The sequence below is a fragment of the Peromyscus eremicus genome, chromosome 8a (genome assembly GCF_949786415.1).
Source record: "Peromyscus eremicus chromosome 8a, PerEre_H2_v1, whole genome shotgun sequence".
In the NCBI taxonomy this organism is placed as follows: Eukaryota; Metazoa; Chordata; class Mammalia; order Rodentia; family Cricetidae; genus Peromyscus; species Peromyscus eremicus.
In genome coordinates, this window is record NC_081423.1 from 94,130,236 (window position 1) to 94,202,324 (window position 72,089).

A 72,089-nucleotide genomic window follows, 5' to 3' on the forward strand; every position below is an offset into this window, starting at 1 on the left:
ACATATGCCCTGCACGTTATATCATGATTATTGTTCTAATAATGATCATGACAATGATAACAGCACACCCAGTAAGTACCTCATTGCCTTAGTAATAAATTATCATTCATGAGCCTCAACAAGAAAGTTAACCAATGTATCCTAACAGAAATTCACTTATAAATAGTGTGTTGGGCCATCTTAAGAGCTTTGGGTATTAAATTATGTCTTGTTCTGAAGGACAATTTGTCAAAAAAAAAAAAAGAGAGAGAGAGAGAGAGAGAGAGACATGAAGCTGTTGACTTAATGTTGACATGGTATCTTCCCTAGAATTGTGTTTTGCTGATGAATACCTGTGCAGGTCCAGATTATTGAGAAAGGCTTGAAAATACCTAGGCAATAATGCTTTACATGATCTACCTGGCAACACATTCTCTTTATAGAGGCATTGTGCAGCTCCATTCTTTAAAAAGCCTGCTAGGACAATTGCTTAAAGTTGTGTTGTCAAATAATTGCTGGCCTGTGACAGTTTATAAAACCCACTGAGATAATAGGGGAAAGAAGAGGAAACAGTATTCCAGACAAATGTCCCCACTCATTTCTATCAGACTGGGGTCCTGGATGCTCTCTACCTTCCCACCACCCCACTTGTGTGTGTGAGCTGTGTTCAGTTGTGTATTTACATGTGAAGGGCAGATGTTCTTGTATTACTCTCCAACTTACTTTCTGAGGCAGGGTCTCCCACTGAGCTTAGAGCTCACCCTTTTGGCACAATTGGAAGATGAGCAAGCCACAAGAATCCTGCTGCCTCCCCCCTCTCCAATGCTGAGATCATAGGTCCACGTTGATGTGCCCCATTTTTTACATATGTACTGGTATCCAAGCCTAGGTTCTAACGCATTCACAGTAAGCACTTTATCCACTGAGACATCTCCCCAGCCTCTCTCCACCTTTATCTTTTAGACATCTTTGATTTTTGCAATGTGGTACTTATCATTTCCCCTTTCTCTCTGTTACTGAAAACAATAATAAGAGAACAAATATTATAAGCCAACAGGGAAGGATCTCTTGTTCTGTATAAGTTGGAAAGTAACAGTCACGTGTCGGGTATTAGATAGGTTGTGAATCCTGATCACTTTTCTTTCTAAGCAGCACAATTCATTCCACTCAGTGACCATATTCCATCCCCATCCTACTCAACCAGCATCCACTTCATTGTTATTACATCCTGTGAGTAAGGAGTAAGCCTGTTTGGTCAACGCAACTCATCTTACTCTCTAGGTAAACTGTGCAAAGTATATGTGTTTTGTGAATCAGCAACATCTTTCTTACAAAGGCAGCATGTGACTGCAAGCTTAGTGTCCATATCTTGAATGACACAGGACACAGAAATTACACTGTGCTACCCAAACCTCATAAAGGATTACCACAATCTATAAAAGAAATTTGTTGTGTAAAATGTTTATACAAAACAAGTGTATGGTGCACATTTTCCCCAGTAAAGGATAATTAAATAGTACTATGTCATTGCAAAGTTCAGAGCCAATGTGACTAGAGAATTTTAATGTTGTTATAATCAATTATATGTACATAAGGAGTACATAGAGACACAAACTATACTTAGAAGAAGAGCTAACATATTTTTAAAGGACAAATGGCGTTTATTGGAGTGACTACTTTCATAATTAAGTGACGACAGTTGGATCACACACTTCCTTGCAACAGAGTGTGAGAGAATTCCATGGGAAGCTCAGAACTGGACAAGTAAGAAACAGAGTTAGGCAGAAAGACATGATCAAGGCTAGATCAAAGATATGTTAGTCTAAGCACAAATAGTCATAGCCACATGTCATTAGACACAGAGCCAAAGTGTCCTCAGAACCTACTGCAAAATCTAAATATTCAAAGGATTTTCATTTTTCTTCTTCTTGATTTTCCCAGTCCCAGGAACACAAAGGGTCGGGGAGATTGAAAAGGATTTATTTACAAGTAGGCTACAAGAAGGAAGGGTTTTACCTCCCTTGGAAAGCTTGTGTATGACTGAAGCCTCTGGGGTGAGCTGATTGCTGGACTGATAGCAGAAGATCATGACAGGCACACAAAGAGCCTAACAATGGCCTTCTCTACAATAAAGACCTGTGGGCCTTGTGGGACCCAGGCAACAACTTGGCTACACTGCTGCCATGACAGGCTCCATAGAGACCAGCCAGAAAATAGGCCTCAGTTTCAGTTTACTCTAAGGCAACACTTGCTTCCAAGATAGACTACAAACTGACACCACCCTGGTACCACCCAGGAATGGGCCAGCATCTAATGGGAAGTACCTGATATTCCAAACATTCTAACCATTAGATAAGATTAGATAAGATCAACAGATGCCCAGCGCACACCTATTCCCTTTCACCAAAATACCCCTAGACAAATGTCAGCCAATCAGGGTCCTGAACCTTAGAAATCCCCTTACCCCAACCTCTGCTATGATAAAAAACTATACCCTACCTGGGTTTAGGGCTCTCTGCTCTCAGTGCTGCATTGGACAAATGGAAAGACCAAGCTTGAGCTTGAAATAAAGGCTCTTTGCTTTTACATATCGGATTCAGTCCCCATAGTGGTCTGCTGTGGGTTAATGCTTTTGTACATTGGTTTAATAAAATGCTGATTGGCCACTAGCCAGGCAGGAAGTATAAGCAGGGTAAGCAGACAAGGAGAAATCTGAGAAGAGGAAGGGCTGAGTCAGGAGTCACCAGCCAGACACAGAGGAAGCAAGGTGACAAGGCAGAACTGAGAAAAGGTACCAAGCCACGTGGTTAAACATAGATAAGAATTATGGGTTAATTTAAGTGTAAGAGCTAGTCAGTAATAAGCCTGAGCTAATGGCCAAGCAGTTATAATTAATATAAGCCTCTGTGTGCTTACTTGGGGGATGCAAATGGGAGAGATTTGTCTTGACCACTGGCCGGCCAGCACACAGGAAAACTTCTAACTACAGTAGTCTTTGGGGGGCATAACAAGAGTGTTGAAGTGGAGTGTGGTATATCTAAGTCATGAGAGAACCATCATCAACTATGGAATGAAGGTAAAGCTGGAATCTGACAGCCTACCCATTGAAAATGTATTCTTGGATCATTTTAGGGGGATCTAAACTATGGTCAAAGTACAAATGGAGGTGGGGGAGTGAATTGTTAACTACAAAAGAACCATAGCAGAATGAGAACTTTTGGACAGCCTATCGTAATTTTCAGGCTTCTAACTTGAATCCTTGGTGTTAAAAGGATGAATGAAGAGAGTGAAAACATAACAAAAGAGGAAAGATCCTAAGAGAAGAAATACCTGTATCATCTATCTATCTATCTATCTATCTATCTATCTATCTATCTATCTGTCTGTCTACCTGCTAACCTACCTATCTATCATCTATCATCTACCTACTTATCTATCACCTGTCTATCTATCTATCTATCTATCTATCTATCTATCTATCTATCTATCTATCTATCATCTATCTACCTATCTTTCTATCTACCTACCATATCTATCTATCTATCTATCTATCTATCTATCTATCTATCTACCTATCTATCTATCCATCCCACAAAATATAAACAGCTTGATTTAAGTAAAATCTCACTCTCACATTTTAAACTTTATATAAGTTTATACAAGTTTTTAGAGACAGATTAATCAAATGACAGACAATTCTAATATGTATTGCCAAAGTGCTATTGCACATGACTATAATTACTTAATGACATTGTTAAGGATTGTGTTTGACTATATACTTGATATTTTATTGTACCTTTTAATATTTACTGATTTATAGGTTAAAATAATGGTCATGTTTACATTAGATGTGTTTGGTTGAATATCCAAATTTTTCATGATACTCAGTATCAAAATCATTTAATTTTGGAGACAGGGTCTCACTATGTAGCCCTAACTGGCTTGGAACTCACTATGTAAATTAGGCTTTTCTTGATCTCACAGAAACCTTACTGCATGTGCCACAGGAATGCTGGGATTAAAAGAATGCACCATCATACCTGGCTCAAATGTATTTTTAAAATCTCTTGAATGTTTTCTTAATGTAATCAATATGCCTGCCATTTGTATCTTATAAAATACATTTCTATTGTGCTTTTTTAAATTTTCTATAGACTCTTTAGATACTGTTCAGTTGAATAATTTACATATGTGAATCTATCAATTTATTATTTGTTAAATTAAGTTCAGAAACTCATAAAATACTCTAATACAATGAGTTTGAAGTTCATATGAACACCAAATATCAGGCATCATGTATCTAATGATTAGAGGAGCCAAATTCTATCAGAATCCAGGATATGAGGTTCTTTATATGGTATGTATAGAGAAGTGATTAGGAAATAGTAGCTAGGAATGATGTGTGCCTAGGCAAGAGTCTATTTTTAGACTCCTAGAGGCAGGCTGTTGTCTGTGAATTTGTTTTTCTTTTTTAGATCATTTTTATTTTCATTTATGTGTATTCATGAGTGAATTCCACATGTGTATGGGTTTCTTCTGAGTACAAAGGTGGGTACCAAGGATCCCCTGGAGCTGGAGTTACAGGTGGTTCTGAGCCACTCTGTAGGGTCACTGGGGAATGAGCCCAGCCAGGTCCTCTGGGAGAGCAGCAAGCCCTTTTAAGTCCTCAAGTCATCCCCACAACCGTTCTTGCTTTGTAAGATCCTTTCTCTTCTTCTACAGAAATGACTATTTGTGAAATGATATCTTCACAAACAATTTGTAATTAAGGAAGATTTAGATTAGTAAACCATGTACTGAACATAGAGCACAAAGACATATACCCAAGGGTCCCATGGTTGACAGTGATATTCTTAAAAATCAACAAAAAGTGAAAGACACTCCCCCAGATGCAAGAGCTCATTTCTCTGCCAGAACTGCTGTTCCTCATCTTCCTTCAGTTTTAAGCAAGTGGGTGTTATCTGCCTAAAAACCAGTCTGTTGAAATGTAAACTTTCGTATCTTCACCAAGATAAGATTTACTGAAGACACAGACTTCAACCTGAGAGATTTTATTGAGATTCAAATGAGGGCTGCAGCAGACTTCAGCCTGAGAGGAAAGATATTAGAATTTTCAGAAGCAAAATAGGCTGAAAGATTGATGATTGCGTTTACATGCGAAAGCCTTCAGATGTCATGCCAGAACACCACCAAAGAGCGGGCAGTAACAGATCTTGTTAATTGCTATTTATTTAATTTAACATTATCCTGTTAGGGATGCTTTGCCTGCTGGAGGAAGCTCATTTTTGTGCATAAAAATTCAGAAAGTTAACAATCCCCCACCCCACCCCATAAAAAAAACTCTTAGTTTTTGTTTTTTAGCATTCATTTTACCTAGAACTATGAAAAGACTCATGTCTCCAGGCTGATTAAAAAAAAGCCAGAATGGTCAACTACCTCAATGAGAAGTAAATCTCTCATTCTTTTCTGTTCTTGTTTAGTTATTTGCCTAGACATTTGCCATAACAAAGTATTTTCTTCTTCTTTTAATGTATAATTAACATTTTTAAAAATCATTCATTGAATTTGAAGTAAATACAACCTCTGAGTAGAGGTGCTCAGAACACAGTACACTGATAGACATTAATGATTTCCTATAGAAATAAATATACTTGAATATTCAGCTAACCAAAAGATGACCTTGGAAAGATACATTGTATGCAAAGTGTTTATGTTCACATAGAGTTTTTATTAGATTGTTCAATTGGAACCTCCAGAGCTCCAAACAAAGGAAAGGCACCAAAAAGCCTTTTTTTCAGCATTCTTGGCAGCTAAGGCAGCTTCCTACCCTGAAGTTGCCAGCCGCTCAGGTCCCTGCTTAAAGCATTCAGCTTTTGACCATACTGAGGCACAAACTCAACTTGTAGTGGACACATCATCACTCCTTGCCTACAACTTTAGGCTTTAGTTCAGGTATGTGGCTTCTCCAGCCTCCACCTCTGGGACTGGAGAGCCTGCCCAGCAGTTGCTTTGCTCAAATAAACCTATTGTTATACTTTTTCAATTCGGTTTGATCTGGATTACTATTTTGATGGAGAAACCTATTATGGGGGGGGGGGGGGGCAGACAACCTATTATGGATGATTTCTATCTTACATACTATAGCATGAATCTTAACAGGTCTTATTAATAAAAACAAATCTGAGCCGGGCAGTGGTGGCACACGCCTTTAATCCCAGCACCCGGGAGGCAGAGTCAGGCGGATCTTTGTGAGTTTGAGGCCAGCCTGGTCTCCAAAGCGAGTTCCAGGAAAGGTGCAAAGCTATACAGAGAAACCCTGTCTCGAAAAACCAAAAAACAAAAAACAAAACAAAACAAAAATCTGAGGCCAGTTATTGGGGTGAATGCTGGAAGATCAGAGAAGCAGAACAAGCCACAGCTTCCTCACCTCACCAATTCCTCAGCTGATCCTGCTTCCTCAGACTGGAAGCCTCTCAGTCCTCATCCAGAATGAATCTCAGCTGAACTATTGATCAGAAGCCTTAAAGCTTAACCAGCTAAAAGCTTCTAGTTTCTGGTCTTCACGCCTTATATACCTTTCTGCTTTCTGTCATCACTTCCTGGGATTAAAGGCTCACTTCATGGGATTAAAGGTGTGTGTCACCATGCCTGGCTGTTTCCAATGTGGCCTTGAACTCACAGAGATCCAGACAGATTTCTGCCTCTGGAGTGCTAGGATTAAAGGCAGGGGTGCCACCATTTTCTAGCCTCTGTATCTAGTGGTTGTTCTGTTTTCTGATGATTAGGACAGCCCTGATAAGTTTATTAGGGTGCACAATATTTTGGGGAACACAATACCACCACAACATACATATTTTTCTTTGGCTAAGTTCATGTCAATTTGATACAAGCTGGAATCATCTGAGAGGAAGGAACCTCAATGGAGACATTATCCTATCGCCATATGATTTGGCAGTAGGCAAGCCTGTAGAGAATTTTCTTAATTAGGAACTTATGTGAGAGGGTCCAGCTTATTGTGCGTGGGTTACTCCTGGGATGGTGGTCCTGGGTTCTGTAAGAAACCAGGATGAGCAAGCTATAGAAGCAAGTCAGTAAGCAACACCCCTCTACAACCTCTGCATCAGCTCCTGTCTCCAGGTTCCTGCTCTGGTTGGGTTCTTGCCCTGACTTCTTTCAGTGGTAAACAGTGATATAGAAGTGTAAGACAAATAAACCTTCTCCTCCCCAACTCGCTCTTGGTCATGCTGTTTCATAACAATAAAAGAAACCTTGAGACACACACACACACACACACACACACACACACACACATATGCATACACATACAACTGCTTGTATACATATATAATATTACATAATATATAATTCATTAAAATAATGTAATTTCACCTCAATGCAGCTTTTATATCTTATTAGACATTAAAACTCAAATGATCAAGAGAATATTGTATTTTGTTCTGTGTTGTTGATACTATCTCTTCTCTTATTATAAAAGTGATGATAAACATTGTTAGACTAAAAAATATCACCCTAGAGTTATCATTTCTGGAAACAAGGTTGATTGGCTAAGAGTTTTCATAAGTGAAGAACAAGAACTATCCTTGTCTATGACTTGACTTTGGCAATGCGCTATAAAGACAGTAAAAAATGAGTTCAAGGAGCAAGGATTCAGTATCCAGAGTTCATGTATTCCAAGGTCACACTATCTTATGGAAGTCATGGCTAAGGAATCAAAGTTTTGTAACTGGAAACTCAGAGTTTAAGAAAGTGTTAACAGGCCGGGCGGTGGTGGCGCACGCCTTTAATCCCAGCACTCGGGAGGCAGAGGCAGGCGGATCTCTGTGAGTTGGAGACCAGCCTGGGCTACCAAGTGAGTTCCAGGAAAGGCGCAAAGCTACACAGAGAAACCTTGTCTCGAAAAAAAAAAAAAAACCAAAAAAAAAAAAAAAAAAAAAAAAAAGAAAGTGTTAACAATGAAATATGAGAGATGATTAGGACAGCCCTTATACTTGTAAATGACACAGCAAATACCCTAATTTGGCTATATTTTTGCAGTGGAATCCTGCATGATATTTACAATATCCTAAGTATTGTTTTAATTATATGTGAGATGGTAAGATTTTTGAATCCTGCATTATATGTGTGGTAGCCTTCAGCCATTCTATTTTCAGTGGCCCTTCTCCTTACCTTTGGGTGTCTAAGCCTCCCCTATCATTCATTTAAGGTCTCTCCTCCTTTACCAGCTCTTCTTGATATACCTCTTTTCATGGTTTGTAGGAGAGATGCAGAATTATGGTTCAATAGCGAAGCTCATAGGAAAAATTATTAAGCCAAGATTAGAATTTCTAAAATCAGCTGTACTCAGGAATCATAAGAAGCATCAGTAAAGAAATAAGGACCAATCTTGGAAAAAACAGAAGAACCAAGGGGAAAAAAAATCCCTAAGAGATCAACATGTGATAATCAACACATTGTGTCTAATATATAAATGTTATTTCATTGTAAGAGTATAACATAATATGCACTTTCTAAAAGTATTCTGATATTAACAATGAAATTGTTCCCCTTTTAATGTTATAGACAGAAGCATGAGCAGCAGTCTATGTAAGCAACACATTTTGGACAGTTAGTTGGTGATTCCAATTCCTCAGACATTGCACAGTCATCTATATGATTGGCAGTTCTTCCTAGGAAGCTGCCATCCTGGAAATAACCCTGAAAATGAACTTTCCTCCCCCCATACCTAAAGTTATAGTCACAGTGGGAATATTTCCCCACAGGACTGACTCATGCTGAAGAAGCCAGGGGTGAGGATATTGACAGACTTATGTGGGAAAGAGAGGAAGATACAAGCTGAGAAGATGGCCTAGGAGATGATAATCTTGATATGTTAATCTTTGGCTTTGGATGCTTCAGGGCAGAAGTAAAAGGTAGATATACATTGAGCTGGTTTTGAGATACAGTCAGGTACTATTGCAGAATATAACAAGATACCATCGTCTATTGCTAAGAGAAAAACAAAATCACAGTGCTACAGCTTTCTAACGTGATTTTTTTTTTTGATTTTTTTTTTTTTTTTTGGCAGATGAAATCAGACAGACTTGCAAGTAGAGACATTTCCTTATCCTGCAGTTGCATCTCCACCTGGGTCACCTCTAACTAATCCAACCACTTCAGGGATCAATTAAGACACGTGATTAAAAATTGCATATAAACCTATGTAAAAAATGCAGTCTTTAAAGAGGAGAATGACCTTGTCTTTTAATCTTGGAGAAAAATAAAAGTGGGCTTACTTTGAAAAGCCAACGAGTCTCACTATGGAGTGAAAAAGGAAGGCAGATAGACACAGAAGTGAGTCAGCTCCAGGTAGTTGGTGGTAAGGCAAGGAGTGGCAAACTTCATGAACAGCATCTTAATCCCAGCAAAAGACAAATGGCCTGTGTTAGATCTCACCAAAGGCTTAATAACTGGGAAGGACTCTAGCAACCTTCCTTTGTTACATAGGGATTAAGTTGCTCTCATTAAATCAGCTGAGGTCAGAGTCTCTAACTTCTACTGATAAGTTTTTTTTTTGTTTTTTTTTTTAAGTGAATATAATATATTCCGTTCCCATGTATCAGTATACCTACTGATGGAAAACTTTTTTAAATGAAAGAAATACCTTACCAAACTGAATGCGTCTGGCATGAGAGCTTCATGTGCTTCAGCCTGGTCTGGCTGTCAATGCAGTACTACAGACTGGGGTGGGGGTGGGGAATTAAGCTCTTAAACTTCATTTTCTTACAATACTGGAAGCCGAAGTTTGGATCAGGCTATTAGCATGGGCAGGTTGTATTGTGGGCCTTCTTCTATGCTTATGAACCATCTTTTCTTTGATTGTGCTCCTACCCTTTCCTTGGTATGACACAGTGGAGAGAGAAATCTCTACCCTGTTTTCTACAAGACCCCTGTCCTAGTTCCTGGTGCGCAGGGTGCAGTGTTTATTTGGCTTACACTTTAGGATCATAGTAAGTCTTGGAGGAAAGTCAAGGCAGAAGCTCGAGCAGGAACTGGTAGGCAGAAACCGTGAGGGAACACTACGTGCAGGCTCTCTTAGCTAGCTTATATGTATATCCCAGGGCCGACTGCCTCAGGATGGTGCTGCCCACAGTGGACTAAGCCCTTCCGCATCGATTAATAATTAAGACTATCTCCTGCCAGTCAATTTGCTCCAGGCGATTCATCCATGGAGATTTTCCTGCTTGATCATGCTTGATGCCTCTGTCAAGTCAACAGTCAGAGCTAACTAGGAAAACTACCAGTTGTGTCTGATTAGGATTTTACCCCTATCATCCCATTTAACTTTTGCTAGTTTCCAAAGGCCCTGTCTCAAAACACAGACTTATTCTAGAGCAGGATCCCAAGATATGAACCGCGGCAGGAGCCAGCTGATTTGTGGGCACCACATAAACTCTAATGGACTTGATCCACTAAGCTGGCATCTGAGGCCAGTTGAAGAATACAGACAATGGAGTGTCGCACATGCAAAATAGCTGGTTCTCCCTTAAGAACTGTGTGAGCTCATTCAGCTTTTATTTGCAGAAAACAAATATAAAATTGGGGAAAAATATTGTCTAAAAATCAACACTTTTCCTAACATTGGAAAATACCCAAAGGCAAGAAAGGATTTTCAAAGTACTTGAAAAACTGCTATTGTGGAGCAGTGGGGGTAGGGATAAAAGGAAAAATGACCTTGTGGGCTTCTTGCCTAAAATATTCCTATACCCACCTCCAGTAAAATTTTAATGGCCAGAGGTCGTCAACTGGTTTGGAGTAAGCGGCAGTGTGAGGAAAAACTGAGTGAGGAGAATCTGAAAGCAAGTGAATCCTTGAATGTCTAACGTGAGTCACTTTGGAGATGACTGCTAAACTGGGGTGCTTATGGAAGACACAAGAGAATCGGAGGAAAACCCAAAACCTGGGAGACCATCTCCCCAAGAGTTCAACAAGAGGCAGTGTAACCATGTTACATCATTAGCTTCAAGAGTTTAGGTTAGCCGGGCGGTGGTGGCGCACGCCTTTAATCCCAGCGCTCGGGAGGCAGAGCCAGGCTGATCTCTGTGAGTTCAAGGCCAGCCTGGTCTCCAAAGCGAGTTCCAGGAAAGGCGTAAAGCTACACAGAGAAACCCTGTCTCGAAAAAAAACAAAAAAAAAAAAAAAATGAGTTTAGGTGCTGCACAGAGCATGAGTTGACCACTGAAGAACATTGCACAGGGAAACTTCTAGAGAATGAAGAATTAAAAACAAAGCAAAAAAAGCTGGCATAGATAGAAGTGCTATGCACTATAAGAAACACTTTGTAAAACTTCAATGGTTTGAATTAAAACAATCCAAAAATAGATTTAAAGTATTAAAATAGGAAAAAAACAAACAACATGATTAGAAAACAGCAAAATATATATCTACATGCAAATACATCAACAACTACATTAAATATGAATGGTTTAAATATTAATTAAACAGAAAAATTATGCATTGCTAGAAAAAAAGTCAAGTGGCTAGAAATTTTGTAATATGATAGTGGTTATCATTACAATTTCAAGCATAGTGTTAATCAAGCAATTTCTTGACCAAGTCTGTCTAAGACAAGGGAGCTTTTATGTTGACACAGATGGAATTTTCAAAGGGCCAAAAAAACACTGCAGTGTTCACCAACTGCTGAATGAATTACATTGTCATCCAGGCACACAGTGGGGTAGAATCTAGAATGGATACCTGCACCAACACAGGTGGACTTCCAAAGCAACAAGCCACTGAAAAGGATCCTGACCCAAAAGGCTACAGACTGTGTAGAATTCATGTTGAAGCAAAGCAGTGGAAAGGAAAAGAGAATTCCCAGGGCCAGCACTGCTTGTAGACATTTAAAAAAAAAATTTCTAGGCCGGGCGGTGGTGGCGCACGCCTTTAATCCCAGCACTTGGGAGGCAGAGCCAGGCGGATCTCTGTGAGTTCGAGGCCAGCCTGGGCTACCAAGTGAGTTCCAGGAAAGGCGCAAAGCTACACAGAGAAACCCTGTCTCGAAAAACCAAAAAAAAAAAAAAAAAAAAAAAAAAAAAAAAAATTTCTAAAGCTTGATTTTGTTGCTACATTCAAGACTGATTATTCCCTAAAATGTAAAAAATAATAATAATAATAATAATCACATCCCTAAAAGGAAGGTTTCTTTTTTTTTTTTTTTTTTTTTTTTGTCTTATGTAAAGTCAAGCATGATGGCATTTGTCTGTACTCACAGTTCTGGGGAAACAGAGACAAGAAGTACCAGGCCAGACCACACCAGACCACACCAGACCCTAGAGCAATGGCCCAACTCAAAAAAAAAAAAAATCCTAACCAAGAAACTGAATGGACTTTGTTGCTAGTAATAGTGACGCAGGTGAATAATTGAGTGGTGGCAATATCAGGTCGCACCCACCATTGGGAGTAGTGGACATTATTAATGAATAACAAACCAGCAGGTGAACACTTCACACGCATATCATCATGTCCTGAAGTCCTTGGCCCATGGAGACCCAGTGTTTGCTTTTAGACTCAGGAACGCTCCCCAAGAGTGTTCTCACCACACAAATGGAAAAGGTCAGCTCTCTGGGCTCCACAACGGAACTCTCCCTCCACCACCCCAACTGAAATCCATCCCGATGTGCACAGTTCTCTTAGTAAACCAACCCATTGTGTGTTGACATTTCACTTTTGTGATCAGCAGGAAGGTCATGGAGAGGAAGCTGGCCTGGCCATCCTCCTGCCTAATCCACACACAGGCTTCTCCCTGGGAAATGCTTCATCAACGTGCTCTATTGTGGGCTTGTGCCATTTTGTCCTGTTTTGTTTCTAGACAGAACAATGCTCCCCCCCACCCCCACGTTCTTTTTTTCTTTTGGTTTGGGTGCTGTATTGCCTGGGGACGAAAGGGAAATGTCTGTTATTGCTTGCTAAACATCTACCCTGTAGCCAGCCAAACCACGGGAGCTAATCTCAACTTGGGGAGTTGACTTCTCAAGAGTATTGTGGCTTACATTCCATTCAAGTGTGCCATTGCAGGCTGCCATGCTTCTCTGCCTCACTTTCCTCTGGACCCTTCAGTAGGAAGAGTTTCATGGAGGATGGATGCTCTTGCAGATCTTGGGTGTTTCGTTTGAGTTTCTCTGAAGGAGAGAAATGCCACCATTTTGGATTCTTCTGTCTGCTCTTCTGAGTATTTTGGGCCAAATCCTATATTTTCAAGGATTGTTTTATATACTTTTTTTTTTCTTAACCATTTCTGTTTCCCTTATGTTTCCCCTCCAGAAACCTGCAGAAGAGGAGGTGGAAAGAGTGTAAGAGCCAGAGGGGATGAAGGCACCAAGGAAACAAGATCTTTAAGCATAGAGTTACTGACACACATACAAACTCACAGAGTATACACAGGAACTGCACATGTCTGCACTAGATGGGGTCCCAGTGCTGAGAGTAACAATGGATACACACATCCCTAACCCAGAAGCTTGCTCCAATTGATAACCACTGGCGAATGAAAAATTAGTTTTCTCCAAGGGAGCCTTTCTGGAGAAACAAATCACTCTCAAGGTTAGGCCCCACATCCAGCAGTAGATGGCCAATACAAAAGGGACTCAACAGTGTCTTTCTGGTTCTTGGACTCATAGTGTTGGTTCAGACCATACCTCAGTGGTAGCTTCACCACACAAATAACAATCGTATATGAAAAGTGTAGAGAAAGAGAGGAGACAAAACACAGATAAAAGGTCAAAATAAGATAGCAAGAGAGAAGTGGGGACAGAGAGATACAGACAGACAAAAGGACGGAAATGCAAGCAGGGGTAATGAACAAGAACTTTTTCTCCATTTTCATCATTTTTGATCAATCCCATTTACATCACAGAAAAAAAACGTTTTCTGCTGAGATGTCTGAAGTTTTGACCTTCACCTTCAGAAATCCCCAATTTCTTCTGTCTTTTTTTTTAATGACACAACTTGTGTGTTGTCCTAAATATTCCATAGCAAAAGTTTAGCAAAGTTTACCCATCTCAGATCTTAATGTGATTATTGGTAGATCATCCAGAGGCAAAAGCCTATTGTTCTTTATTTTAGGATTATTGTCAAATCTCAATAATTGATGAGAAAGCTTCTAGAGATAGTATTCTGAGCATAGGTTCTTCATTTTAAGGTATTTGCAAGGCTTTCGGCCAACTCCTTTTACTGGTACTCTGGATGACCCAGAGGAGCAAAGACAACTCCATATCCACCCCGATTTCTTGAGAACCATAACCTGTCTTCTCAACTAAATGTCCTTTGGAACTGGCCACCCATGTGGCGATACTGGGTACTAGACTAATGAGCTTGTACTAAGCAATTGCCCAGGAAATGAAGCACAGCTGAACCATGCACCATGTAAGCAAGCTAGAACTTGGGTTATTCTTGACTACTGACTCATTCCTTGGCATCGGCACTTATATGAATCTTTGCCTCTCTTTAACCTTCGCCGAAGCCACAGACATTGTCTGATCTTGCTGGCACCTGCATTGCACTCAGAGTGATGAATGCAGAGGCTTTGGCAAGGTGTTCAGTCACAGCACCTATGATCTGAACAGGCCCAAGGGCCGTCCATGAATCAACTCCATGCCAGCCAGCAGCCTCAGCATCTAGCACACATTGCTGTGCCTACAAACTCAAAAGCTTCCTGCTCAAATGAAATGGGGGTTGAAAAGACATGAGAGCCCAAGGCACACACTATAGGTGTTTTAAACATATTTTTCAAATATTGTTGTCATTTGTTTTGGTGATGGTGGTTATCACAGAGACAAAAAAAAGTGCACTTAGTACCTCTAACATCTACTTCATATATGGTCTTCTTGATAAGCCCTTCAACAACAGATCAGCCAACATAGGTTCATCCCCACTAGAGCAAAGTTCACCAAGAAAAACAATCTCATTTATTTTTAAGAACCATTTATTTTTATTATATATATATATATATATATATATATATATATATATATATATGAGATTTTGCATTCATGAGTGCCTACTAACTTCAGACACCAGAAGAGGGCATCAGATCTCCTGGATCTAGAGTTAAAGATGGTTGTAAGCTGTCACGTAGATGCTGAGACCCAAGCCTGAGTTCTCTAAAAGAGCACTAAGTGTTCTTTAGTGATGATCCTTCTCCTCAACCTTGCTAATGTATAAAGAAATACGAGATATGTTCTAGTTTATCTTTGTCCACATTGGATCAAAGTTTAATTTGACAAGATCAGAGTAAACCATGGCAATGGTACTACTGATTGCCCACCTTCTCAAGGATTGGGTTGGGATCTTCTGAAGACTAGTCTTAGACCCTGTTTATGAATCCCATGTCCTCAGAGGCCAGAGCCAGCCCAACTGCAGTGAGTCCAGAACCTTCAGCTGGTAACACTCCTGTACAGCTATGTAAGAAGCATGCCTAGGTTCTACAGTCCAGATCCCATCAATCTCCAATTTAAATTAGAAAATAAAGGGAGAAGGTAAGAACTCCTTCAGTAAAGTGATTCCCTTGCAAGACCGAGGGCCTGAGTTCAACCCACCAGAGCTCACATTAAAACATTATGGTACATATCTGTAATCTCATCACTGTAGAAGCTGAGACAGGCAGAACCCTGAGGCTTGCCACAAAGTCAATCGAGACTACTTGGTCAATTCCAAGCCAAAGAAAGACCCTGTCTTAAACAATCAAGGTGAACAGAATCTGAGAAACAACAGCCAAGGCTGTCCTCTGAGGCCCACACACATGAGCACATGCATTGCATGCACCTGATATACACATGAACATATACATACACACACATTAATATAGCTTGCTGTTTTGTGTCTCTCTGTGTCTTGCACAATGCCCTCTTGGGATTTTTATTAATGTATGTGTTTATCTGACGTCATGGTTTTTGGTACCACATGACAATATGTGACAACCATCCTACAGTGCACTGCTGTGAAGCAGTGTATAGTCTCCTAGAGAGTTACCAGATACATATCCAAAGCATTCTTTATTATTATTCCCCTTTTTTTATTCCCTTGTATCTGACAGAGTGACAGACTTATGCACAGAAGAAATCATTTTTTTTAAGGAAGGAGGAAACAGCCATATTTTCCAGTGCTTTTCAGGAATCAGCTCCTTAATTTAGTGATTCTATTGTATACACGTCTTTAATTATATTCTCTTACAGCTCCTTTGGGTGTGGACACAACATCCATTTTAAATGCATGAAGTTCCAGCAGAGAGTGCTCAGCCATTGTGAAAGGAAGATTGGAAGAGAAAGGAAGTCAGTGGTTGCCTCATCACCCAACACTCATCTGCTGTTTGGATAGTCAAGTCTTGGGACTCTCCATCACAGCCCCAAAGGCAAACCTAGCAGGTTATGAGTCTAAGCCCTGAGAGACAGCTGACCACCATTGGGGTTCTGACTTGTTCGGGAATGTACACAGGCAGGGAAGGCTATGCTGATGGGAACCCCCTGGGAAAGATGTTTTTGTGAGTTGACTGAGGGGGGTTGCTAACTATTATGAATAAGCTGGTTACAGCTTTTACTTATGCAAATCTGAATGACTAGGGATGGAGCCTGGGAGAATGGTTGAATGTGGTCCTTCCTAAAGTCCTTGGGAGATACTAGAAAGTGAATGCAGCATTCCATTAGAATCTGTGTGGAGTGACACACGGGGAGGGATGAGAGTGAAATTTCCTCCTGGAGCATCCAGCACAGGGTGTTGAGTACTCAGATACTGTAAGCACATAGGACAACTGGCCTTTAAAATTCGAGTTCTGGGCATGTTCAGGTCATTATGCTTGCACAGTTGACACTTTGATGACAGATCTATCTCACCAGCCTGGATTTGCATGCTTGGTAGATGCATTCTAAGAAGGAATCACAGGTTAGTCCATGTGTGCAGGCACCATGTTGGTGGGCTGAGCTATGGCGAAGTTCAATATCTCAGGCTACTACACACATTAAGGGCTCGGACCAGTGAGAGAGGTACAATGTAGCTTAACTTGAAGAAGCCAAGAACATGCTTGAAAGTCAATGAGATCACCCCTGTGGATTCCTGGAAAGAACTAGAGAGAATTTGCTGGAGATTTGGATAGAGCTTTGCAGAGGACCACAGGTTGCATAGTACGTAGGAGGACATACATGGTTTTTATGTAAATGTGACCCAACTTATATCCCTAGGCTGGTGTGGTCTGAAGAAACAAAGGTTACATAATCTGTTGTGGCTGCCAAAGCCTTAGCCATTGTTTCTTTCAATAGTCCTCTAGATAGAGCCACATGAACTTGCTGACAATAAATACAGCAAAACCGGGTTAAAAGATTATGTTGAAGGGGGCTGAAGAGATGCATCATTAGGTAAAGGTATTTGCTGCTAAGACTGAGGATCTGAGTTCAAGTCACAAAATCTGTGTACAGGAAGGGGAGAAGTGACTTCTGAAAGCTATCCTCGGACTGTAGTACAGGTACCATGTAAGTGATCTCCAATGCACGTGCACACACACACATACACACAAAAGCAAACAACAACAAAAGCACTGGAAGAATAAATAGGAAAAAGTTTTTTAAATTAGAAATGTCTAAGAGCTCATGATATAATTCAGTTAGTAGAGTAATTGCCTAGCATCCACAGAGGGGTCATTTCCCAGTAGCTTATCAATTAGGTATGCTGGTACCTACCTGTAATTCCAACATTTCAAAGGTGGAAGCAGGAGGACCAGGAATTCAAGGCCAGCCTCAGCTATATAAGTAGGCCATCCTGGAATCCATGAGACTCTATATCAGAAAAAAAAGTCTAGATTTCTGGTTACCTTTATGTCTGTGTTAAAAATGCTCTAGAAACCTATTACAGGATTGTCATGGTCCTGGTGCTCGATTTTCTTTTTGGTGCTGTGTTAATGATTTCTAATAATACACAGAAAAACATACTGTGTGTTTATACTCAAGCACACATATAAAGATATAGATAACGCCCTATGTGCATATATGCACACATTCATATTCATATGTATGACACATATATAATGTGTATAAACATGGATTTACTTAATTTATGTGTATGTGTGCATTTGCCCTAAAAGCATATTTAAGTTGCTGGAAAAAAAAAAACCCTAAAACCTAAAACATTTAATAATGCCTTAACCTAGAGGTACTTAATACAAATTCACAACTTTGAAATGAATCAGAAACGTATAGATCTTAAAGGAAGCAAAATCAAACCCAATTATTCTCTTTAACCATTTGCCCAGGTTTATGTGATGAAAGACCATAGGAGGGTCCTGGTGTCCTCTTTATGCTGCCGTTAAGGTAGGGCGAGTTAGATAATCTTGATCCATAGCAGAAATCTGTTGATCTGCAGTATGAGGAGGCTTTGGGACGATCACTGCTGACGTCACTTCAGACTCCAACTCTGGCTCTGCTTGCTGTGGTGAAAGTAGTATACAGTTTAGACTGAACAGATACAAGCACAGTTTTCATCCTTAGTGGCTGGAGTCAGCCTTAGCTGCTCAGAAGCAGGATGGAATGCTTGTGATTTCCCAGAGTTTTCAGACACATGTCAGAACTGAATCCATGCTAAGTTCCAGAATAAGCCACAGAATAGTCTATAAATGAATAGATACAAATTTAAATTCATCTTAGTTTTGTTCTCCTAATTCACTATCTTATGGAAAAGCAAAGTGTAGGGAATACTAAAATTATTGAGAGGTCTACGGGAGTGAGCAATACAGTCAGTGTCTTAAGCTCAATTAGAAACATTTACAGACCATGAGGAGAATTCTTGGCTGGAGTTCATACCTAGGAACGATGTCTTCCAATGAGGTCTTCCTATTTTAGGATGAACCTTAACCAGAGCTTATTGAAGAAATATCACGTGAAGAAAAGAAAAGGTTAATAAGGTATCTCACACAAATATCACTGAGGGAAATAGAGTGAATGGAGGGAAGTCTGAATGTTGGAAAGGGAAAGACATGATTACACATGGTGTTTGGTAGCTCATGATATCAAATAGAGACAGTGTGGTATATTTGCTGACCCTGAGAGTCAAGCTAGAGTCAAGACATAAAGTTGAGGTAAGGGCAGAGAGTCAGACTAGAATCAAGACAGAGCTGACCTAAGAGCATATTTTAATTCAAGTTGCAATAAACATCAAGTCTACCTGACAAGGTCTCATGTTAATGGGATGACCTCCTCCCTAGGCTACTTCCCCATCGCATTGTCCTCAAAAAGTAGATGACCTTTCATTAGCACGATTTAAAAAGAATCTCACACTGGATTAGAGGGTGAAGTACATGATATTTAGATTTCCTTGTAACCTTGAGACTCTCTAATTCCAAGAAGGAAGTGGGTTAACAAGGATTACATTCTGAAAACCAGTTTCATCAGAACTGCTATGTTGTGACCTGAAATGATAAAGCCTATTCTTTTCTCCCACAAACAATAAGACAGCCTTCTTCCCAGTTCAAGAATTTCCCCTGAGGAATTCTCTGATGTTGGCACCTTTTGAAATTATGCTTTGGCAACATGCAAGGGCCTGGGGCAAATGTATCTAGACCCCAACTGGTTTGGTTCCTCCCATGCCCCACCTCACAGTCTTCCTTCAACTAGTGCATACTGCATGGCTTTATTATTTAGACAAGGTGGCTGTACATTAACCCGATTTCTAACTCCTTTTTTAAAATAAAATTAATAAAATTCATTCTTTGATGATTTCATATATATATATATATATATATATATATATATATATATATATATATATTTCATTTTGGCCACTCCCCTGACCTCTCATTTCCCTCACATCTGTGTCAAACTCACATCCTCCATATGAATTCCTTCCCCATGTTCGCATCTTTGTTTTGTTTTGTGAGCTAAAGAGTTTAACCAAGGCCATCCATGTGGCCCTGAATATTAAACCACCCATTGGAAGCTGATATATTCACTAATGTGTACACAACTGAGGCTAGTGACTCCCCCTGCCCCAGTATCTACCTATAACTGATAGTTTCCTGGAGAAGGGGGTGGGTGGGTCCTATGGGACCCTCTCCTATCCAGAACTGACCACCAACAGTCCTATGAAGGCCCAGTACAAACAGCCCAACCAAGGCTGCCTCTTTCACCCTCCTTCTCTCATCTCCTGTTTTACATTGCTGAAGTGCTTGCCCGGCATAGCTACAATTATTCAAATGTAGTTGTTTTTGGCCTTGGCTTCAACCACAGATTTGGGGTTGTGTTTTATTGTTGTGTCTTTAACAATGACAGAGGAATTCAAAGGGGACCAGGAGCCTCAGACCACGAAGCATGCTCCGTTGCTTCTCTTACCACAGCTAAACACAAAGCATTTGGGGGAAATGGAAAGCTCATACTAAGATGGAGATAGAGACCTTTGCTCAAAGACCAGTTTACTTTGTCACTGTGGCCTGTGCTGGTATTACTGCAATCAGCTTAATCTCTCATTAACCACCACCTCTGGATATTCAAACCCTTTAAACTCCTCTCTCTCTTGTGTGATTTTCTTTATCCCCACTTCTGGATATTTACACTCTCACATGACTTCCTTGTAGGCTGGACTTGATGACTTGCTCCTAATGAGTAGAGTATGTAAGAGAGATGGCATTCATTTCTGTGATGATAATAAGGTATGCAGGGCCACCATCTGTTCTAGTTTCATTTCTATTGCTGTGATGAAATATTCTGACAAAAAGAACATGGAGGAGAAAGGATTTATTTGATTTATAATTTCATATTAAAGTCCATCCTAACAGGGGAGACACAATGGCAGGAAATTGAAGCAGTTAGTCATATCATATCCACAGTAAGAAAAGAGAGAAATAAATATATACTTGCTTGTTCTCAGTTCCATTTCTTTAAACTTGTACAGTTCAGGACCATCCTGCCTAGGGAATGGTGCCTCCCACAGTGGACTCTATCACCCACATCAATTAACTTTTAAGACAATACACCCACAGACAATGCCCACAGGCCACAGGCCAAACCAATGTAGACACTCCATCACTCTTCCTAGACTCTTCCTAGGTAATTCTAGGTTATACCAAGTTAGCAGTTAAAATTAGCCTTTATGATACCTTTTCTTTCCTTCCTTCCTTATTTCCTCCCTCCCTTTCTTCCTTCGTTCCTTCTCTTTCCTTCTTTCTTTCTTTCTTTCTTTCTTTCTTCTGGCTATGTTCAGGAAAGCTGCCAGGTTTCTGAGCTTCACAGAGCACATAACTGGAGCAGGACACTGTCAAAAGTCAGAAAGAGGGGAAGGGAGATAGCTCAGTTGGCAAATGTTGGCTTTGCAAACAGGAGGATCTTGACCTTCTTTTTCTTTGATTATTATTGTTACATATATATGTCTGTATACATGTCTATGCATGTACAAATATATTTGCTGGGTTCCTTTTGGTTGGTGGTGTATGTGTGGACTCAGGGCTGACCATTCTGCACTGAACAACAAATAATGAGACTCATCCCTGGGAGAAGCTAACTCTCTTCTCCCAGGTCATCAGTTGCCTTTAGCTCTGTCTAGAAATCTGGGAATTATTCTCCAGTGAATATTGGACTATATTGAGGTAAGCAAATATGTCAATAAGATAAAATAAAACCATATTCCTGATAGAAAAAATGTGAAACACAGCAGAAAAATGTCTCTTCTATGGCAAACAAATTTCACTTAAAGAAATTCATGTCTCGTTCTCATTGACTGACAAGCACATATGCATCTTTCTACAGAGAATTGTGGGGTCTGAATGAAGAACACTAGCATCATCTGGACAAAAGCCAGTGTGGGAGAAGAGACAGAGAGAAGGCAATAAGTTCCTGTCTCAGGTAAGACACTGGGTATGACCATATCTCCAGACTCTTGGACTTGGGAGCAAAAGCAAGCCCATTTCTAGCATTCTCTGGCACATGTTCCTTTCTCTGCTGGCACTGGGCTGCATTCATATGTCCTGGCTATTTATGCCTTTCCACTCAGTTTTTACACACACACAAAAATCAAACGGACACCTAAAGCCCAATCCTCCTCCTCTCCCCTCCTCCCTTCCTTTTTCTTCTCTTCTTCTCTCCTCCCCTCCCCTCCAGTCTCCTCCCCCTCTCCTCTTCTTTCTCTATTCTCAAAGTACTTGCATTCTTTATATTTTGGCTTTGATGAACTATGTCAGGTTAAAATGCACAAGACCAGATTCACTAAAGTTAAGCAAGGACTTCATTTTCTGATGTGTTGGCTAGTTCTCAGCTTTTTTTTGAGCAAAATTCTGGAATTTGCTTTTGGAGACAGGAATGGCAGTGAGGATGTTGATAGCATTTTCCCTGCGCTCCACCTCTTATCTCACAGTTCTTCGAATAGAAACTTCCCTTATCTTTTACCCAAAGGCTGAGTTGGAATAATCATAGTATTTGTTTCTGATACAAAAATCTTCAGAAAGAATGGAAAATAAGGAACCTTCAAAATTGTTCTTTAGAACAAATCAGTAGGGGCTGGAGCTGTATCTCAGCTGACAGAGTGTTTGCACAGCATGCACAAAGACCTGAGTTAATTCCTCAGCACCACAAAACACTGGCCTGGTGGGATAAGCCTGTGATCCTAATATTAGGGATGTGGGGGCAAGGGGATCAGAAGTTCAAAGTCATGCTTAGCTTCATAGTGAGTTCCAGGCCAGCCTGAGATACATGAGATCCCGTCTCAAAACAAAAACAAAAACAAAAACAAAAACAAAAACAAAAAAGAATGTGTAAATGAATGGATAATAAAACAAACAATAATCTATAGTAATGTTTCCTTGTATTGGGAAAATTCCAGTCAGCCAGAAGGCAGCTCTTAGGACATACATTTTCAAACATAAGCGCGCTCACACTAGCAAACTGCTCTAAAGATTTTTTTAAAAGATAAAATAAAAAAGTAATTAGGGGGTATGCTTAGCCCTAAACGGGACATTTGTGCCACACTATGTAACTTGAATTTCAAGGGGCTGGGGAGGTAGCTCAGTTGGTAAAGTGCTTATTGGGAAATCACGAGGATGTAAGTGCAAACCCAGAGCACCCATACAAAATGCACACGTGGCTGTGTACGCCTATAAACCTAGCCTGAGGTGGGGTGGAGACCAGAGGATCACTTGGTCTCATTGGCCAATTGTGCAGCATAATCTGTGCCCTGGGAGGTGCACTGAGAAACTTTATATCAAAGTAAATAAATAAGTCCAAGAGCAACTGGGGAAGACAGGGCATTCGGACCACCTCTGTCCTCCATACACATTCACACACACACAAGTACTTATAGGCAGAAACATTTACACATGCATGCAGTGCACCTTCACAGGCATACATAGGCATACATGTGCATTTCAAGAACACTTAAGTTTTAAGTGATAAACCTGATAATTTTTAATAAACAAGAAAAACTCAAGGTTAACTCTCTTCTACCCCACACTGTAACAAGGACCATACCAGTTTAATTCTCTTACTCAGATAGAAGTGAAGACGAAGGCAGAGTTAAGAAACTTAGCTACTAGAAACACTCGCAGGGATTTTATTTAACGTTTGTTGTTTTCCACAGACCCATGACCCAAGCATCCTTAGATAACTGAAATGCTAACTCAAGGAAGAGCATGAAATTCCAAGGAAATCTGAAAGTAACATTCTCCCGGAGCAGTAGTCAGTCCCTGCTAGGCATCCTCTTGCCTCTAGAACTGGTGTAAAAGCCACCCAGTGAAAGGGTGGGAGACTCTACATACTCAGGTTCATTGTGGGCACTTAAAACCTCACCACCAAATGTAGGTTTTGACTTTCTGCCCAGCACAGCTTTGAAAACTTGGCCACAGAGTCCTAATTGCTAACTAAATGTTCTCTCAATATTTCTCCGTAAAGGAAAGGTGAAAAAAAAAAAACATTGAAAATAGAAAAGAAGGCAGGAGAGAGTACATGTATTTTGTTAGAAAACTGCAAACTCTGGGTGCATTTATCAATCTTTTGCATAAAACTGATCTCTTCTTCATTAAAAAAATTGAAAAATAACATATTCTTTGTGTTTCTCTTTAAGAAAACATCATTCCCTCTAGTCTCTAAATGAGTTGCACACATTTCTTCAGTGGAATTTGCCAAAAGGCTTGGTTTCCAATTCTTTTTCACATGTCAGAGTCCGTGACAACTTTGCCTCTGATGACAAGTAACCTTATGTCCAACCAAGAAGCTCTGATAATGGATATTAATGGATTCCTTTATTCCTTTTATAGTGGTCTGGGGCAAGTAGAATATTTTGGCTCTTTCCCAAGGAGTTCATGGTCATTATGGAGGGGCAAAGGTAAATAGTAGTAGGTATGATGGAGACAAACAGGGTACACAGACACACACACACACACACACACACACACACACACACAAATACATACAATAAGCTTTATGCTTTGATGGAATTAATGTCCTATTTAACTGTGTTGGGTAGTTTCATGTCAACTTGACACAAGCTAAAGCCATCAGAGAGGAGGGAACCTCAATCAAGAAGATGCCTCCATAAGATCAGGCTGTAGGCAAGCCTGTAGGACATTTTCTTAATTAGTGATTAATGGGGAAAGGCACAGCCCATTAGGGGTGGTGGCTGGGCAGGTGGTCTTGGGAGATATAAGAAAGCATACAGAGTAGGCCATCAGGAGCAAGGCAGAAAGCAGCACTCCTCCATGCCTCTGAATCAGTTCTTGCATCCAGGTCCCTTGATTGTACTCCTGTCCTGATTTCCTTCAGTGATGGACTACTATGTAGATGTGTAAACCAAATAAACCCTTTCCTCCTCAACCTGCTTTTGGTCATGCTGTTTCATTGCCACAATAGAAACCTTAACTAAGATAGAAACCAGAATTTATTCAATGAAAACCTGAATGTTTTCTGGTGGTGTTTTGTCCTAATTTCTAGGACATTATTTCACCAGCTCCCTTGTAGCTATTGACCGCTGATGAACCTTGCCTAGAGTACATGAGAAGACAACATACCCTCAGCAAAGAATCCTTGAGAGTAGTTTGATTGTCTACCATGATCTCCCTTAAACCAGTAGAGTCTTGCACCTTTAAATAGTTGATATTGATTGTCTACTTGAAGATAAACCTCTATACAGGAGGATCTTGATTAGGTTGATTGGAGTGGTGCTGTGGGATGGTCTGTATGTCAAGTGTGTTGCTGATTGGTCAGTAAATAAATCACTGATTGGCCATTGGCTAGGCAGGAAGTATAGGCGGGACAAGGAGAAGAATTCTGGGAAGTGGAAGGCTGAGAGGGAGACACTGCCAGCTGCCACCATGACAAGCCGCATGTGAAGATGCTGGTAAGCCACAAGCCATGTGGCAAGGTATAGATTTATAGAAATGGATTAATTTAAGCTGTAAGAACAGTTAGCAAGAAGCCTGCCACGGCCATACAGTTTGTAAGCAATATAAGTCTCTGTGTTTACTTGGTCGGGTCTGAGTGGCTGTGGGACTGGCGGGTGAGAGAGAGATTTGCCCTGACCGTGGGCCAGGCAGGAAAACTCTAGCTACAGAGTGGGAATACCAACATTAACTGTGAACACCACCATCCAAGGGCTGAGATTCCAGCCTGAAAAACAAGGAGAAAAACAAGCTGAGTGTTCATCTCTCTGCTTCTCGACTGTTGAGGCTATGGGACCACCTGCTTATGAACTGAATCCCCTTGAACTGTGAGCCTAAATGATTAAACTGCCTCTAGTTAGGTATTTTGTCACAGCGACAGGAAAGGTAACTAATACAACCTGAAAATTGTACACAGGCATTTAGGAAAGTATTCTAGCAGGCTGGACTCTCAATATCTTTGCTATACTCAGGTGTATTTGAACTTCTCCACTGTTTCAAAGGATGACTTCCTTAAGAAATAGAGTGTTTGTAGGTTGACTGTAAGATTCACAGTGTGTAAGAATTATGTTGCAATTTCCCTACACTAAAATATTATTTTTAATTCTAGCTGGAGGGACAAAGTCATCATCATTCAAAGCGCAGTTCAGTTTCCACTCTCCCAGCTTCATTGTGATCTCTGTTGGAAGCAAAGAGCCCAGAGATATCAAAGGGTGTTTTATAAGGAAAACAAGGAAGTAGGGGTAGAGATGAGATGAGAGGGATGAGAGGAGAGAGGTAGAGATGAGAGAGAAATGTCCACAGGCTTGCCAGTCTCCCCTCAAGAACATCTTCTCGGGGGGCGGGGGGGGGGGGGATGGGCAGTTCTTAGCATGGTCTAGCTGCCTGTGTCAGTGATGTGTTCAGGCAAGGTAGGAGCTCCATTTCTGGCACTTACCCTGGGAGGCCTCTGGATGCCCAGGAGGACTTTCCAAGGGCATGCCTTGGCTTTCACAGCTCCAGCTCCGGTGGGCAGCTCCAGGTCTGCTCCCACTGTGGCAGTAATATGATGGGTAGAGCATCGGAGACAACTGCTGAGTGGCCCCTAGACTGTAATGGGTAGATTGTAAGGTCTCTCACCTTTGAATCATCTTGTAGACCCTCTCTGGAAGGTTGATCACACCGGGAGACAACTGAAAGATATGATAATGACTGAGTAGCTAGATAGATGCAAGGTGAGAGTCCTCCTCATCTCATTAAGAAACTCTGTAAAGGAAACCTAAGCTGATACTGAGTTCTACAAATGAGATGCACAGATATGCACGTGTGGCTCTGTGGTCCATGGTCTAGGAAAAATGTCCCCAATTCCCAAACTTTCCTAAAATATAGGAAAGAGAAGTCCATGTAAATGCTATAAATAATTATCTGAGTTCAACTCTCTTTTCAGACCAGGAAAAAGAACCTAGAATACTCTCTGGAGAAAAAAGGATCTTTTCTCTATGTTTTAGTTGTCAGTTTTGACAAGAATGACACAAGCTAATTAAATTTTTGTTAATTTATTTTGTCTGATTCAGTGACTGCCTGTCACACAAATCCCTCAATAAGTAAGATTTCTCTCTGCAATAAACTTTCTCCTCTTTCTCTGCAATGCCATTAGGTAAACGCATGAAAAGTGGACCCGTCTTACTCAAATAAACACCGAAAGCACTTAACCTCAATCCGCCCTCAATACTTCAAGCCCTTGTGTCTGCCTGGGATCGGACCTAACTCCTTCCAGCTTATAAACGTCCTCTGGACCATTACCCTTTAAGAAATAAAATCCTTTATGGAGATAAAACGCAAAGATGAAATTCAGAATCGACAGCAGATAAAGCAAGAGAAGAAGTGACAGTTCTTTATTGCCTTGAGATTCCTAAGGAATCTTCTCTCCCATCAGTCAGTTTTTCTTTGAAATAAATTCAGAGAATGACAGATGTCATCACTTCCATCCTACTTATCTGAAATGATTGAAGCCTTTGTCTACCTGTCAGGAGCAAATGATGACTTCTCCTTATCAGACATGCAAAGACCTTGATGTTTGAATGGATAGCCACGTGCTCTACAGTGGCGGCTCTACAGCTGTGCTTTCTCTCCCACACTACCTCGATTGAAAGCTCAGGTTTTCTTTTTTTCCTCTCTCCAGGTATAACACAAATTCCAGCCCCGCCTCAAATCCAGTGTTTGCTACCTTTGCTATCACGAGGTCATGACCACCGGGAAAGAGAATTCTGGACTGAGCTCTTCTGGCTGTGTAGGGTCATAATCACTTTTACACATCTGTGAGTTTTTTGGAGTCTATTGAAATCATTTCCTCAAATCCCTTGCTGATAGCTTAAGAAGGAAAAATGTTGTGTGAGGGGGAGGGATAAAGTAGAGCAAAGTGAGAGGGCACAGAAAGAGGCAGAGGGAAGATGTAGAAAGCATTCATTTCATAATTTAGCTGCTAATCCAACATGTAGACAACAATGAATCACAGACTGATGCTTCCTGAGGCTCATTCCTTGTATGTGTCCCTTATCTCTATACAGAACATCGCTGTTTCCCTTTTCTATTATTTATTATTATTATTATTTGTTATTATTATTAGTGTGTGTGTGTGTGTGTGTGTGTGTGTGTGTGTGTGTGTGTGTGTAGGCAGCCTGCCTATCATGGTGAACATATGGAGATAAAAGCATAACTTTCTAGAATCTATCTTCTCCTTCTATCTTGGGTTCTCAGACTCTCCCAGAAAGCACTTAGAGCCTCTGAGCTATCTTGACCTGCAGCCACAGTGCAGAAGGCTATTGTTCTACCAGACAGCACTTGCATTTGATCATAGTCTGAACCAGCCTCCAGAAGGTCTGCAATGTCCTTGGTCTGGTTGTCACTATTCTTCCTCTGTATGCCCATCATAGTTAACCTTAATTGTCAACATGAAGGGATTTAGGATCACCATTGAAACACACTTCTGGGAATGTCTGTGACAGCATTTCTAAATTAGTTAAGTAAGATACACCCTAAACGTTGGTAGCACCATGCCATGGGCTGGAGTATAGACTGAATATAGAAGAGAAAACAGGTGGATAGCCAGCATTCATCTCTCTGCTCCCTGACTGTTGATGCAATGTGACCACCTGACTCTTAGGCCAGCTTTCTCTACATTCTCCACCTCAATTGACATCCTCTCAAACTATGAATGAAAGTAAACTCTCCTGTAGCTTTTATTGGGTATTTTGTCATAGCAACAAGAAAAGGATTACAACACCCAAAGCAGAAGATAATTCATTACACTTCTACCCAGATGATTATGTCAGTCGTAGTAACAACATCATTGCACATCTCTTGACCCCACATAAGCATTTTCCTTATTAAAACTACTTAATACTTAGAATACCACTGTCTTCGTTTCTTCTCAGAGAGAGAGCAAAAGCAATGGACTACCACACACCTGCTTTCTTAAATCTTCTTGCTTTCTCCTCTCTTACATAGTTCAGAGCCACCACCTGGGGGAAAGTGCCACTTATAGCAAGTAGGTATTTCCACCTCAATGACTGCAGCCAAGAAAACCCCTCCCAGATGTCTTCAGAGTCCCTTCTTTCAGGTGATTCTAGATTGTGCGCAGCTGGCATTAAAGTGGATCATCATGACTTCCGTGGTACTGTGACCTTACCCATTTGAGAGATGAAAACCATGAGGGAAAAACAATACAAAATCAGTTGCCCACGGTCACATAATTTGGGTCAGAGACCAGATTTAATCCCAGACTACAAAACCAATATTCTGAACAACTTAGCAATCAATCACATGCCTGTCAGGAATAGGAGCTTTAGTGGAGGTAAGTGATGAATTCTCTTTGTTGAAATTTGATGAGCCAGTGTTATATTGAATATGTGGTTACAACCTAAAGTAAAAAAAAAAAAAAAAAAAAAAAACGAAAAATTATACTTTAAGTTATCCTTGTAGTCTCAAGAACCTCTTCATCTGCTGAATCTTGCAGGTTTGCATAAATCTATGTCCCCCTTTTAGATTATAAGCATTACAAAATTTCATTCATCTTACTTATGCTGAATAAAATATTTTACAGTATTTTTCCACTCTAAATATAATTATTAATTTATATATTCATTCATTTCTTTTTACTTCATGTTCAGAAATATTAAATTTAAATTATAACATGATTATCAGACCCATTTTTTATAATAATGTACACAAACATACATGTATATAGATGTATATCCATATATCCATGTGTTCAAGTGCCCATGGAGGCCAGAAGAAGATACCAGATTCCCCAACTCCCTAAAGCTAGAGTTATAGGTGGTTGAGTGACATTGGCACTGGGATCCAAACTAGGGTCCCCTAGAAGAGCAGTATGTTCTCTTAGCCAGGGAGCCAACTCTTTGGGCCTGGATCTGTTTTTAAATTGCATGCGGGTAAGAAAATTTTGTGATGTACCATCTCAGCCTTTGGAAGTGTCTTTAAAGAAACTAGATTGAGAATCTTCCTCAAGCAGAAGTTGGGAGGCTCAAACTATCCATGGAATTCATCAGAAAGAGTTAATAATTTTCTTTGTTTGGAATTAGTCACTTCACATTCAAAGAACCTTTTACAAGGAGGACAAGAGTTTTGTTTTGATGTCTTACGTAATGTGGTCACTTCTGCATAAAAGAATCTACACTTGTTTTTTAATTCCTCTTGGCAGCACAGGACCCAAGTACGTGACTTTCCCCTCATAGATACTCTGGCTCATTAGCTCTTCCTTCCCTGTGCCCTCTGCCCCTTTGCTCCCTTCTCTGTAGCTGGAATTCACTCAGAACATGGTGCACCCTCCCTCAGCTCAAGCTGAAGTTGAAGAGCAGCTCATGACCAAAGAGATGCCGTCATGAATTCACTGAGTCGCCTTGTGGGATTAATTGATTTGCCAATGCTCCAGTAAATTCAGTCTCAATCAGTACTGATCATATATATCAAGTGACAATTGAGACAAGAGTAGCTGATGTGATTCTTCTACAGTTGTTGTTGTTTGTTTGTGTGTCTGTTGTTTGTTTAGAGACAGGGTCTTTAGCACATACTGACCTCGAGTTATATATGTAGCCAGGGACGACTGAACTTTTGGTCCTCCTGGCTCTACCTCTGTAGCCTTATTATTACAGATGTGTACCACCCTGTCTAGCTTATGTAAGGGCTGGGGACAGAGGAAGAGCTTTCTATATGCAAGACAAGCATTCTCCCAGCTGAGCTACATCTCCAGCCTCAGCAAATATGTGTTTTAAGGTCCTTTTATCTTATACTATTGAGAAATTTGGAATTGAATGGTTATTTCTCTTGTTCTTAAGTTTATATTGCCAAGAGTTTTGTCAAGGCTGAAAACTGCTCTGTGTTCCACCTAGAAATAAAAATACTCACCTCCACCCCATATTTGTTTTTTTTTTTCCAGTGCTTTTTTCAGGAAAGACCATATGGGTCTGTTGGGTGGATATCACACTTACTGTGTAGTGTCAGGTGCATATTACCACTTGACACTGAGAGAACAAGAATGACATACCCATCTCTCCAGAAAGACTGCTGGCACCTCAAAGAAAGCCAGGTCTACTTCTTTATGGCTCACCCTCCAGTGTGACATGACATTAAAGCTTTCTCTAATTATTCTCCTTTCCTGGAGCATGGAAGCTTGTTGGGAAAATAGTGCCTAGAGAGGTAAGTTTTGAAATATGAAAAGGCTCTGGAAAGGGTGTAGGACTTAGGTCTTCCCAATTTAAGTCACTGGGTTATCCAAATTCAGGGGGAAGGTATATTACATTTCACTTATAATCTTCATTTCCTGTCTGACCTGGAATGTACCTCAACTCTCACTAACCTGCCCCAGGAGGAACTTAATGTCCATTCCAGACCAAAAAGATGGAGGACTGTTGCATGTCTTAGCCCCAAACTAGTAAGATGGTGGCTTTGCCTGACTAGGCAATGATTTCTGCAATTTGATGGGACAGGAAGTGCAGCCCAGTCTCCATAGAGAGGATGCAGGGATGAGTTCTCGGTCTGGGGGCATAATGGATCACATCCCAGGTTCACAGTCTCCTAATCCCCTCCACCCCAATGGCTTTAAATGTTCAGTAAATTAGGCTCCGATGTGATTAGTCACTTCATAAGTGGCCTTCTTGGGGGAAATTTGCCAGGACAACTGTTGAGTGATGTCTCAATTTATGGCCCAAGGGGGACAAAGCATCTCTGGTAATGCCATTAAGTGGAGAAAGACGAATGTAAATGTACCATTTTCTCCTCTCAGTGGTAACTTTTAAATGTTTTTAAAATATTTTCGGCCCCATCGTCACAGCATCACTGCCATCCATGCAGGAAGGGATGAGGGCGCCAGAGGGAGAAAAGGCAAACACTTACGTGGACCTCCTCCAATTTCTCCACTTTCACTGTGCAAGATACTTTTATGTCCCCCTGGCAATTGCATGGAAAAAAAATAACATTCTGCCCTCAAAATCTGGGCTCTTTAGTAAGGGCTGTTAAAGATTTAATTAAGACTTAATACAACTCCCACAATGACTAATAGCACCGAGTGTCTGAACAGATCACTAGGCAGAGCCAGCAATGACAACCGAGAAAGTTTTGTCTCTACTTTCACTTCTGTTTCTGCTGAGGGCAAAGAGTTTCTCTGCGGGGCACCCGAGGGCACACATTAAGGAGGGCTGGGTGGCTTCTAAGCAATATTAAATTGTTAAGAACAGGAGTGTGCGCCTGTTTTGACCCCTTTCCCTTCATTTGGACTCTTTCCTCAAGTCTTCACTGGTGCACTAGGACTAAGAAGGAAGCCACAGAAGCGGGGGGGGGGGGGGTGTCTAAAAATAGACTAGGCTGGCTCATTCAACAATATCCTAAAGGTTATGGGTTTTGTCACAGACAAAAACAAGCTTCTCATTTCCTCCCAAGGTCAAAACAAAACGAAGTTTGCCAGAGCATCTGCAGATTAATCGGAGAAGAGCGCTGGCTTCCTTGAACTCCACCCTGTCTAGACATTGCAATCCCAGAGTTCCTCTGGTCACTTTCCATCCTTGCTTAAGGAAACCATAAATCATCAATGCCCTGTGGAGGCAATGTGCATCTTAGGGATAGAAGGGCCTTGACATGTGGGTTCCCAGATCTTCAGTTCTAATAAGAGTAATCGTAGTCTTGTCCTTTTTGTGCCGCTATATCAATCCTGCATCTCTTTACTCTGTGAGAGACCCTAAAGCCTGCCAGTGACTCTTAACCATGTTTTGCATGGTAATTGACAAGAAAAGGATGCAAATGTCTATATGGAGATAGGGCATTTCCATACTTACTTAATAAAAGTAGCAATAATAAGCAAATTTTGTGAGGGGTGCTGGAGAATCAAACACATGGCCCTACACATGATAGGCAAGTACTCTGACACTGAGCTACCTCCATACATATCATAATATTGCTTTTAAAATAGATCAATTAAGATTACACTTCCCCAGTTTTAGTGTGGCACTGAAGACAGGATAGGGATACTTTGAGAAAAAGTCAGAGAAGAATTTACATTGACAATAAGGTCCAGGGAGTTGGAGTGGTTTAGGTTTGTGTCTGTGAACCTGGCTCATCTCCTTTGTATGATATTCCAAAGGAGAGATAAAGATACATTCACTGCCTAGATGTTTGTTTCATTGGATGTATGATGTAAAGGGAATGGAGAGTTCATGGTTAATGCACTTACCACCCACATTTGTTACTCATAAAAATACCCAATCATTAATGTTGAACTTGGTTCATGACCTCACCAGGAAAAAAGCATATCTGATTATAATCCCTGGAAAGTCCCTTGTTAGAGCTAGTCATCAGCAACAGGTTCAGGACATGTGCAGTTAAAATGGTAGTGATAGGCAAGGAGGATGCAGAGCCTGACATAGGCACTAGAAGTTCTCTTGACTGGAAAGAACGTGGAGACAGTATTTGAGATCAAGCCTGCTGGGGATGGATGTGCTGCAAGGATAAGGAATACATCCTATCAACAAATATCATGTCAGGTTATCTCATCTTCTTTCCTGTTATACAGATCTTATTTGTTTTGGATTATGCACACATATTTGTATATTCCTCATTAGAGCCTTAATTCTTGTGTGATGGGCAGAACACATATTATTACCCCACGTATAACGGATACAGAATGATCACTCCAAAATCTCACCACCAGGATGAACCTCATGAATGTTTAGGAGATGCAAATCTTTCCAACAGTCTTAAGAGTCTTCTAGTTGACAGGCCGTGTTTCTTTTCTGTTGCTGTGAGGAAAATGTTATGACCAAGACAACTCATAGAAGACAGAATTAATTTGGGCCTATGATTCCAGAGGGATAAGTATCCATCATGGCAGCTTATTATAGCAGCAGGCCAGCATGGTGGCAGGAACGAGAAGCTGAGAGCTCACATCTTGAACAGCAAACGGGAAGCAGAGAAAGTGGACTAGAAGTGACAAGAGTCTTTAAACTCTTAAAGCTCACCCTCAGTGATATACTTCCTCCAACAAGGCTAGATCTCCTAAACTTCTCCCAGCAGCCACCAACTGGGGACCTACTTTTGAAATGCATGAACCTATGGAGGACATTTTTATTCAAACCACCACTTTGCCCAAGCTACTAAAAAAAAAAAAAAAAGCCATACAGACGTACAGTGCTGTACTTGAAATCTGGTCTCCTTTGCATGATCTCAAGGACCTCACGATTCTCTTGCTGAATCACAAGACTGAAAGAGAGGTGTAGACACTTTTATGTAGGATGACACATGACCTTTTTCTGAACAGACTGGCATCTCAAAGAGATCATAAAGAACTACTGGGACTGGGGATGAATTTCGGGTGGTAGAGTACTTTGAAGGAGTACTCAAGCTCCACGCCTACAAGTGTATAAACTGGGCATGTTGGCACATATCTGTAATCCCAGCACTCTAGAGGTAGCCATGGGAGGCTTAGACATTCAAGGTGATCCTCAGTTGTGCATTGAGTTTGAACCAACCCTGACTAAAGAAATCCTGGATCTAGAAAGAAGAAAAAGTGATGGAGGAGGAGAAAGTAAGAAGAGGAGAGGAGGAAGAAGGGAAAAGGGGAGGAAGAAGAGGTGGAAGCAGTCAGCAGCATCACCACCATCACCACCAACAAGAACAACACACTACCACGGGCACGTGTGTGGGGTTGCCACTGTTCTGGTTCTCCATACTTTTTCTATCCAAGAGGCTATAAAGAAGGCTGATCTAACCAGGATGCAGCAACCATGTTCTTTACCTACCACAGGGGACATCTGAGCCACCTCAGGAATGCCATCTCTATTGGAAACCCCTTTTAACATGCCCCAGAAAGCCCTGTCTTATATGAAGAACACATCCAGAAATAGCAGAGAGGGAAGACAGTGGCTTTGATTCCAGACATACTAAGTAGTCTGCAGTAAGCTGTTTTTCTCACTTGGACATTGAATTCTTGGATAATATGGGAACTGAAAAGCACAAGAATGTCAGATTTTGAGACAGGTTAGACCTCGGTAGGGAGGTGATCTGAGACAGCCAGCAGAATGTGGCCAACAGTTTATCTTTCAACCACCAAGGACACAAATTGGCCAGGTCCGGCAGGGACTGGCAAACAGCATTTCCCCTCTCACGTCTCTGCCAAACCACCTTAAATCCTGACATGTACAGTGTTTGCTTCCTTAGCACAGGGCCTTCCTAGAGGCCAACAGCTGAGACCTGAAGCTTCCTCTCCTAGGTCAGGCTGTCCAGACATGGTCCATCATGGCCTTGGTCTGTCTGTGAAATTTTTTTGTCATACTCGTTCCTGGAGTTCAGAGTCACAAATGAAAATACTTACATACTCTAATTTTCCTGTAATTCTTCAGAAAAAAAATGATGTCCACCATAAATATTGTCTGTGTCCAAGGTTCAGGGTGCTTTAGTGGGAAGCTACCAGGGAAAGAATTGTAGATTTTTTTCCCAAATCATGTTCTGTCAGTAGATCTTGATTGTAGGACCTTCACATAATGTGGGACTTGTTGGAGTACCAACTGATACAGCCCCTGACCTTATGAAGGCATCATATACAGATAAAGTAGAAGGCTGTGACGGTTTGAATGAGAATGGCCCACATGGCTCATACATTTGAATGCTTGTTCCCTGGTTGGTGGAACTATTCGAGAAGGATCAGGAAACATTAACTCGTTGGAGGAAGTGTGATGCCGGGGCTGGTTGTGAGGTTTCAAAGGCTTCCACCATCCCCAGCATGCTGTCTCTGGTTCTTATTTGTGAATAGAGACATGAGCTCTCAGCTACCGCTGCTGAGTGCCATGCCTGCTTGCCTGCTGCCATGATCCCCACCTTGATGATGATGAACTTCTATCCCTCTGGAATTGTTAGTCCCAATAAACCCTTCCTTCTATAAGTTGCCTTGGTTGTGGAATTTTATCACAGCAATTGAGAAGTAACTAAGACAGAAACAGAGACTCTAAGTGGATAGAAAGTTGACAACCAATTTTGTAGTTGAACTCTGGCAAACATAGCCACTGAAATTTTAGAACGTGTTTTGTGTATTGACTTTAACTTTGGTTTCATAATAGCCTCTTCCATTTCCACATGCTTTTGTCTCCATTTTTTGAAGTGATAAATTTTGTTTCTTTTATTTCTACAGGCAATAAACTTTTACAGCTATTGTTTTGAGAACACACCTATGGAAGAAGAGAAAGATAAAGAAAAAGAAGGGGTGTGTGCCACTCAACAACACCCACCATTGTTCCCTTGAATATTCACCAAGGTTACCAGTTTCCCACTAGAGTACAGACAGTATTCATGGTGGACACCTTTTTTTTTTTTTCTTCAGAGTTACAGGAAAACCAAAGAGTGTGTGGATATTTTCATTTGTGACTTTGAACTCCAAGAATGACTATGGCAAAGAATCTGACAGACAGACTAAGGCCATGTTGGACTGTGTCTGGACAGCCTGACCTAGGAGAGGAAGCTTCAGGTCTCAGCTATTGTTCTCTAGGAAGGCCCTGTGCTAAGGAATCCTTGCACTATCGGTCACTAAGCTCATGATTTCTGTGCCAAAGTCCTGTGTTCATCCTCATGCATATGCCAGTTTTAAAATTCAGCCCCACTAAATACTCAATATCTTATTTCTACTCATCTTCAACTCCACAATTCCAGGAAAGTTTCATCTCTCAATATAAACTCAGAGAGATCTTTTTAATGTCATCCATGCCTCCCTGTATGCAACAGGTGATAAAATGTTATTCATGTTGAGTAGAGGCAAGAGTAAAACTAACTCTACTTACTACATACAGCATGTATGAGGGAGGCATGGATATCAAAATCAATGATATGATAGTTCCAATGAGAAGGAGAATGGATGCTCAGCCATTGTGTGGGGAACAAGATCTGTGTATTACTTTCATGTCATGACTCCTCAACTTTGCTTTTCTTTCATTAATTAACTTTAATGTACTGGTGCTTCATCTCAGACCTTAAGTTGTACTTTATGCGTAGCCAATGGCCACATGTGCATACTTAAGCTTACATTAATAAAAAATAAATAGAAGTCATGGGAATATAGCTCACTGTTAGAAAACTTGCCTAAGATATATAAAACCTCAAGTTTGATCAGCATTATTGCCCCACATAAAAAGCAAACTTGAATAGGAATTAAAATGTACATTTCTCAGTCTTATTAGTCACAATTCAAAAGCCCAGTGGTCATGCAGGGATAGAAACTGTGACATTGGGCAACACAGATATTGCATAAATTATTTCTGAGAAGATGGGAACTCATCTCAGATCAGACACAGAAGTGGTTCCAGCCAGTGTAGCTTAGTGACTCAGAGTCTAATTAGTATTACTAAAAGGAGCATGGATGAGGAGTTACCTACAGAATGAGCAGCTGTGGCTGGGTATTCCACACTCAAGTCTAAATGTACAAATCAGTCACCTATTGTGGCCTCCTTGTGCTATCAAGAGAATCAGTAAAGAGTTCTGGAGCTTCTGCTGGTGTAGCATGCTTCTTTACAGTAAGCTTCTTAGTGTGTAGAAGGAGAACACCACAAAACAACAGTAAGCATACAATATCAGCACCTTAGTCATTTACTATCGTTATCAAGTATCAACACTACATGTAATTACATGGGCTATACTTTAATACAGTTGACAGCATGGTACAGTTTTTTATGCCAGTATCACCATAAGCACAGGAATAATGCATTACTTCACAACGTCACAGCAGCCACAGTGTCGCTAGATGGGATGGTAAGGGTTAATCTGCCCCACTATAATCATGTGAGGCCATTGCACAGAGAGTGTAGGGTTTTCTTTAATTAATTGTTACTCTATATATTTTTGACAATTTTATATTAGTTCATATTTTTTCTCCTCCCCCACCCAACTTCCACTCAAATTCTTCTTCTTCAATTATTATTATTATTATTATTATCATCATCATCATCATCATCATCATCATCATCATCATCAGTAGTAGTAGTAGTAGTAGTATTTGTGTGTGTGTTTATATTTGTGTGTATAATCCATTGAGTCCCTTTAATTTTTCTCTGATGTAGGTGTGTTTAGGGCTGATCATTTGGAATTGGATAACCTATTTGGGGGCTCATTACTGGAGAAAGTAAGACCTTGTGAATTTCCTCCCTCCTTGTTGGCTTGTCAATCAGTGATGTCATTGTCCAGGCATTGTTTAGGTGACTATATTGTTGAGATTTTGTGGGTGCAGTTCCCTGTCATGTCTAGAAGATGCTATCTCTCAGCAAGTGTCCTGGTCCTCTGCCTCTTACAGTCTTACTGCCTTCCCTTCTGTAATGGTCTCTGAGTCTTAGATATAGGGGTTGCATCCTGGATGTGTCAACAGCAGTTGGGACCTCCACAGTCACTTCTTCTCTGCATTCTGATCAGTTGTGAATCTCTGTCATCATCTCCATCTACTTCAAAAAGATGCTTCTTTGATATTGGGTGAGGGATACAGTTACCTGTGGGTATAAGGGAAAATATTTGAAATGGAGTTAGGAATCATAGTGGTTAAGTAGCAAGTTCTTCCTTCAGGTCTATAGCCTCTCTAGCCAGTCTAGGTTTTGACTGAAAACAATGTATATTATAGTACATGACTATACTAATATCACACTATGCATATATTTGATGTATAAGAAGCACTTTTCAAATAAGAAATTTAAATCTGTAACATCTTAATGACAATATCGTATATGTGAGATACTTGTGTTATGTGTGTGGTGTTTGTAGTGCACCTGTGTGCTTGAGTACTTGTGTCCAAGCACATGTACAGAGCCCAGAGGAGAATGCTGGATGTTTTGTCTGCTCTATTGTTCTCTGTCTTATTATCTTAAGGCAGTGTCTCTCATTGAACCTGGAGATTGCTATTGAATCATGAAGCTCCTGGGATCCACCTTATTGCTGGGTTTCTGGGCTTACACATCTAGGCCTGGTTTTTATCTGGATGCAAGTCCACATATTCTACATGCCAAGCACTTTACCAGCTGATCTACCCCTCCCAAGGCCCACGTATGTACAAGATCTCTTATGCATTAAGTATCACAAGGCATAGTATCATTACAAGAGCATACATTAGCCAAGCTTTAACAATGGCACATTTACGCAGAAGAGTATTCCTATCTCATATCACATGGATTCTGTCCATTGAAGGGCATATAGAAAAGCCAATTAAATTATTAAAACAGAGGTTTACCTAATATCAGTGTAATTCAATACCAATGATTTATATATATCTATGTAGATAACACTCATAATACTATGAAATATCACCTTGTGGTTCTTTCTTCAAAATAGGGAAGAAGACAGAAAGTCTGCAGATAAAGCTATAAAAGAATCACCAAATGAAACTGCCTTAGAACACTTTTTAAAGTTATGATGATATTTTATTTTGTACTAAAATGTTATTTGTATGTTAATAAATAAAGTTACCCGGGGGTCAGAGCTATTAGCAAGCAATAGGAATGCCGGGTGGTGGTGGCATACACTTATAATCCCAGCACTTGGTAGACAGAGCTAGGTAGATCTCTGTGTGTTCAGGGATACAGCCAGCATTGGAGAAACATGCCTTTAATCTCAATACCAACCATAGAAGACCTGGAGGTCTATACAGACAGGCAGTGACAAGGCAGCCATGTGGCTGGGTTTACAACCAATGAGAAGGCAGAACCGAAAGTCTATATAAAGACTTTTAACACAGGAAGTAGCTCTCTTTCGGAGAGGTAGGACCACCGCAGGAGAAAGGGTAAGGTTTTAGCTCTTAGCTCTGACCTCTTGGTTTTCTTCTTTGCATTGGTTCTGTGTTTCTTATTTAATAAGACGGTTGGTTTCATCTACATTTGGCACCCAATGTGGGGCATGAACCCATGACCCTGAGATTAAGAGTCTCATGCTCTACCGACTGAGCTAGCCGGGCAACTTTATTTATTAACATACAAATAACATTTTAGTACAAAATAAAATATCACCATAACTTTAAAAAGTATTCTAAGGCAGTTTCATTTGCTGATTCTTTTATAGCTTTACCTGCAGACTTTCTGTCTTCTTCCCTATTTTGAAGAAATAGTAGCAAATTAGTAGGCATGTTGGCTGCTGCTATAGACAGGTGGTGATATGATGACATTTGAGAAGGTAACATGAGTCAAGATTGACACTACACTCAAGGAAGACACTACCAGGGATGCTAAGGCCCTGGGTCACAGAGTCTTTGTTCAAGCAAAGAACTTTGGGGCAATCTTGCAACTGGGTGAAAGTAAGCAGATGACCTGGAATGAAGCCCGATCAGAGAGGTGAGAAATGAGGTTGCATGGGACCTTGCATGTCATGGTGAGGACTCCTCATGTCACAGACATCTTCTATACTTTAATTTCTGAGGTTCTAGTTGCTCACATTCAACTATGGTCTAAATTGTTAAATGTTAAATTCCAGAGATAATTTTGCTCATATAACTATTACTAGAGTGCCATGTTCTGTTTTATTACCACTGATGTTGAATGTTTACTGTGGCAGTTTTACGCATGATGTTTTATCTTAAGCATATATGTCTAAGAAATAAAGTAGTCATTTAGGCGTCAGTATTATCCCTGATTTAGGACCCACTGGAGGCTTCTAGAAGGTGTGCCTCTCTCTTCACAGCGCTGACCACTGTATTCTCATCCCAGTTGGAAGTCATAAATGGGGGTGGGGGAGAACTACCAGCTGCTGTTCTCTGCAGCTATTATTACTTTTTAATCAATACTGAGATAAGATGGCTCCAATAGCCATATTGTCTAATCATATCTGTTACTATTTAGCTTATTTGTGAATACCTGAACTCAGCATTGAATTAGTTACCATATGATGGGGATTTAAATCATGTTACCAAGAAAGATGCTCAGAACAATGTAGTACATTCATACACATTGCTAGACATGTTTATTCTCAGAATGGTTATGAGTTATGGTTCTTATGAGAACATAAGACTTCAGTGAATTCATAATGAAATAGAAGGATGACAAACCCACACTTCTTCTCTAATCTCACTTTTCATCAGGTATTTTTTAAGTTTACTCTTCCTTTGCTATAACCAAGCACCTGGCAAGAACCTACTTAAGGAGAAAAGGGTTATTTTTGCTTACAGTTTAAGATAAAAAGGGCTAGACATAGTCCATCATGGTAGGAAAGACATGGTGGGAAAAGTGGGTCACAGTGCATCAGGAAGCAGGGAGAAGACAGGAAGTGAGAGTGGGATATTCCATGCTATAATCCCTGCCTCTAGTGACCTACGACCTCCAACAACATTCCATCTCCTAAAGCTTCCACAATCTTCCTAACCAGGGCCACCAGCTGGGAACCTAGGGCTACAACACATGCATTTATGTGAGACAGTTTGCATGCAAGCCACAGCAGCGTCCTCACTGTGTCCACTGGAATCCCATACCATGCTCTTTGAACACATGGTACTAGTGAGATGAATGTATAAGGACAGTAAGAAAGGTCACAGGTTTGGTGTGGAAGTTGTGTATGGCAGTTTTGCTTGATTCAGTGTCACAGCAAAGAGCGTTGAGTACTGAGTCGGGAGAATAACGGCAATGGTACCACAGGACAGAGTCTCTCTCTCTCTGTCCCCTCTCTCCCTCCCTCTCTCCTTCTATCCTGCTCTATCCTTTCTTCTTTCTTCTTTCTCTTCCCTTCCTTCCCATCCCTCCCCTCCCTTCTTCCCTCCTCTTTATTCTTCCTTCTCTCTCCCTTCTTTCCTTACTTCCTCTTTCTTTCCTCCATTCCTTACCTCTCCCTCTTTCTTGATTTCTCTTCCCTCCTACTTTCTTCCTCCCTTTCTCTTTATTCTTTCCTCCTTTCTCTTTCTTTCACCATTCATTTTATCTGGCTTCCTCTCTCTTCCCCCTTTCTTCCTCCTCTTACTTTTTCCTTCCTTCCCTTCTCCAGGTCTTTTGTAACCCTTTCCAAGAAGCTTCACAGCTCCACACTCTCTGCTTCCCCATCATAGTCAAGGTACCACAGGGAAACTGAGAAAAGCCACAAACTGTAAAACCAGAGACAAACATTATTGATCAGATGGCCCACTGCCTGGAAAAAATCATTTCCATAGGAATGTTTTGTACTTTGAGAAAAATCTTGCCTTTTATGTCCATTATTGGGGCTCCATCGGTTAATAGCAAAGCATAGAATTTACCAAGACACACTTAAAGAATCACAAAGAAAAACTTAAAAAGAGACCTAGCCAACCTGGCCTTTCTCTGGCCTCTAAGAAAGGAACGAAGACAGGACCTGTAGCATGTTTTCATGTATAATATTTACATTTCGATCAGAATGGAACAAATGGGCAACTCTGCCCCAAATGTGTACAACATGTGGGCAGATGTCAGCTTCTGGGGTCACTTGAATGGCATTTTATGGACGAGGACACACGATGCAGCTTGTTTCAGGCCATTTGAGCAGCATGTCAGTCCCATCACTCTTTGCTCCTGGGCATATGGTGGGATGTCATTAACTTGGGAGACGGACACAACCATGAAAGTGGAACCAGATGTTCCAAAAGCCGTAAGCAATGCATTTGCTCCACTGTTCTATTATGGGAATCAGTATCTCTACCTATAGTCCCCTCCCCTCTCTTGACGTGTGTGTGTGTGTGTGTGTGTGTGTGTGTGTGTGTGTGTGTGTGTGTATGTGTGTGTGTGTATTTAACATGCTGGTACATGAGCTGCAGTTAATACAATTTTGGAGAATGCAGACTGAGCACTGGTTAGGAGTGGGCCTCCTGTGTGTGAACCAGAAAACTCAGAGATGAAATAGTGGGGCAGATGGACAAAAAAAAAAAAAAAAAGCACCAGGTGCATCTTTCATCAGCAGGTTTAACTACTGCTCTGCAATTAAGGCAAACTCTTGGTCTGTCATCACAGGGGTCATGTGGACCAGGACCTTTGATACATGACACCATCTGGAGCTACTCCTTGGTACTATTAAACAGGACTGGTTAGTGTGTAGAGTCTGAATCTGCTGGTTGAATGGTCTCAGTTCTTTCGGCTCTTTGACTCTGTACCAGATTCTATCTTGCAGGAGTGTGTGAACACATTGAAGCATTCTGAATTCTCCTGCTCTTGCACTTGAATTTCGTTGTCCGAACTTCATTGGTCTGCTTTAGATAACTGGGGAACATGTTTTCAGGAATTAAGCGTTCAAGTGCTTTACAACATCCATTTTACTTTGCAATGTTCAAGAGCAAGAAGTTACATTGGTCTAAATTCTAGTTAAGTGTCTGTTGCTGAGATAAAATCATAATCAAAAGCAACTGGAGAGAAAAGGGTTACTACATATTCTGGGTCAAAGTTCATCATCAAGGGAAGCCAGAGTGGGAGGAATGCTCCTTACCAACTTGCTCTCTCCATAGCTTGCTTATCTTATTTTTTATATAACCCAGGACCACCAGTCCAGCGGTAGCACCACTTGCAATGGGCTATGCCCTCCCACATCAGTCATTACTCAGAGAGATATAGATATAGATATAGGAAAGATATAGATAGATAGATAGATGATAGATAGATAGATGATAGATAGATAGATAGATAGATAGATAGATAGATAGATAGATAGATAGATAGATAGATGATAGAAAGAGAGATAGATAGAAGAAATAAAGGAAATAAATGCCCACAAATTTGCCTACAATTCAATCTGATTAAGGCAATTTCTCAATTGAAGTTCCCTATCCCCAAGTGACTCTAGCTTGTGTCAAATTGACAAAAATGACCCCCGTACAGTAAAACACTTTGGGCACTCTTGAAAGTTAAACATATATCTTGGGGGCAAAATAACCTAGAAGTTTGGGATCATTGAGTCTTTAATGACCCGGTCATATTCATGTCACAAAAAGTCAGTGATGGTTGATGATTTTATCTCATTTTATTGATAACCTTGTGTGTATGTGTATGTGTGTGTGTAGTGTGTGTGTGTGTGTGTGTGTGTGTGTGAGAGAGAGAGAGAGAGAGAGAGAGACAGACAGACAGAGAGAGACAGAGACAGACAGAGACAGAGACAGACAGAGAGACAGAGACAGAGAGAGAGAGAAAGAGAGAGAGAGAGAGAGAGAGAGAGAGAGAGAGAGAGAGAGAGAGAGAGAGAGAGAAATGCATGTGCATATTGATTTGTCAGTAGCTGCATATATCTGAGGTTGCATGTGAAGAAGAGAGGACACTGGGTGTCATCCTACCATCCTCAGAAATACTCTCTATTCCTTTAATAGAGTCTCCCACAGGCCTGTCCTTGCTAAGTAGGTTAGGATGGTTGACTAGGGAGCCCCTGGGATCCTCCTGTGTACAGCTCCCCAGTACTGGGCTTATCATGCCCCACAGTTTTATTGAGTTCTGGGGAACAAACACAGATCTTCGGGCTTGCAAGGCAAACACTTTACAACCTGAATATTATTGGCATTTTTTTAAGTTAAGGAACAGCCATTTAAACCCATCTGTGCAGACCATCTCTTGCTAGATATTTCCTTTTCTTCCTCTAAAGACACTGTACAGTATTAAAAAGCCGAACTCTGGCACTAGAGAGATGGCTCAGTGGTTAAGAGTGGAAAATGCTCTTTTAGGGGATCCCAGTCAGGTTCCCAGAACCCACAGTGGGTGGCTCACAAATACCTGTAGCTCTGCAGGATCCAATGTCCTTATCTGGTCTCTGTGAGTGCTGCACTCATGTGCACCTCCACACACATAAACAACCCCACAGGCGCAAACATATACACATAAAATAAAGGAAGGAAGGAAGGAAGGAAGGAAGGAAGGAAGGGAGGGAGGAAAGAAAGAAGGAAGGAAGGGAGAAAGAAGGAAGGAAAGAAAGAAAAAAAAGAAAGAAAGAAAGAAAGAGAGAGAGAGAGAGAAAGGATAGATGGATGGATAGATAGATAGATAGATAATAGATAGATAGATAGATAGATAGATAGATAGATAGATAGATAGATAGATAGATAGAAAGGCCAAATTCAGAATGAGCCTGGAAGGAACTGATAGGATGATTTTGTACAAATACCATTTTTATCTTTCTCAACATGCTTGTTAATCCAGATACTGCATCCCCTTCAAGGCACAGTGTCTAGAGACTGGCCTTCCATATGTTTGGCAAAGTTATGAAATGCATCTCAAAAGAACTGGACATGATATGTCTGAATAGCATGATGTTTAAATAAATAAATAATTTAATAAATCGTTAAAATTCAGGTTTATCTTGTACCATAGATGGTTCAGTACACTGTAAATGAGGCAACAGGATCCTCATCCATGTTAAACTTTTCTAACAACTTTGAGTTCATCTTTTAAATGTAATTCTTAAATATAATCTACAACAACTTAAGATTTTTTTTTATTTAAACGAGTCAGATACTTTTGTCTCAAGGTACTCACCCTTGTCATGCCCGTAAAAATAAAGATTAGAGACAAAATAACATTATTACATGACCCTATTTATTTGAAATGTCCCAACTATCAAATAAGTAGAAACAGAAAGAAACATCATTGTTGTGGGAAAACATTAGAGAAAGTAGAGTTAAGTGGGTGCTAAGGTTTCTTTATAGGGTGACAAAACACTCTAAATTGATTGTAGCCATGGCTATATAACTCTGCAAACATGTTAAAATTTATTTGTCTGTATAAACAAAAAAAGTGAATTCATAATATTTAAATTATATAGCAATAAAATGGTTTTAAAAATTAAAATAATCAAAGGCCAGTAACAGCAGAGAATAGTATTGAGCCTTTAGTTCGATTCTCAGAAACATACTATATTTTTTCTAATTCACTAATCACAGTTTAATTTTTAAGAATGTGTTTTCAAATTTTAATTTATGTGCATATATGTGTGTCTGCATGTGGATGCTAGCAGACTCCAGAAGCTGATATCAGTTCTCCTGGATTGAGAATTACAGATGGTTGTGGAATCTGGACACCAAACTGGAACTCTTTGTGAGCCAGGCAAATGCCCACAACCACCAAGCCATCATTCTAGCCCCATCATTTCCTGGAAAAATATCTGAGGATCCTATATTTTGAGATTGGTTACATTACTCTTTTGATATAAATAATCTGTTCAAGTGAATGTTTGTTTGTTTTTGTCATGAAATGAACTACTAATCCATGGCTTAAAGTAAGATGGCTGAAGTTCAGTTGATATGAGCTCTTCTCAGTTGCCTGTACCATCTGCCATTGAACCAGGTGATAGACAAGACAGCTCTTCCCTTTTGTCTATAGACAGAACTGCAAGAGGGAACAGAACAGCAATGCTGTCCTAAGGCTCCATTTGGATGAATCACCATCATGTTCTATGTTGGTGGGTTTGAGGTACAGACTGAACTCCTGGTCAACAGATACAGAAGCACTCTCCACAGCCACATATATGAATATTTATTTATAAAGTTGTATTAATTTAGAGGGAAAAGAATTCATTTCAATGAAGTCAAAGTTTCTTGAGTTTTCTCTTGAGTTATAAACTGCTAAAGAGCCACTGATTTCCAAAAGGAAGTGAGATGGTCCACAGCTGCCTCTTGTCCACACTGGTACCTCTGAAGGTATCATTCAGCTAGCCTTCTGCTGACTATCTATTCAAGTCTCTTCTGAGTATCAACCAAATGTCTGAGAACTTTGAGGCAGGCAGTTGATACACAAGCTTAACCATCACACCAGATGTGACTTAAAGGTATTCTTTGCATTCACAAGGAGCAGGGAAGACATAAGAGAAGACAACACAGCTCTAAGAAACCAATAACATCGATGTTGACACTCAAAAGGGACCAGATGGTCCCTTTTGGAAATTCAGAGGCTCTTGTTTAGAACTCAAGAGAAAACTAACTAAAGAAACTTGGACTTGATTGAAATAAATTCTTTCCCTTCTAAAATAAATATAGCTTCATGGAGAATAACTGAATTAGACAAAAATTTTAGAGCTTCTCTCTCTCTCTCTCTCTCTCTCTCTCTCTCTCTCTCTCTCTCTCCCTTTCTCTCTATCTCCTTCCTTTTTTCTTTCCTTCCTTCCTTCTTTCCTTAACCCAGATTAAATTGGAATGATGGAATGATGATGGTGGGTTAGGGCTGTTTTGGGTTTTGTTTGGTTGCTCTGTTTAGGTAACTTCTTCATGAGCTGAGCATGTCCCGTTACCTTTTCTAGGTGGTCTTTGACTTTGAATTTGCCTGCTTCCATGGGTGCCCCAGAGCTGTATGGAGATCTCCTTGCTCTGTATGGTCCATGCTATTACCTCTCTAACACTAGGGCTGGTCTGGCAATATTGAACGTGTGGTCTTCACAGAATATCGTATTACACCTCTAGCTGTTGTTTTTGCTACTTGACCACGCTCCAAATTGGTCAGAGATTCATTAAGACCTCCAAAGCAGCTGTTGAGCAGCCCCAAAGGAAGGTGTGAAGATTAAGGGCCTGAAGTCCAGCCTGTTAGAGGATGTACTTAATTAATTGTGACAAGGGATTACTGGCCCCATCACCATTCTTGGCATTCTCAAGCCATGCAAACCGACACTGGTTTATTTTTGTTTTCATTATTGAGTAAACTCTAGAAATTGAGTAGATTTTAGTCTTTCCTCCCTTAATTCAGCAAGACCAGAGGTCTATCTCTCCTATAAAACACAGCAGTGTTTCCAGAACTAAACTACTTGTAGGGCAGTGGATGGTGAAATGAGCAAGCTTCTTCCATCCCACAGCACCTGAATGTCTGTTCTGTGAGCAGATAGTATTTTGTCCCTATGTCCCCTTACTTATACCTTAGTCTCACGAGCAGTTCAGATAGGTCCTAAGTATGATGTTGAATTTAAATAGACCTTACACTGTGGCCTTAAATTCTCCTTTCAGGTAGGTGATAGTGACTCACAGGGGGTCTTAGAGGTGAAGGTCTCCTTTTGTAGACCTTCACAATGAAGAAATGAACAGTCAGTCAAAAGTAGAAAATCAGTACAAACAAACAATGGAAATCTTTATGTTTGGTTTATTCTGAGCTATTTTCTGTCTAGCATTGACTTATGATATAGGTTGAAATATTTATATGGCTTATTCATTTTCATTTATGCAATTTAGAGAAAATAATCCAATCTACTCAAGGTATTTATTAAATCATTTACATTCACACTACATTGTAAGGAAATGAATAAATTTTGAGTACTCAACCTAAAAACATATTACACATGAGTCTTAATATGGTTTGGTAGTTGCTGCTCTTTCCTTTAAAATTTTAAAACTATCATATACAGTGTTAGGTTCCATGATGGTGTTTTCAAATTTGATCTGTTTCTGTTGATCTCATCCCTCTTCTTCCCATCTTTTCTGTCCACACTTGTACCCTTCCACTCCCAATAGCTTATGTCACGTGTGTCTTTTTTCACTCTCCCTCAACGTATGTTTCCCTCTCAGGGTCCTCTTTCTAAGCACATGACCTATACCCACACCTGCAGACACACACACACACACACACACACACACACACACACACACACACACACATGCATGCACATAGCATGTGTGTATGTGCGGTATGTGTGTCTTTGTTAGGGTTACTATTGTGATGAAACACCATGGACAAAGCAACTTGGGGAAGAAAGGGTTTATTTCAGTCTATACCTCCTCATAGAGGGAAGCCAGGACAAAAATTCAAACAGGGCAGGAACCTGGAGGCAGGAGCTGATGCAGAGGTCATGGAGGAGTGCTGCTTACAGTATTGATCCCAATGGCTCACTCAACCTGCTTTTGTATCGAACCTAGGATGACTTACAGAGGGTTGGCCCCATCCACAATGGGCTGGGCCCTCCCCCATTAATCACTAATTAAGAAAATGCCCTACAGGCTTGCCTACAAACAGATCTCATAGAGGCATTTTCTCAACTGAAAAATCTCTCCTCTCTGATGACTTTAGCTTGTGTCAAGTTGACATAAAACTAGTCAGCACAATTTGTTATGTACAAAAATTCATAGCTAGACTCGGTATTTGACAAAGACCATCCAATATTTGCCTAAGTTTGGGATCCCATAATAAATAAAATTTCTAGATCTATCCATTTTTCTCCAAATTTCATAACTTCATTTCTCTTTACAGCTGGACAAATTTCCTTTGTGTAAGTACCAGTTCCTCATAATCTATTTCTCTGTTGACAGACACCTAAGCTGCTCTATTTTCTTGCTGTTGTGAACAGTGCAACAATGAACATGAATTTGGAACTACAATAAGAATGTCATGTGCTGTAAGTCCTAAAGCTAAGCTCTAATTATTTTCTTAGAATATCCAGTGACACAGATAGGACATTAACTGCTGTGTTTCCTAGCATGAACACCTTCCTGAGTTTAATTCCAGGCACAGGATTGTACCCATGATTCTTGTGGTCAAAGTGAAACCAGATAAAATGGGCCTCCTCAGAATGTGGCTTACTAGCACAGACATGGGGGACCCCCTATTCTCTCCTGCTTCCCCAAAGCTCTTTGAGTTGAGAAGTCGTCTGTAGGTGGGGTTCTCAGAGTGGATTCAGCAAAGGAAAATGCAGAGCACATGTTGAATTTGAATTCAGGTCAACAGCAAGTAACCTAAATTGAGAGGCTCTGCAGAGCTCATCTCTGTATTTCATTGGGCGGGGGCGAGGGGGGGGTTGGGGGGGAAGGAAGGTGGGTAAGAGTGAAGGGCTCCTCAGCCTTCCCTGCTCATCTAGAAAGGCAATCTGCTTCTATGTAAGTTTTCTCTGGTGAAAATTCTACAACAAAGAGGGAAGATGAGGGGCTGAGGAGATGCTCAGCTGTTAAGAGCTCTTATTACTCCTGAAGAGGACAAAAGTTCGGTTCCCATAACCAACAGCTCAGAATCGTCTATAACTCCAGCCCCAGGGGATCCAACACTGGTTTCTAACCTCTGAGGTTACAAGCATATGTGTACACACACACACACACACACACACACACACACACACACACACACTAAATTATAATAACCAAAAAGGAGGAGTTAGGCCAAACAAGTTTGACCACCTGATTCAAACCATGTAAGGGTGGAAGGCAGGGACCAACTCCATCAGTTTCCTCTGCTCTCAATATGCATGCTGGGAAATACATGCAATTATACACTTCACACATACATATCATACACAAACAATGATAATAACAATAATAACAATAACAACAATAATAAATACTTTTATAAGAAAAAAGGAGCAAGGCTGTAAAAACATTTTTCCTACTCCATCAGATTTTTTTCCTGTTCTTTTACCAAATAACAAGAGATTTAAAGCAAACCCCAAATCTCAAACAGAATGGACACATGTAAGTTGGCTGAGTACTGAATGAAACCTACATTTTACAATTTTGAAGCAATTACTTCAATTTCTGCAGATTTGAAAGGAGAAAAATACTTAATTACAACCAGAAGGAATGTATTTTACACATTTATATGTTTAATTGTAACCATGAATAAATGTCTATTATAAGGGACCCCTGTCAGAATCAAGCAAGAAATGTGTAGACACATTTGATATGATATGATATTGAATATCATGTGTATTTAAGAGACATGACTGTGGATTTAACTATACATCCTCTGTGTATGAGATATCAGATATACCTAAATAAGTCTAAATAATATGTGCATATTTGACAAATTCATGTAGAAATGTGGCTATCCACAAAGGCAAATATATTTTTAATGAGTAAAAAAGTCCATAATTGTTATAATTCTCAAATCAATAAAACTTAAATTGTCTATTTAAAAAATATTGTATTTTTTATTAATTTGGGGGGAGCATAACATGCCCCAGTGCACATGTGTGGAGGTCAGAGAACAGCTTTCAGGAGTCATTTCTCTCTTCTCACCATGTGGATACCAGAGACTGAACTCAGGGTATCAAGTCTGGCAGTAACTGCATTTATCTGCAGAGCAATCTCAATGGTTCATAAATTCTCTACAGTTCAAGAAACAAACCTGTATGCCTTCACCTACTAAAAATTAATATAGCATAGACCAATGAAACCTTGTCAAGAATGTAGTTGTGGGTCTGAGAGATGATTTGGTGGTTAAGAGCACTAGTTGCTCTTCCAGAGGACCTGGGATTCAGTTTCCAGCAGCCACATGGTGGTTCACAATCATTCATAACTCCAGGACCAAACGATAAGATGCCCTCCTTGACCTCTGAGGGCACCAGGCAAAATACTCATGCACATAAAATGTATACTTCTAAACCTTTTCAGAAAGAAAATTTATTTGTAATTCCTGGAAAAATGAAAGCATTAGGTGTTTTATCTGACTAAGAATATTGTAATTTTCAGTGGGCACTAAGTGGTGTTTTCCATTCAGCCTCATCCGCTAGGTCCATGCATCAATAATTACATCTTTCCAAAACAGATGTTCTCATACACAAAATACCGGGGTTGATGCCCATTAGGACAACTACCCCACCACCGATCTATTCTTCTTCATGGATTATACCCTTTGGTTTTTTAGTAGCTTTGGAGCAAAGCCGGTAACTACTTGACCAAGCGCATATCAAACACAAGGAAAGCAGATTATCAGGGTTTACATCTGCACTAGCATTAAGGGATGAGGAATGGCAATTTCAAAAGTCAGCAAGTGGAGGAACAGAGGCCACAGACTGTGCAGGGCATCACAGTGGGGTGTCTGTCTCCAGGTGTGGAGCTGAAGCCTTTGTAGAGTCTTTTCCAGGACAGTGTCTGAGCAGCTGCATTCCTGAGGCTGAGAAGCCAGATTCTCAAAGTTTCTGTTCTCGTGCTCCATTTAGGAAAACAACATTCTTTGCTGCAAGCACAAAAATATTCAGGCACACAGTTCATAAAACATCTTCCTAAGGGGCGCTGGAGAAGGAGGGAGTGGATGTGAGGAAGAGCCAGGTGGGAATGAATGGTCCCTTAGAACAGAGGAAACGCTGTCTCTGCCAAGAGTCAGTCGGTGGCCACCTTGGAGCACCCTTGGGTACCTTTCGGCGAAGTGCTCTGAGTAAATATTTGAGCATCTCTCCTCCTCAGAACTTTGATCAACACATTGCTCATTGGCAATTTTTTCTGCAGTGGTAAGTGTGCTGAATCTTGCACATTTCCCTGTGCTTTCCTGGAAAGGAGAAGGAATGGATGATGGTTTCAGCACAGAGTTTTTAAATAAGGGAAATAGTTTTCATTTTTCCTCTGCTATCTCACAGATGGTCTTCTCACTGAGGAATTGGGAACTTCAGACTGTTTTCTCCATCAATCAAGGATCTTTTGAGGAAAGAAGTGTGGGCTGTCACTAGGGAGACACAGGCAAAAGAAGGTGTCCTATTAGGGAAGAAATTATTTCAAGTGACAACCACATGGTGTGTGTATGTGCGTGCGTGCGTGCGTGTGTGTGTGTGTGTGTGTGTGTGTGTGTGTGTGTGTGCTGTGTGTGTATGTGTATGTGTGTTGTTTGATGTGTGTGTTGTGTGTATATGTGTGTGACATGTGTGTATGCATGGTGTTGGAGTATTTTCTTATTTGAACAGCATTCAACATCATTTTGATCTCTGGCTTTGCTACACAGAACATGGTCTTGTGGGAAAGCTCAGACTCTATGCTGTGAACTAGGAAAGCTGAAAGTAGAGTAAAATTCACTTTATATTGAGTTTCTGCGGTTTCCTTCACAAGACACAAAACTAAGCGGAATTTCTACCTGTGGCTATGCTTTGAATAGTCTTCAAATAGTTTTTTTTTTTTTTTAAGTGTTAAAATGGCTGTTTCAATGGGCTTGCCCAATGGCTTGCTTTGATGTTTCAGAATACATAAATTATTTGGTAGGGAAGGAGGGACAAAACGATTAAAGAAAGAGCTTGAAAAGAAGTGTAGGAAATACAGATGTTAGAGCTGGTGAGGTGGCTCAGTGGGTAAAAAGCACTTGCTGTGTGAGTCTGAAAATCCGAGTTTACACACTGGAACTTGTGGTGGGAGGAGAAAGTGGAGGTAGGAACTGTGTTCTTAGTCTACATGCACATACCACACACACACACACACACACACACACACACACACATACACATACACACATGAATAATAATAATTATAAGAATACAATGGATATACTTATTCATATTAACTATATACCTTCTGAATTTATATATTCTGATTTATGGTGTTTTATCTAGTTCAGAACCATAGAATTAGACTATCCCGCTGGGATGTCCAGTTTGTACAATAAAGCAAATATAGGGTACTGCCAATCAATGTCCATCTTACATCTCAGAACTGTGTTAAGTTCCTAAGTGTGAAATTGACTAAGAGTAACCTGCACTGGTTGTTTCCTACATGCAGATGCCTTTCTGAGAATTACGTATGTATTGACTCATTTATTCTTTGCAATCATGTTACAATGTTGGTATTATTAACTCCATGTTCTAGATGAGAAAAGGCACATCTAAAGTCACTTGGTAATCAGTGGAATGGGATTTTTTGTGCAGGTCATCAGAGAATGAAAAATAAGTCATGTCTAGGAATGTACTCTGTACTTGCTCCATCTACCCCGTGAGAGTGAGGGTAGCCTAGGTGACAGTTGTGATGAATGACAGCTTTCCGGTGAGAAGGAGACTGATATGACACAAGAGAAGTACCAGGAGAGCCCAGCTCAGTTCTTTGGGGGAAGAAGCATCCTCAAGGGAATACAGTATTAAAGTGTACTCAGTGGTAGTTTCCTAGCATGCAGAAGATTTGATCCCTAGAACTACCACCAGCACATCAAAAAGATGAAATTTATTGTCTTCATACTGTCCTTCTTCCTTTCAGCAATCAAAACATTTATTCATTTAGTAGGATTTTCACATGTGGTCCATTCACGCAAAAAAGAACCTGTTTATCCTGACACTAAGGTGATGCCAGCTAAATGAATAAATCAGTGGTAGACTCAACAGCCAACACTGATTGTGTAAACCTAAGTCTCAAGACTACCCCAGGCCTGTGGTTTGTAGATACCTCTCTCCTTTCTGCAAGCTGTCTCTTAGCCTGTTTATTATGTCTTTCATTGAAAACAAAACTCTATGGTTGCATATGATCTCATTTGCCAGTTTTCACTTTCGCTTCATATAATTTTATTTTTTAAAAACTCTTTTCATAAACCAATGTCCTAAAAAATTCCCATGTTTTCCACCCATTGCTTCCTTGCTTCCGCTCATGAACATCTAGTTCAGTCTCCTTTCAACTGACTGACTGAGTGCTGGTAGCAGTTTCGTGTGTGCCCTCCACCAGCGGGAATCATGGGGAGTGATGAATAGGAAAAACTGGAAACAAAAACCCAACAACTTCAGTGGAGAGCTGTAAGAAGCACTCTACCATTTCATATTAAATTGACTTTGTGGAGTCACTCCTAGCAGCAGATATAGTCAGGATAACAACGTCACTTGAAAAAGCTGGGCAGTGGTGGTACACGCCTTTAATCCCAGCACTCGGGAGGCAGAGCCAGGAGGACCTCTGTGAGTTCAAGGCCAGCCTGGGCTACAGAGTGAGTTCCAGGAAAGGCGCAAAGCTACACAGAGAAACCCTGTCTCAACCCTTCCCCCCCAAAAAAAATTAAAAAAAAAGTCACAAACAGAAAGCTCCATCATGGGCCACCTGACACTGAGCTTCCTTTGACTGACAAGAAAATCAAACTAAAGGAACTAATGTCTCAGCATCACAGAGCAATATGACAATTACACACACACACACACACACACACACACCTACACACTCACAAATACATACACACACACATACACATATGCACATATACTATGCCCATTTGCCTTACTGCATATTCAGTTTTTCCCAGCACTATTTGTTGAAGATCCTGTTCATTCCCTCATTGCACATTCTTCGAACTTAGCCAAAAAAGCAGCTACATGCACATATGTCATTTAATTTTTAGGCTCTCCACTACCTCCCATTTTCTGAGTCTTTTCTTATGCATTACCATGGTGATTAAGTTATAACTTTATAGCAATTAAGACCAAAAATGTCTTTAAAACAGAAGAAAAATCTACTCAAGTAGAGTTGTAAATATATATCTTGAAACAGACAGACAGATGTTATTCATTCTGAAACTCCAAATAGACAAAATACAAGGACCTTCTTATAGCAAAATATGTCTGAACTCTATAAGTTTCTTGGTATCTCAGTTACAGTGAAGTAACAAGCTCTGGGCTGAGTGCTTGCAAATCGTTACAACATTGGTACACTGTGTTATCCTAGGCATTCCTCACTTAAGTTTCCTAACTGAAGGCTAATTTCTGATGCAAACTGAGATCATGCTCTTGTTTATAAGGAGTAGCAGATGAAGGTCGAATGATGACAAATTTTATCAGGAGAGTAGAACAAAAAATCAAGAGACTCGCAGACTTTAATTTTTACTTTTTACTGGTTTTAATATTGATTTACTTTTTCATGTATATGCATGAGTGTTTGACTACATGTGTGTCTGTGCATCACACACATGCCGTGCCTGCAGAAGGCATTGGATCCCCTGAAACTGAAGTTAAAGACAGTTGTGAGCCACCACATGGGGTCTGGAAATTGAACCCAGGTCCTTTGTGAGAGCAGCCAGTGCTTTTAACCATGGAGCCATCTCTCCAGCCCTATACTTTGAAATTTTAAAATTATATTTATTTGATGTGTGTGTGTGTGCGTGTGCGTGTGTGTGTGTGTGTGTGTGTGTGTGTGTGTGTGTGTGTTTACCCATATATATGCCACTGCTTGCCTATGGAGATTAGAGGACAGCTTACAGGAGTCAGTTCTCTCCTTCCACTGTGTTGATCCCTTGAATGGAACTCAGGTCTTCAGTCTTAGAGGCAAGCTCCTTTTCTGCTGAGCCATCTCACAGATACTATTATTTTAATAAGTTAAAGGCCAATGTGGCACAAGTTAGTGATATCCCATAAAAATGTCGGCAGTGATCAAGTCTGAATAATATGCATGGGTTATTTGTTTTTAAGCAGAAAAATCATCACCACATCCCCAAAGAAGGGAAAATGTCATAAGGACCTGCAATACAGCCATCATATTATGGGTAATATTTTACTTTCTGGATAAAAAAAGCAAGACTTGTTCAATACCTGGAAAAATGGAAACTCCAAGAAGGCTCCAAGAAACAGAATATTATTAACACTATGGTTTGGTATTAGAAGGATATGCTTTATACAAAGGAATGGATGCACAAGTCACATGAAGGGCCTGTTCCTGATTCCTTCCACCAGAAGACTGGCGTTATAAATTTAGGAAATGAGGCTTTGCAGAGAGAGAACTGTGAGCTACAGCTCTCGGCTCTTCCACTGCCCCATATGGACGAGCGTTTCAGGAGCTCCATACTCTAAATGAACGCATTGAGTCCCAGCCCTGTTCAGCAGCCCACCTCTGACTCTACAGAAGAAAATCCAGTTTGTGATTTGGATCTGCACATGTAGCTGTAGAAAACTGAGTGCCTGACACGTACTGTGCGCTCTCCACCCACAGGGAGACGGGAACCTGAATCATAACTACCCCGTTTAAAAAGAGACTTAATTTAGAAATGTGCAATATGCTGAACAGGCACAGAACCAAACCAAATGTTTGCAGTAATAGAAATTTCCGTATGCTGTACAACATTTAAAATATGTTATTTGCCTACACTAGAGTCTTCAACAGCAGGACCTTTCTCTGGGACACAAATGACAAGCTCTATCTGGCCGCCAGGACTAACACTATGTTACACTGTGCCCTGTGTGCTCCGTTGGTTTCCAGGCAAGGTGCCTCCCTCCAGAACTACCCATAGTATAAGAACCCACACAAAGCCCTCCCCCAGGAGGGACCCAAGAGGGGTGGTGAATATTAAGAACTGAAAGAAAATACATGTGTTAGTAGAGAGCTGTGAGAGGGATTCCATGATTTCATATTAAATTAGTTTCCTAGAGTCACTCCTAGGAGACCTAGAAGGCACAACAGTGTCCTTCGTTGACCATGTTACACTAAGCACTTTTTGATAGATAAGAAACTTCAAGGTAGGAATTTCTCAGTATCAATTAGCAAACAGCAAAGGAACCAACTAGCACATAATGTCCATCTGCCTTCTAGGGATTAAAAAAATAAAGGGGAGGGGCTGGAGAGAGAGCTCAGCAGTTGAGAGTGCTGGATGCTCTTACAGAGGACCAAGCTTCAACTCCCAGCACCCACATGGCAATTTATAATCACCTGGAACTCCAGGCTCAGAGGATCCAACACCCTCGCCTGGCCTCTGTGGACACTGCATGGATGTGGTACACAGACATACAGGAAGGCAAAAAGCACATACACATAAAAATAAATAAGTAAATACATTTTAAAAATTAGGAACTTATTACTCAAAGTGCTGTGATCACCCTGACCACCGAATGAAAAAAGAAAAACAAGACCCTATACAAATATAGAAATATTCATGACCTTTGAAAGGCAGAGTTTGTGGCATGAGTAAAGCAGCATTTTGAAGGAGACTTGGGGCCCTTTTTTACTTACTTTCTGCCTCTATATTCCTCATTGCTACCCCTGGGGCTATTGCAGACACCAGCCTCCATGGTGTCTTTGAATCCATGCTGACCTATGTGTACAGGTTTCTTTAGCTCCTGACATGTGGCAGTTCTTCAGCTCGGAAGCATTGTCTCAGGTAAATGATCTCCCCAGCTCCCCAGCTGGCAGGGGTGGAGTAAGCACCCACTTGCAACTCCTCTGCTTGCTCAGTGTTGAACCTGCTAAGTGCCAGTGGACCAATCTGGACCAAAATGTAAGGAGAGACACTAATAGAAACATACGGTCCCAGTTTCCACAGCACCAGCTGGACATGTTAAAACTTTTATTGGAAAAAAAAATAACACACATACAGAAAAAAAGTGAATATAGCAAACATGTGTGGTGCTATGAAATTTCACAGGGAGTGCACCTGGGTTGCAGCCCCTAGACCAAGAAATAGAAAATTCTCCCACCTCCAAGATCTTATCAGGCTTACTATCAGCCACTGCCTCTCAACAAAGGATGGTTTGATTGGCATCCTGATTTCTGATAGCACGGAGTAGGATGACCTCAAACTCCTCCCGTGTTCTGGGATGGCAGGCACGTACCACCATGAGCAGTTTATATAGTGCTAGGGATCAAACACAGAACTTTGTGCACGCTAGGCAAGGAATCTACCAACTGAGATACACCCCGAGGCCATCGCTCTATTATCCATCATTACTGTTTGTATGTTTGCATGTGTATGTGTGTGTGTGTCATGTATGCATACCTACATGTTCATATGTGTTCACATGTGTGTGTGTCTCCACCTGCACAAGGCTAGGATTACAGGTCTGTGCCAATACACCCCCCTTTTTACATGGCTGTTGGGGATCTGAAGTAAGGTCCTCATGTTTATACAGCAAGCATTTTACTGGCTGAGCCATTTCTCCAGTGCCAATATCTTGATGTCAAATAGTATGGATCAGTTTTGTCTGTTTGTATATAAAATAGAATCATAATGTATTTACTTTTGGAATGATTCTTTCATTTAATGTTATTTTCATGAGTTTCATACACATTATGATATGGATTAGAAGATTTTTCTCTCTTTTTCACTATGTGTGATTGCATATATATAATATATAAAACATATATATGCAGCTGAAGAACATCTGAGTTGTTTCCAATTCTTAACAATTTCAAATACTATTACTACAGTCACTCTAGTGTACGCTTTCAGTGAATATATGTGCATGTGTCTGGTGAGCAGAAATTTGGTGGTGGAGGGACCAGCAAGGGTGAAATAAGTCAGTGAGTAAAGATGCTTGCTGCCAAGATTGTTTGTCTGAATTCAGTTCTGACATCTACATGTCAGAAGGGAAGAATGACTCCTACGAGTTGTCTTCTGATCTCCATATATGTACAGTGGCATGCAATGCCCACCACATACATAATTACTATTTTTAAGTTGAGGAGTAGAATTTCTGGGTCTTAGGGAATGCATGTGGTCAGCTTTACTAGATATTGCAGAATTATTTCTGCAAGTGCTTTTGTCAACTCTTTTTCTAGTGTGTCCAATAGAAGTGCTGCTTCTTATCTAGCTTGCTGGGTCATAGGACTTGACTTTCTGTTCATGTTATCACTGTTTATGTTTGGCATAGAGTGGCACCTCATTGTGGGCATTGCTTTCATTTCTCAGTTGGATGTGCATTCAAAGAGATGCTTTCAAGATTCATCCCAGTGATTCAGGATTCCAAAGGAAGAAAGACTTCTGTGTATTTCTTGGTCGAGCTTCCTTACTAGAGGTACTACTGACATGTGGGACTAGATAACCTTTGGCTCTAGTGGGTTTCCTATGTGTTGGAAATACGGGGCTGGCTCATCTTTAGTGGGGTCCTATGTGTTGAATGGTGTTAAGCATCACAGCCCAGAGTCATGATAATCTAAACAGTCACCAAATACTACCCACTGTCTTCAGGGCAAAAGGAACATCAACTGATGAAAAGCCACTGGTGTTGAATGAGGCGAAACTGAGCGACAGAGGACCTACATAGCACAAGCAAGGACCTAGCTTACATCTCCACTACCCCCTCCCCCAAACAAACACAACAACTAACACAATCCCATTGGTCTAGTTCTACTTGTCAATCTGTGTATCACGTTAAAGGTAACCCCAGAAACTGGGGTTCTATTTCAAACCAGACAAATAGGAAAGCGGGGTACAAAAGAGTAGAGCACAAGGCAAGGGGTGGACTTTGTCAGGATCTCTGAGTTCACCCCATGAGTCAGGGGCAAAAGTTCATCTCCAACAGTTCAAAACTGTGCGGCTGCCTTCTCACCACCGTATCAACCGAAAAATCCCTGAGATGAGATTCCTGTGTGCCACCCAACCACCGTGAATGGAAACAAGTCATTCAGAAAGCTTCTGGGCCAGCCAGGACCTGTCGATGAGGAGAAAGCAGGAGACTAAAGGGTTCGGTTAGATTCCTGCTACTTTTAAAAAATTGGCAATATAGAGGAAATGGTGAGTTGCCAGGAAATGATTTTCTTATTCATCTCCCTTAAAGCAAATATATCTTGAAGCCAACATTTCTTAAGTCTCTCTCTCTCTCTCTCTCTCTCTGTGTGTGTGTGTGTGTGTGTGTGTGTGTGTGTGTGTGTGTGTATTTAAGTGCCTAGCAAAGGGGACAAATAGTTACTGAAGATTTTTAAAATTATTTTTATTTTACGTGTACAAGTGTTTTACCTGAATATATATTTGTGTGTGTGTGTGTGTGTGTGTGTGTGTGTGTGTGTGTGTGTGTATATATATATATATATATATATATATATATATATATATATATATATATATGACCATGTGTGTTCCTGGTGCCCAAGGAAGACAGATGGGGTTGGATCTCCTGGAACTGGAGTTCTTAAACAGTTGCAAGCCACCATATGGATGATGGGAATTGAACCCAGGTCCTATGAAAGAGCCCAAGTGCTTTTAACTGCTGAGCTATCTCTCCAGGATATTTTTGAAGTCTTGAGACAAATCAGGATGAATACATAAATCTTATTGTATATTAACATCATGGTCTAATGCTGTTGACAAGGGTAATTAAAGGCCTCACAGCCAGGAAAGTTAGATGGAACTCAAGGTCTATTATTAGAGGTCAGGGTGTTCGATTTCAGTTAACTACACTGCACCCTAGTTTCCTCATCTGCATGTAAGAATTCAGACTGACCTCCGATATAGTTCTTTGAGAACTACTTAGTAGGCTGATATATAGCCTAGAGACCAATACCTACCTGTAGTGATGCTTAGTGAAAGTGACTGGAGAGTGTGAGACCGAGGTGACTTAGCCATCTTTTGACGCGGGTGTCATGACCTGAGCTGAGCAAAGAGGAGCCACGTTCAGAGAGATGGAGCACCATGCCCCATTATCTCACCTCGGCTTCAGTGGGCTTCATTTTCTACAGTGTAGCTCCTAGTCAAGATGCATGGGTTTGAGGTGAGGGTTGAAGAGATGACCCCGTGGTTAAGACTGCATACTGCTCTTGTGGAGGGCCTGGCATTGGAGCCTAGCTCTCACTTGGTTGCTCACAGCCACCTCTAACTCCAGGTTCAGGGGTTCCAACACCTCTTTTGGCCTTCATGGATATTGCACACATGTGGTACACATGAATACATGCAGACATAATACTAATACATGTAAGATAAAAAATGAATAAATTTAATAAAGATGTGTGAGTTTTAAATCTAGGGCTTGGAGCCCTTTTTGCCATCACTATTCCCCATGCATCTTACAGAAAATTCAATGTGTCTATATTAGGGTTCTCTAGAGAAACAGATCTTATAGAATGAATCTATATCTATATCAGAGTGGGGGATTTATTAGAATGGCTTATAGGCTGTGGTCTAGCTAGTCCAGCATTTCTGTCTACCAACAGAAGGTCCAAAAATCTAGTAGTTGTTTGGTCCATGAGGCTGCATATCTCAGCTAGTCTTTGGTATATGCCAGAAAGAGGCAGGCCCAGATATTAGAGAAGGAATGGACTTGGCCAGCAAGAGTGAGAGCAAGCAGGCAAAGAACAATCTTCCTTCTTCCATGTCCTCTACACAGGTTGCCAGCAGATTAGAGGTGAATCTTCCCACCTCAAGAGATCTGGATTAAAGGTGTATATTTTCCTGTCAAAAGATCTGAATTAGAGATGGATCTTCCCAATTCTAATAATTGAATTAAGAAAAAAAATCCCTCCCAGGTGTACCCAGCCACTTAGATTTTAGTTAATTCCAGATGTAGTCAAGTTGACAACCAAGAACAGCCACTGAAGTGTCTGAGTGCATGTGTGTGTAATATCCTCTCTGCTGTTTCTAAACTTGAAAAAAAAAAAAAACTCAACCCATTCCTGTTTTAAATTTTAACTCTTCTAAACACTAGATTATTCAATGACATAAGGGCAATGAATTGTATCATTTTGGTAACTGCTTTTTTGTTGTATAAGCAAAGCATATAAGGCATGTCATAAAATCAACTACTAAAATAAAACGAGGATAGGCTTAATGCAAATGAGAACCAGACCCAGCTGAAGGGCCTGCTTGTCCCCTTCTTTGAGCATCTGTTGTGGATGTCGGTGCTTCCTTGAGCTAATCAAGCTTCCTGAGGAGTTACTTCTGCAGGCGCATTGCTTTGAGTGGTCCTGGCATCAGTATGGTGGGGGGAGAAGAAGAAAGCAGGGTCTGAAAGCAGCAGAAGCAACAGGTGACAGCAGCATCCGTAAACACCATCTGATGCCCTACATGTTGCTTAAGAAAAAAATAGAATATACAGATGCCCTGTTTTGTTTTTGAAAACTATTTGCTAGATGTTTAATTATACACATTCCCATACAAAGTATTTGATGCAGAAAATCACAGGAGGAAAAAAAAGCAGTGGCCTCTTGGGCTGGATAAAGGCTAACAATAAGGTCCTCTGAGTTAATTAAAGTCAGATTTATATGCTTAAAGCCCCAGATCATTCTTCAGGCTTCCTAGGGAAATTCGGTTTTGTTATCCATGGAATTGGACACACCAATTGTCCTTTGCTTAACACTAAATCTCAGGTTTCTGAAAAGCAAAATTAAATATGTGGAGGATTTTACACTAGATCTATTTGGTAAACCATGACAAGTCACCCCACCTTAGGATCCCAACAGGGCTGGGAAGAACTTTTTGTAGTTCCAGGACTTCAGAGTCTGGACTCTTAATCGGATCTCTGGCTTCCTAGAACCTCATTATTTACACTTTTTTTTATGAGAAGGACAGCAATGATTTCTTATAAGCATCATAGAAAAAAAGTTGTGAATACTTCTTACAGAGACATTGAAACCCAGCAAGCAAGGACCCAGGCCACCCCTCTGCCTTCTGAACCTCTGCCATTATTGGTTGTAATTTCCACTCCACATAAATGAGCTAATGGCCTTAGTAATTTCGGCAAGACCTACCACTGGACTTGCAAATCCTTTGGCCAGAAGCATTCATTGTGTCATTGTTCCTGGAGGGAGATCTGCAGAGTGACATGATTAAGACAGAGCGAGGACCTTCATAAAGGAAAGGAAAATCCAAACACCCCAGGTATTCTTCCTCAGACTCACCCAAGAGAAGCCAGCACCAATGGCTGAGGTCTTGCTGATGAGACTTGAGGGTTCACATTTCTTAGGGTCTTGTGTTTCAGTGTATGTGGCTTTTTCTGTTAGTGGACAGCCGTTACTCAGCTGCATTACTACACACTGGCTTGGATGCCAGCATTGGGGTAAATTGAAAGCTGAAATTCTGACCCTCGTGCTACTCAAGACCAAAGAAATCTGGGAAAGGGAGGCCTGGAAATGTATTTTGGGCTTCTACATACTCCCAGAATACAAATTCTTGGATCCATGCAACATCCCAAACATACCAAACAGTCTCCCCCAGAGCATTTTACACCCCAGAGATCATCATTTGCCATAATTAGGTTACCTGTTAAAGTTACTTTGGAGGTTTTGAAGTTTCCCTCACTTGAAAAACATCATCTTGTGATAAAAATTAATCCTTCATTCTCTAAATCATGGTTTTCTTCAATTACTGCCTCCACTGAACCTTGCTGCCCAGGGAAACACGCCACATTTTATGAATGTACCACAAATATGTTATTTGGAAGATCTGTCTTTTGAGGAAGATTGTGATGACAGAAATTAAAAGTTTCAAGTCTCTAAATGTCATGAGTTTCTGGAATATGTATTTCTCTTTCTTGTAGATAATTTGATACATAAACAAGAAAGATGATATCATATTCATATCGAGCTTCCTGAGGCAGCAAGATGACGCTTGACAATTGGACAAAGTTAATGTTTTCCTGTGGTTACAATGACACATTGTCATTATATGCTAACTAGAAACAGTCATGGGGAGGTGGCTCAGTCGGTAAAATGTTTGCATTGCGTGCAGAAAGACAGAGTTTGATCCCCTGATCCAGCATAAAAAAAGAAGCTAGGCATGGTGGCATGAGCTGATAATCCCAAAGCCTAGAAGGAAGAGACAGGTGGATTTCTAAGGTATGTTAAGATAGCCGGGCTTGCTTGATTTGTGTGATCCAGAGCAGCAAAAGATGCTGTTTCTAAAAACAATGAGGACAGCACCTGGAGAATAACACCTGAGGCTATCCTTTGGCCTCCACACACATTCACACACACACACACACACACACACACACACACACACACACACAGACACAACACACACACACAACACATGCATATGAACATATAAAACATATTTTATACATATTCAGTGAAGTCATAATTTACACATATGGACTTTTGTGTGTTTAAATCATGCAGTCTGCACTCAGTATACCTTGTTTCTTTCATTCAACAATATGTTTGTGAAACCTACCAGGCTTGACATAGGGCTAGTTTGTTAATGTTTGTATAGTATTTAGTATTCCACTGTATAGACATACCACCCACTATTTATTTCTTCATCTGCTGATGGACAAAATCTGGACTGTTTTCAATTTGGGGCTATTATGAATAGCTATCAACATTTCTCTGTGTGTTTGCTTTACACAGTAAGTTTTTTTATTTTAAACTGTGCAGAAACCAAAGTCTGGAATTGACTCACATGGCATACATATGCTCAGCCTCAGTAGCTACTGACAGTCCTCCAAAGAGACTGTGTTTCCTTGATGAACAAGGAGATTAAACATCTTTTCTTTGTGTTCATTGAGTACTTGAATACTCAGCCTTTTAAAATTCATGTCTAAGTCTCTTGTTCACATTTATATAGTGAAGTATTTTTCCTATTACCTTGTATGTTTTCTTTGCACACCAAACAAGCAAACACTGTATATTTTATGTGTTTTAAATACTTTCAATCTAAGTATTAATGATGTCTTTTATAAACTGAATTTCCAGATTTAATACTATCAATGTACAGATATTTTCCATTTATGGTCAATATTTTGTTTCCTATAAAAAACACTCTGTCAACAACACAACATAACAGGTTTCTATATTCAACTGGTAACTAAAGTGGAGTGTAGCAGGTATTTTTCTTTTTCATATGCCTTATCCACTGACAAATACTTCTGCAAAACTCAACCATCGGCATGTGTAGTATGTTGTTCCTTCCGCTAGTCTGCTCTGTTGCCTGACCTTTCTTTGCCTCAATCCCTTGTCCTTTTACATCCTGTGACTGGAGTTCTGCTTGATGCCCAGGAGTATATGGTCTCTGACTACAAATTTTTCTAGATCCTTCCACTTACGTTTAAGCATTTCGGTTACCTATACATCTTGGAATCATCTTGTCAGTTCCCACAGTGAAAGTGTACTTTTTTATTTTAATTTTTTTTTAATTTTGAACCTGGCAGTCACTTTCAGAAGAGCTGACATCTCTTTGTGATGGATATATTGTCTTTGTTTCCACAAGAATGTTTTATATATTCTTACTTTTTCTAAATTTGTTCCTAAGTATTTGATGTGTTTGTTAAATGTTTTGTTTGTTGGTCTGTGCAAATACAGTCAGGTTGTTTGTATTGACATTGTTAAATTAAACTTTGCTAACATTGTTAAATTAAACTTTTTACTGTGTTATTATTATTACACTGTCTCTCAAATTTGTCGGTTTCATTTCTTTCTTTACAGTTCAAATACATTTTTGTTGTTCTTGTGCAATGTCATTGGCAGAGTATTTCAGCTTCATGCAGATGGCAGTGTGGCAGTTATCTCCTGCAAAATCTCAATGTTTCATGCCAAGAATAATAAATTAGAGGCAGATATAGTTCAGATAACATTCTGTAGATAAAAGTCAATCCCAGGAGGCTGAAGCGATGGCTCAGCAGTTAAGAATAAAATCATTCCCAGAGGGCCAAAGTGATGGCTCAGCAGTTAAGAGTGTGGAGTGCTCTTCCAGAGGACCAGAGTTCAATTCCCGGCATCTGCATCAGGTGACTCACAACTGCCTGCAAGTCTAGCTCCAGTGCAACATCTCCAGCTTCTGAGAGCACCTGCATTCACATGCACATAAACACCCACATGCATACACACAACTAAAATAATGGCAATAAAATTAATTAAAAGCAATCATTCCTTGGCTGGGAAAATGGCTCAGTGAGTAGGACTGCTCGCTGCACAAGCCTGAGAAACTGAGTTCAAATCTCCAGAACCCACATACAAAAGCCAGGCGTGGTTGTATATTTATGTGGGGCAGAGACGGGAGGATCAGGAGGATCACCAGAGATTACTGGTTGCTAGCCTAACTCCAGGCTCAGTGAATTTGTCTCAAGAGAATAAGATGGAGAGTGAGTGATAGACCAAGACACCCGATGTCTCCCTCTGACCTCTAAATGAATGTATGGGCATATATGCGTGTGCAGAAACACATAGGCACACAGGACACAGACATATGACACACACTCATAAATACACACATAAAGAAGAAAATGTCACCCTCTTCTCTTCGTAGTTGTTTAAAAGTGTTTTTAAACTATTAGTGCAAGTGACTACATAATTGTATGTGGTATGCTAGATGCACTCAGTGAGATCACTGTATGATTCTCCAGCTTTGCTTAGTGGGAAGATTAGCTGGTTGCTTTTCAAATATGAAACTGATATTTTACTTCTGAAATAAATTTATCTTAATTATGACACATTTCCCATTTTGGTATGGCAAATTGCTGTGGCTTGTATTTTTCTTAGAATGTTTTACATATCAATCTATGAGGGAGGGTGACCTGTAATTTTCCTTCTTATAATTTTCTTGTCAAGTTTGACATGAAAGTTACAATGGCCTCATCAGAAATATTAGGAAATTGTCACATTTTCCTGCTTTATTTTACTTCCCATTACATTTTTTTTATTTAAATATTTGGTAGAATTTTTACTGCATATTCACCTGATATTTTCTATGTGGGACTCTTACATTTTTCCAATTTAATTACACACCCACACCCACAAATACATACACACAGGGTGTGTGTGTGTGTGTGTGTGTGTGTGTGTGTGTGTGTGTGTGTGTGTGCTGGTACAAATAAGTAATTAACGGTATACACTATATATAATTATACTATGTATATCATACATTCACCTTGGCTTAGCTTCTGCATATGTCAGCACTTCCAAGTTATATTTTCTTAGAGATTTTATTTTTAATTGTAAAATTTCAAACTATTTGACCGTCAAATGATGGACAATATCTCATGGCTCCTTTTTAGTGTCTGCAGACATAAGCTGACCCTGCTTCTCCTGTCACTGTAGAGGAGGTTTAGATTTGCAGACCTGCAGCTGACACATGCACTCACTCTGTTTACAGGGCTGTGTCTTCATTTCGTCTTTGGTCTGATGGCTGACTTCAGGAGACCCAGGATTCCGAGTCAGCCTGTCCTGACTTCTGCGCTCTGTGCTGCTCTGCAATCACACATCATCCTTTGATGCTCTTTTTTGTTTTCCAGAAAGCCACTGTCAGCAGCTTTCCTTGTTCCTTTAAATGCTATCTTTCTTTTGTTTACGGTTTTTCTACTCATATTCTTGAGGTGATCTTATTACCAAATAAATAAATAAAACCTAAAAAGAACATATTTCAACTATGTATTACTGATAGTGGACCTTTTCCGTATTGAAAAACTTTTAATTGGTAACATTTAAATTTTTTTAAACTTTATTATGTAAAAAAAAAAAATTTAGACATAAATAAAAACCATTACATACCAAAATTAACCGGATCCCAAAATTATACAGCTTAATAATCTTATATACAGTTAGAATTGTCATTCAGAACCATGAAGGTCACATTAAATTTATTCACTTATAGCATTGGTAGCATTTTTAACTGTCCAAAAGTCTCCCTGTTAAGCATTAGAAATCTGATTTCCAAAGCATTGAAGGTTCTTTTCCTTTTTGAAACTTTCCTTTACCCTCCCCTGCAATCAAAGTGTTCACAGAGAAAGAAAATGGACATTCTGAATAAATATGGCAGTACTAATATGTGGCTCCAAAAAGACGATGTGGAGACTGTAAACCTTTTTCAAAACAGTTCCAACATGAGACAGTTGGAAAAGTGAACCAAAGACTCATGGTGTGGTTCAGCAAAACTTTACTAAAGATATTCTCTCTCTCTCTCTCTCTCTCTCTCTCTCTCTCTCTCTCTCTCTCTCTCTCTCTCTCTCTCTCTCCCTCTCCCTCTCTCTCTCTCTCTCTCTCTCTCTCCCTCTCTCTCCATCCCCCTCACCTTCCCTCCCTTCCTCTCCCTCCCTCACTCCATACACCAGTGGATGTGGGTGTATGTTGGTGAGGGAACTGTGAAGAAACACTTTGTGCTACAAAATTTTTCTTTGATGGCACCTTAATACAAATACAAAATTATACTCTAAAGCCATGAGTGATATGTAATAAATTTTTTCACTGTCTCAAATTCTGAATCAATGACCCATTTTTCATTGATTATTCTTTATGTAATATGATATATCTAAAGACTTTTCTTCTTTCAAATATGCTATATCTTATTCCTAGTAGACAGAAAGCCTCACTAGTATCTTCAAGCTGCTTTTTAAATGTCAACCCAAAAGGTACATCTTCACAAGAAGGAATTAATGTGCTAGATAATGTTGGCTAACACATGCTTTTTAAAGTACTGGATATTGGGGCTGGAGAGATAACTCAGTGGTTAAGTTAAGCACTGGCTGCTCTTCCAGAGGTCCTGAGTTCAGTTTCTTACACCCACATGGCAGTTCCCAATTGTCTATAACTGTAGTCTCTGGGATCGATGCCCTCTTCTGGGGTACAGACATACATGCAGAAGGGACATCTATAAGTATGTAAATAAATACATCTTTAAAAATAAAACAAAGTACTGGATGTTAAGGATTGGGTTGAAAGGATAGGATGAGTTATGAGAGTTGGTCAGATCAACCAGCAAATTGCCTTTGTTTTTGAATGCCCTTCCAGCTTTGGGCACTAAATGAATCGACATTTTTCCATGCTCCTTTGAGGATCTGTACATGTTCTTAGTTGGTTTATAAAATGGGTCAAATGAGAACAGAAAATATTGTTTATTATTATGAAAGTTATTAATATAATAAATTACCAGTTGATCAAATATCAATGTCCATAAAAACTCCATGTTGTCCAAATAGAAGATGGGAGGGCATATGATCCCATTAACCCATATTCTGGATGTAAGCCTCCAAATACATAACTGTAAGAATAATTATAACTCCTTTAAGAATGGTGCCCCAAAGAGATGCCTTTGGGGCATCTTGTCAGGGCCTGGGAGTAGATGGTAGTGAAGGCTTGAGGAACAGGAAGAAGAAGGAGCTACAGAAAGAAGCTGACAAGAACCTCAGAATAATCCAAATCCCACAGGCTGGCTCATGGAGTGCCGTCTCACTCTACCGTTGGATGATACACAAATGGCAAAACGTTTCAGAAAGGAGAAATTGGCAATGCTTATTAAAAACCATAAAATATATTTAACTCAGTAATTCATTTTATGGGACTATATTCCAGGAAAATCATTCCTCCCCATGTCCCACAGTAATCATTTCAGACATTTCCAGTCTAGAGAAAGCTCATTTGGTTTTTCTCCATCCTTATCACACTTCTTTCTGAAGGATGAGCTAGCTCACCTTGACTCCTGGAAGAAGAGGAGGGGGGAGATGGGACCTGCCTAGTATCTCTCTTCTAGGAGTGAAGTCCCTCTCCCCTCCACTAAGGCTGCTCTCCCCACATGGACTCTGACCCTCGTGGTCTTCCTCTCGTGCAGTCTCATTCAGCTACGCACTCTTCCCTTATTTCTCCTCAATTTTGACTTTGCCTTTCTCTTTCCCTTCCCTTTGACAATTCAATTTATGAACACATAGTCTGCCAGTGGTTGTAAAATGCAAAGCGAAATGTTCTCTCCCCGCTTCCCCACCTGGCTCCTGTCCCTAGGCGTGTTTTCTTGGTACTAATTCTCTCCTTCATAGACTGCACTTCCTCACTTCCCTTCACTCCCAAGCTCCCCACCATCTTGGTCCTGTTCCCAACAGTGGCCTTGGAAACATCTCTGGAAAATCTTACCAGCATCCTCAATTGTCACTCCATTCCTTTTATATTCAACCTTTTGGTGTTAACAAGCTTCAGGAGCGGCATGAAGAGCCACCAAGGAATTACAGACGTGGGTCCTAAATGTCCTGCTATCTTTGCTGTCATGACTCCCTAAATTACCTTCCTCTGGACTGTTCTTGGCTGAGGTATTATGAGCCATCTGTGATGTAATTTTCATTGTACATGAGCTTGGATCCTGTCATGTATAAATCCTATAGAAACATGTAGGAGTCCAGACAAGGGATCAACATGAAACAGCAAGCTGTGAAGACAGAATGGGAGTTTCTAAATACGGGGCAGTGTGAGGAGGCACTGGTGACCAAATGGAAACGTCCAATGCCCTCAGACATGACTCAAGAGCTGGTGCTGCAGTGAGGGAAAGGAAATGTCTGTCAAGTGTGAGACAAAAGAACATGAGAGATGCTGGAGGAAGTCTGAACACAAGCTTTGGCCTGCCATGAGTTTAACAATCTACAGTGTCTGTGCCCAGGGCCTTCTTCTGGGGAGAGATTTATTCTCATCTAACAGAGGACTCTGTCCTTTGAGTCTATGTTGCAGATCCAGCTTCCTAAGCCCTGTGTTCTAACAAGCTGAAGAACAAAGCACATTAGGAGAAACTATACAGGTCCAACATTGATGGAAAGGATGCTCTTCTCAGGGTGATCTAAATCTGATATTTACCTTCAGTCTGAGAATGTTTACAGGAAGGAGGTCTAATGAAAACATACTAAAAACATACTAAACATTTTTTGTGTATTTAAACCATAATAAGACCTTATTACAATATCAAAGGAGGAAGACATAGTTGCTAATAACTTGGTATTGCTGTATATATTACTCCTAACATTAAATTGAAAAAATTCTGCACCAATCAAAGAAGAATTTTTAAAAAGAATGAGCCAAAACAAGTCTAGCATGCTTATATTCTTATTAAGCATGGGTACTTTTTTTCTAAATGATGTCTACAATTTTACAATCATAATTCACCTTTTCATTTTAATTTAGACCATAAACTAAACTATGTTGTAAGGGGACCCACTTTGTTTTGTACATAGTGGTATGTACATACTAATCCCCCAAACCTCTTGAATGTTATGGTTATGAAATTATTCTTCTCCAAATTTGACTCTCCTCTGGGTAGCATCACAGTTGGGAAGGCTGAGTATCTGAACATGCAGTTCATGGAAAAGAATGTCCTTTAACATAAAGACCTTCACCTTCTAAAGCCAAGCAGTGTTGACACTATTTTATGTTACATAGACGATAAGGATAAGCTGAATGGAACCTTTATTTTTTATCTAAGTGCTCTTATTGGCATCTGATTTTTCTGTTCGTGTCCTTCTGATGATGTTTAATTGTCCCTAAAAAAAAAAAAATGCTTTCTTGAAGAATGAGGAAGCACTCAAAGTAGGTCATAGACAAAAATGAGCATAGATTGTAATCACCAAGAACAGTTATCATTCTGCAGGTATTTTGACTCAGACAATACAATCTCTAATTCTGTAATATAATTAGATACACCTTCCTTTCCTTTTTCTCAAGAAAACAAAAACAAAAACCCAACTGGAAAGACAGGGGTGTTATTGAGACCAGTGATTTTTGTATACTTATAGTACAATGTAGAGTAGAAGATAATAGTAGAATAGCAATATCTTCCTATGGGATTCAAAACATGCAAAACACCAGTTGTTTCTCCTCCATAATGAAGAGAACAAAGTGGTTTCTTTCACTCTTTGTATGAGGTCTTTATTGCATATAATTCAGTGAGCCACTGGAGTTCAAGTTATACAAGATAGCTAGTTGGATTACAAAGCCAGCAAAGAACTCTGTTCATATCTGAGCTCAGGCTGTGAGTGGAGCCCATTTTCTTTAGAAGCTGATTCTGGTTTCTGTATTATATGTCACAAATACTAAATGCCTGGCAATAACAGAGGTGTCAGCATCACAACATACGCACATATATCAGCACTAGGTATCCATATATACTGAATATATATCCATACATTTTAAGTTACAATTCAATATGTCTTCACATTTCAATAGGTGATATATCTACCAATACAAAATCCCAGAAACTGAGTCTTCAATTCAATGTTCTATGCATTTTGAGAAGACAAACTGAATCCTATGAGTTGCTCCATTGTGGAAAGT